We start from the raw sequence: 72,089 nt of genomic DNA, 5'->3' as shown, positions 1-72,089 counted from the left end.
GCCAGTCTCCTTTTAAGGAAGGAAGTACAATGTTTGAACATACCACCGTTTCTGAAACAAAATGCTGGGCAACAACAGATGCCAGCTGTCTGTCTGTGCTGCCAATCCCTTAAACTAACTCAATCTATTTCTAGTTTTTACCATTTGTGTTTTACACTGCATTTTTATATATACATGCTCATATTTTTCATACTCAATTTATGTTCTGTGGCAGCACTTTTCTCCACCAATGCCCAGGTTGCTCCTCAGGGAAATGAGTGACTTTAATCACCAGCTGTATACCTTTATACAGTTGTTGGTGGGAAACAGTTTACAGAGGTTGCAGATGTTGGTACACACCTAAGAACTGGGAGAGAGGCTCACTTGCTTCACTGTTCCTTTACGTTAATTTATGTCATAATAATCAGTGTGGTTCGTGTAAAAAGATCTTTAAAAACATGCGGTTAACGACTTTTTTTGAAAGGTATGTCATTTTGTACAGCTTCATCCACACCACATATAAAACAAGTAATACAAGAAAACACAGAAAACTCGCTGTACAAACAGGAACTGTCTGAACATAAAGCATCAAATCATTTTTAAACTGTGTGCCAGAATTCACCAACATATACATGCACCAAATCTTTTCTGTTTGTTTCTCCTTCTAGTTCAGACTGCTGATGTGGTGATAAAATAAGATATCAAAATTCCCCTCTGTGAAAACCATTTATTCTAATATCTTAGCTACATGGAGCAACAATTTGAAACTGGCTTATTCCAATGGTCTGAGCTGTTCTGGAAACAAATGCCATTTACCACATTCTTACCTGTAAAGTAATTTGCATATTTAAACATAAAACATCTCGCATAAAACATTTCAGAAAACTTGAAGTTTGATGGTAATATGTGGTTAAGATTTTGCTGCATTCAATTGTTGTGTTTTGCATTTACAATACTTGTATAAAAATTGTACTTGCACTGTTATTTAAGTTTAAAATAATACAAAGACCAGTGTTTAGTCCTTTTGTGATGGCATGAATTCAAATAAAGAAAATAGGATTATCAATGCAGCTGGCATGTAACTGTAAGCTCTTTATTGGAGGAGACGCAACGTAAGAAGATGAGAAATGTATTATTTGGAGTAAATCTTTGTGTTTTTGTTTGAACATGGGAAAACTTAAAAAATTTGAGTTTGTAAGTTCTTCAGACCAGCATAGACAGATACATCGGACTGTTAAAATATGCTTTGTAATCCAGCAGACGACGGGATGCAGCTTGGCCGAATGCATGCTCATGTAATGTCTTTGTAAAAGAAGCTAATGTTATGTTTGCTATGTTGGCAGACAAATAGAGAAACTAGTGAGCAAAGTTATACTGAGAAAAAAATCATTACACCAACTTAATCTGAGAAGCGGTCTTTGGAAGTGTTTTGGATGTGACACCATAAGTGGTATAGCAATGAACAAAGGCAGTTCTTTGAGTTTGTTCAAAAATTTGTCTTACTCTTCAACAACAAATGTATGAACTCACCTGCTAGCTTGCCACCCACCAAAGTGAGACAATGGAGACGCTCCATACAGATGAGTTAAGTCACAGAAGACACTTTGCCACAGCTCGTAAAAATGCCATCATGGACAATATAGCAAGATTGATATGCAAAGATCTGTGGCTCATCAGTGTTGTTTCAGGAGAGAGGTTTATGGAACTCATGATGGAACTGGAGCCCCTATATTCTTGACATTTATGTCCTGCATAGTGATGAGCTGAGAGCAACCCACACAGCCCATCATGTCACAGAAAGTGTCGGCAGACCACTGGATGAATTGCATGTTTATTTCAAAATGGTTAAATTTAGATTTTAGGAACCTTGACCTTAGATTAATTTACAGGAAAATGATTACAGTGAGGTGTGTCTCACTGGTTTATATAGTGTAGAAATGCAGACTATGGAAGATCTGGTCCTTATGCTAGAACACAGTCATTGTTGTGCAATCAGAAAATGCTACTTTATTTCGACTGGTAAACTTCTTTCCACCGCATGTTTCTCGAAAGCACATTTTAAAATACAGAAATAATCTGTAAAATGAAACATAAAACTGTTTCCACAGTTACAGCAATTCTTGTAGCAATTTTCATAATGATTGCACTATGTTTTTGTCAGTAATGTGCTGCAGCTGTGACGGTTACTCAGTACAGAAGATCATTTTAGCAAATTGATTCTATCCTTTGTTGCAGGTCCATTTCTCACTGTCCTTTCAAAGCTCGTTTCAACCTGTTGTGTTCTCATTTGCATTTAGAACTTCAAGACATGTCATAATTCAGTAATCTTTGATCTATAGAATGACAAAACACTCACCTCAATCTAAAAGATGCCTTGCTCTTTTTTCCCTTGAGACTATCTGGCACTCAGCACTCTGCATGGTTTCTTGCATTATAACTGAACCAAATTTTTCCAATAAAAAATGTCTTTGAAGTTTGTCTCAGATAAGATCAAACACTCCATAAAGCTGTTTCAGAATTATTAAATTGAGAAAGTATTCTTTTTTTTTTTTAAAGTTTATCCGCTAGCTCTTCAGTCTAAATGGCATCAAAGGCTTCTGCCTTCCCCAGGTACTGGTTTGAATAAGTCTGAGTAGTACATGAGGGCTTGTGCTTCTGCAATTAACCATCACTATCTGACTGAAGACATTTGTTTTTTACATATAAATTTTTTAAAGCAAGAGTTTTTAATTCATATCAAAGTTCTCCACTTTACCTCACCTTGCTCAGGGGGTTAAGTGGTTGTCTGCCAGTGGTTTAATCCCTGGCTTACCCAGTTCACATACAAAAATGTCCTTGGGAAAGACACTGAACCCAACACTGTCTCTGATGAGGCCATGTGTAATTGTATGATAAAGAAAAAACAATGCATAAGCTACGAAAAACTGATGTTACCAGCTTCTGAACCAACAAAATAGCTCTTAAACACACTATGACTGTGCCATCCAACTGCTGGTCAGGATGTAAAATCTGGGTGGTAGTATCTAAGAAATCTACAGGTGTTGTTGGTCAATTTTACACCATAAATTGCAGCATATCCACCTGGGATAACTTGTCACACGGTTTCATATATATATATATTTATATAAAGCATATATAAATATTTATAAACATGTTTGTTTTGCATGTTTTTGGCGTCTGATATACATATATTTACTTTTTTGTCCTTCATCACTGCTAATGTGAAATACACAATGTAACAACAACAGCATTTTTATCCCCGTCATGTTGTTCAACACAAATTGAAACGTGCATGATAACTTCATTGTAATCGTCCCTGCCTCATGGCCTCCTTACACATGATCTTCAAACCAGGTCTGATACATCTTCTTTTTGCATCAGAGTCTTTTGAAAATACAAAGGCAGCACGGGGATTTGAAGTTAATCTGCCACTGATAAGCCTCTGAGCTGGCAAAGAAGGTAGTACCAGAGGCACCATGGACTGTGCATAAGGGTAACCCGGAATCACCAAAAACACAGATCTAACTAATGTCAGCTTGAAGTGCTGAGTCACTTCTGTTTGGCAGGTTTGAATTAACAGCAGCAGGTGTTACTGATATGCTCAAGGGCCACCCTGATATGGTTTTGGACTAACAAGCAATTAATTTTCTTTTCAAGTAAAAAAAAAATGGTTAGTTTTTACAATCTCACTCCAAAGCCTTGGAACTTTGCAGCCTTTTCAAAGGTTTTATCTGTTTCATTGTAATACTGTATAGGAAGTGCAAATTGCATTGCACATGTATTAAAATTGCAAATCATAGCTTTCTCTTTTGACTTTATTTTGCTGCTGTAACGTAAACTGTAATGTAAATTGTCTTCTGTGGGACTAATAAAGGTTTATCTTATCTTGTTTTATCTTACCTTAGAAATGTCAGTTTGAAAAAAAAAAACTGCATTTTAAAGAAACTACATTTGATCTCTTTTTGTGAGTGTGTTTGTTCATCACAAATATCACAGTACATAAAAATATGCATTCTTGCTCTTGGTTGATTCTGTAATATATCCCCACCCCGTTACATGATAATTTTGGTGGCCTCTTGTGTTGTCTTTGCCGGCAAATACAGCATGTAAACAATTGAACAACCTGGTTCAAATCCCAGCTGGGTCCTCTTTGTGTGGAGTTTGCATGTTCTCCCCGTGTATGCATGGGTTCTCTCTGGATACTCCAGCTTCCTCCCACCATCTAAAAACATGTATGTCTGGTTACTTGGTGACTTTCACTCGACCCTAGGAGTGAGTGCGGGTTTGGTTGGTTGTTTGTCTCGTTTGTCTCTGTGTGCCCTGTGATGGGCTGGTGACCTGTCCAGGGTGAACCCTGCCTCTCGCCGAACAACAGCTGGGATATGCTCCATCCCCCACGACCCCGAGTTGGATGAAGCGGGTATAGAAAATGGATGGATGTTATATGCAACAACTGTAGGTGGAGCCAAAAAACATGTCAGACTCTCAAGTGGAACTTCAAGCAGTGTTTAGGCCTGTGATTTATACTAACTCTTCAAAGAGCAAGCAGTTACTATACTTTGAATGACTTTCTTTTTTATCTAACTTGCACGCTTTACTTGCACTGCAGCACATGAAGTTGACAGGGCATGGAGACAGTTTTCATCTGAAAGCTCTGTGTGCCAAGAAACTGCAGCTTAAATGAGGCTGTTTTTATTGGCTCCTTAGTGCTTGGCTCATGCTGAGTTTAGCTCAACCAAGCATAGTCTGTAGTGTTGAGTAGCTTGTGAGGTCCTGATTCCGCTTTCAACTTCGGCGGTGAATGAGGCACTTTGCAATTATTCTTCCCACAAAACAATCATTTATATATCAACTAACTGATAAAGCTTCACCTCCAGATGTGTTTGGGGTCTTTACAACCATTCGTGATGCATGAGGTTTCAGTATACCCACGGTCCCCAGTAATAGATGTACTTAATATAACTGTGGCAAAAGTAATGGGAGTTTTCATTTAAAAACATCTGAGCTCAGCTACCTCATTTAGAACTTACTACATCTGTGGTAGGAGTCTGATTTTAATGAGGAAATAACTTCAGGATAAGGTCATTCAGATCCTGCTTTAGCGTAAAATAGGTGATGCTGCACAGCAGTAGAGCAGATAAAAAAAATCACACTGTCAGTACTGGGTCTGATAATTAATGTTACCATCTGGCTTTTGGGTCATGACAGATGCTGGTGACATACAACTGCTCATCAATATAACCATGGGATTCATATGACAAACGTAACAGAAATTTAATCAAAACCAGTGATCATAAAGCCTGGCATGCAAATTTCACTGAGCTCAGTTATAGGTTTGCATGGAGGATATGAAGAAAGGTATTTCAATGTTGTAAAATGTGTTAGTTAAGCAAAGCTGAAATTGAGAGAGGGCTGCATGGTGGTGTGGTGGTTAGCACTGTTGCCTCACAGCAATAGGGTTCCAGGTTCAACTCCCAGCTGGGGCTTTTCTGTGTGGAGTTTGCATGTTCTCCCTGTGTATACATGGGTACTCTGGCTTCCTCCCACTGTCCAAAAACATGCATGTTAGGTTAATTGGTGTCTCTAAAAATTGTCTTTAGGAGTGTGTGATTGTTTGTCTCTGTGTGGCCCTGTGATGGACTGGCGGGCTGTCCAGGGTGTACTCTGCCTCTTGCCGAATAACAGCTGGGATAGGCTCCAGCCCCCCCCCGACAGATTCAGCAGGTATAGAAAATGGATGGATGAAATTAAGAGAAAGGAGAGCTCCCTCATCAGGAGAGCAGATGCCTGTGGGGAGAGAGATGAGCAACAAATCAAAGATTTATAATGTAGGAGCGTCTTGTCCAGTATTGATAAAAAGCATTAATTATGAAACTAACAGATACTAAACTAAAGTACAGACATTGCTTAAGAACAGCAGAGGTCATCACGTTAGTAAAGATAAAGGCTGATGAAGTCTCAGATGGTACAAAACAACTGCGATCAAAGACTTTTACAGTATGAAGGCTACAGATGGTTTACAGAACAATGTTGGTATAGAAGGCATTTATTGATTATCACAAGTTTTTAATCATGTCACCATGATTGTTCACTGAATTATGCCCCAGATAATAATGAGGGGACTGCACTATGAACCAAGACTTGTGATCATAACTCTTATAACTCTTGAGTTTAAATGTCACAAAGGCATTCATTTAACTTTAAAGGTTCATACAAGCTGCTTAGTAGGAGGTTATGACTGAGATCAAAACAGCACCACCTTCTGTCCAATCAGTTCCATAAAATAATAATTAATAACAACAAAAGTAATAATAATGATAATGATAATAACTTGATAAGTACATTTTGACAGGGCTTATTGTCTTTGCTAGACCGTCAAAGTCCTTTGGTTTGACCTTGTAAGTTAAGATCTGAAAGATATTTCAGAGGAAGGACCAGCTTTTCTAGAACAAACACTGATTAAATAACTGAAATGTGGACTTGCTGGCAATGAGGATGTGCTAATAACAAACAGATTGATTGTTATATTTATTTTTCCTTGTTTTGTTCTACCCAAACAATGGTTTCAAGCTGTCTTCCCCAATTGCATCCAAATATGTCCATCTACATTTGTTTTCAGTGGAGTAAAATGTTAAAAGCATGCAGTACATTTTGATGTTAGGTGAAGAAAACAAGAAACAGTTGTCAGTTGTAACAGAAAGAAAGAATATATGTCATGATGTGATAGATTCCCTTTTGTATATAAAAAATGTTCAAATCAAATTAAAACATTTTGCTGGGAGCTTTTGGTATTGTGATGTTGGGCTTTGAGAGCAATATTAAGCCTTATGTTCAGAACACTGTTTGTTTACTTTTGTGTATGTCCGTGCATGTGTTTTAAAATGTGGAAACCTACCATGTGGAAATCATTAAAACAAACAGAAAGTAAGGAAAAGCTACACTGACCTCTTTGATAGGACTTCGCTTGAAGGGGAAGTTCGTTTTTTTTGGGGGGGGGGGGTTTTCGCTCGAGATCCACGTATATCAATATAACGAGAGAGAAAAGAGCATTGACAATACAGCCTCTAAATAAGGCATTATCTGTCTTTATTTCACCAATACTTTAAGACCAATGAATGAATGAACGCATACTATTGCACTGTTAGCTCAGAGCTGCCGTGTTGTTGTTATTGGGCGCTGTCGGGGGCTTTCTATACACGCGTCTAGTGGGATGACGTCATTGACGCACGCCGCTGCAGCACAGCTCATTCACTTCATTGTACTCAAAGTTATCGTTCACGTCGTCAAAATCTGATAAATATCCTGTCATGTTGCACAAAACTAGCAGTAGCAAACTCCGTGTAAAGTCATCCCACCAGATAACAACAACACGGCAGCTCTGAACTAACAGTGCAATAGTATGCTTTCATTCATTCATTCATCTTAAAGTATTGGTGAAATAAAGACAGATAATGCCTTATTTAGAGGCTGTATTGTCAATACCCTGTTCTCTCCCGTTATATGGATATACACGATATACACTTTCACCAAACTGTTATCGGTGAGTAGATGAATATATTTTATGCCAGAAATAAGGTCCAGGTTTCAAAAAAACTAGCGTCCCCTTTAAGTTTCCAACAGAAGGAGAAAATGCGACACAAAATCAGTTCTCAAAGTGCTTAGATGCTCCATCATTGAGATTGTTGGGCCACAGTTTATCTTTTGTGAGGAAAAGATCAAAAAAATTCAAAAGTGATAGTATTCAATCATTCAAGGAAATTTAACACATTCATATTGTGGCAACTGAACATGTTGGTGTCATATGTGACATTTGTAACATTTTGGGACGTAAATATGACATCTGACTGATGTAAAATCTTTGCATCACTAAATATCATCCTGGAGAGAAACTGAGAATCTCAGTGATTTTCTGAATATTCACACACAATATACAAAACTTAAATGCTCATATTCTTTTGTTATAGGTCTGCATTACTGTAAAAATACTACTACATTAATATTGAGTATTTATCTGGCTGAGATTGAATTAAAAACCTTTAAATAAATCACACTAATTCTAAGGTGATGCCCACTGTTATCATTAGTGTGATAAGGGAGGCTTGGCATCTCTTATGTAGCAAACGTCATTATTGTTTAACCACAAAATTCAAAAGAAAACCCTGTATGTAGCAAAACAACATACACATGACAGAGTGATGACAGAGCAGAGTAATTATAAAAATGAACTCTGTAGGAGGAAGTGAACAAACGTTGGTGGTCTGTCACTGTTGGCACAGACTGAGTGTTTCCACTGGAGATGCCAAATGGTCACAGGTTCTGCCAAGACAGAGACAGATCAAGGCGATGGGCCGTGGTATTCCCACATCTCTGATCACAGAAGGTAAACTCTGCAGGGAAACCTGGGAAAATCCGGAGAAAGAAACAGTTTCTGATTTGCTCTTTGAGCAGCAGAGCTCTGACTTACCCATGCTGCAAACCTCTGTGGGACGGTTTTGCTTAGATCAAAGAGCCAAACCCCAATTCCAAGCATGCAAACACAGTGAAACATCTGCAGCAAAATCCATGATATTTCCCTTGAGAACTTTCCAAATGGACATATTAAAACAAACTCCTTCATGCTGTCAGCCACACCCCTGACCACTGGAGCTCTGACCACTTCATGTCCACATCTGTGCTCGGATGAAAGGAAAATAACCAAGAAGAGCTTCCTAATCGTGAGAAAATGGGAATACATATGTATATATGTTTAGATATCTGCATATGTGTTTGCGTGTGTATGTGTATTTTCCAGTGAGCATTAGAAGCAATTTTTGTGAATTGTTGTCATTTTTGTTATACTTGATACTGTTCACAGCATTCTGACACATTATATATATGATGAAGTCCTTTGTCTACATGCATTACTAAAGAATAAAGAATGTCTTTTGTAACTGATCAGACATTCTTTGAAAATGACTGAAAGGATTGGTGCAACAGACTGCTCGTTCGTTCAAAGCACCACTCTAGTTTTGTTGGAGATTGCGTTGCTATGGTAATAAGCATCCTACCAAGTACACAAGGGAGACAGCCTCTAAAAGCAGAGTGGTTGTATGCATAGATTCCCTTCGGGCAGCACATAAATGAGACTGAAAAGCTGCCTAAGGGTGTAGTGGTTGAAAAAGGATCATGGTGCCATCATGTATGGTGGGGTTTACTTCATGACATGCTGACAGAGGTGAGAAGAAATAATCTCTCACTCACACACACATTGAAATGCGAGGGTGTTACTAGTGTATCTCTTGTTTCTGAAGTTTTCTTCCTTAGCCACCTCTCAGAATCCTATCATGTGTGTAAGATAAGTGGACATAAACGTTTTGAAAGACCCCCTCCAACGAAGATTAAGATTTAAACCTGTTACATCATGTAAACGAGGTGTTTTTGTATGTTAAAAGAAACATCATAAGCAATGTACGCTGTCAACACTGTGGCGGAGCATTGCTATCTTGGAACGGCACGGCACCAGTCATAGTCTCAAAAATGTTGATTTTGACAGTCATGGATTCATACGTCACAAACCTAGAAAACTAATCCACTCATCTTGTGGTATGGTTCTTGTCAGAGCTGGTGATCATGTTTTTTAAGATTAGCATTAGCACATTATTAGCTGTTTGATCATTTTGTCAATCTTAAACTCGCTTATTACAGTTACATTTCCATTTTGAAACTTCTATTTATGGGTGATCTTGTGCAATATGCTCCTGTTTTTTCAGTTGTTTGTATGTTTTTTTATGTATTTGGAGCTTGAACATGAACCTTTGACTTAATCCAATATTTTAAAAAACTTGACATTTTGTAGGGATTATTTATCTGGTGTTAAAGCCATAGACTGTATATTAGAGATGGCTGTAGCCACTGCTTTACCACACATTACTTTGTTGGCTCACGTTCCAAAGTGGCAACTATAAAAAAAATTTCATGTCTCCAACTTTATCAGTCCGTGAAGTAGGTCAATGGTGCTAAAGACTGGTTAGTCTTCTGTTAACCAGAGGATATTTTTGAAGTGAAGTGGCAACACTGCTAGAACCCCACAGTTCTTGAAAATATTAACAGGTCTTATCATAATAATGAAAAACATAACCCCTTCCCTCCAGCTCTAATTGTGCTCTCCTAGAATTTTGGTTTGCATGATACTTCTGGGTTTTAAGCCAGGATATTTTGAGATTTGAAAATCATTGCATTTGATTTTTATTTAATTTTTACACAGCGTAACAACTGTTTTGGCCTTGGAGTTATATCTAAGAATCTCACATGTTTCATGCTTTCATAAAAGCTCTATAGAAGCAAGTGAAATGAAATATTCCACATCTACAGCGAGATTTGTGTGCCAGTTTGGCGGAGAGAAACTCCCAGTTTAGTAATCTAAAAAGAGTGGGTTTATATTTTTGAGCTCACAGCTCTGGTCTGAAACTATAAATGGTTACCAGGCAACTGCACTGAGAGCTGCTGGCACTGAAATCTCTTCAACTAAAACTTCCTGCACAGCAGGTTTCAACAGGAAGCTTTCCAAACACAAATTAGCATTTCATTTAAACAACTTAAAACTTGGTGTTAGGTCGGACTTTTAAAGGCAATATCAACAGACACAAAAATAAACACATTTAGCCAAGTTTTGTACAGCAGAATAGGAGTCCTGCTGATGGTTGTCTGCAGTTCTGTTAATGGTACTTTCTGACTGATTTGAAGAATTGTGTGGTCTTTAGAAGTCTTTCAAATATAATGCAGATATGACTGGTTTTGACTTCAGCTGAGAGTAAGACCAGCTCTGATAAGTTAACCATGTGAGTTTCGGGGCATTCAGCTCCAATAAATGCAGTGTCGGAAAGTAAATGAGTGAATATATCATTTTCTCCCTGACTGGTTCCATGAAACTTTGTGAAGCTGTGCAATGCCTATCTGTTGTGTCAGCCCGTGTCTCACAGAGTTGAGAGCCCTGTTCATTTTTGGAAAGGAATGATAACAGAGTCACCAGTTTGGAAAGCCCCAAAGGAACCAGTTAAATCCAAAGCAATGAGGTCCAGGACAGCTGGTTCACTTCGTCCAGACTTTGTTTACTGAGGTCCCCCAAGCGTGTTCTGTCTGAACAAAAATACGTATTTAAGAGTACCTTGAAAAGACAGTGAAAAGAAAAGAGACAAAGAAAAAAGAACAAAAACTTGGAAACAGCTAAATGGGCAGATTTACGAATAGCAGTCACGACTCAGTTGAAGCAAAAGAAGCAAGAAACTAAAAAACATTTCCAGTGTTATTCCTTCCAAGCTTGGAAGTGTCCAACTCAGCAAGGAAATAGGGAAGTAATAAAAAAAATTAAAATAGCGTGAGTTTTGGACAGGGTTCACTGGGCCTCGGGGCTACAGTATATAGAAGCACAAAAAAGGCAAAACACACTCATTACCTTTAAAATATTCCTGCCTTTTACGATGAGATACTTAACTAAGGTACATTAATGCCCTCGTTTCTGGTTATTAACCGAAAAACTAGAGGTTAACTTATTTCTAGCATCTTCTTGTCTTAAATTAATTCCACAAGAAATTGTTTAGTGGACACAATAGTAATAACGCAACAGTTCTTTTTCATAACTGTAGGTAACTACAGCTAATTAGCAGATATTGTGTACAACCTTCCTCAAACAGCTGGACTTTCTTTTCTCAAAGCAGCACTGTTTTTTTGCTTGTGCCACATCTCTGACGCACGTAAAAAAAAGGACCTAGAAACGAAAAGATGAATGTTCTCTCACACAGACAGTACAGGCTAAACCTTCCACTACAAATAACAGCAGTTTCACTCAGTTTGAAATATAAGCACATAAACAGGCATTCAAGATGATAGATAAGCTTTCCACTGGTGCAAATTTCAGTAATAGGATAGTTTCTACATCAGGGATAAAAAAAAAAATATATGAAAACAATAATTCAAATGACTGGTTGTAGCAAGAGGTCCCCATAAAATGTGATGCTATACTGCGTATATTTTTCAGCTGCAAATGACTTGTCAGGTCACAGAAAACAGCCTGTATTAAAGTTTGTATGACGGATGACCCCAAATTAATTAGGTTGTCATCTCCGACTTCCAATTTCCCTTCATTTTTCAATGTACTTTATCTTTTGATATGAGGTCATTGTTCAGATATAATGACACCATGCATCAGTTTTATTTCTCCTGCACTTAGCTCTGACATTATACACTGCTGTGCCCATGGGTGATTGTTGAGACCTGGATAATCTGACCATTAAAATCCCTGGATATGTTTCAGACCTTGTTAAAGACCCATTGTCTAGTCAGGAGATAACATCCACCCACAACTACTTTCTTTGTTCTTTTTATAACCAAGCTTTACAGAGGTTTCAGTGTAAAAAGTGGATTGATGCTTTAAAGGTGCTGCACCATTTCTCTATGTATCTCCTAGACTCCTCTATTTTGAGAGACTTAAGTTAAATTTATCTCCATCCCTTTAGTCTATTAGTTTAACTTTTTTCTACTTATCTCCCTATTTTAAGTCCATGTGGTGCCAAAATACAGTTCAAAACCTAAAAAGACCTGCATTTCTGTTTGACTTATTATATCAAACACTTGTTTTTTTTTTCACTGATGTGATGCATTTTTATGGTGGACCCATTTAAATCCCAGTTTTCCCAATAAGTACTATGGATAAGCCATAGTACCTTGTCTATTTCCCCCAGTGTCACTATGTGCCTAAATTCAAGCAAAATATAATAGAATGCTGTGACAAGAAAATAACTCTGGAATTATTGCTTTTTAACAAGTTAAGGGAGCACTTTGGAAGGACAGTTTTTCACCTTGCTGCCAAGTCAAAACTGTGTTGAAGTAAAAGAGAAAAGAAAAGTCAATAAAGAATGAACCACACTGCAACAGACACCTTATTCCTCTAATGTATCTTCTGGTTTCCTCTTTCCTTTTCCTCATATCTTTTGTGGGAAGCACTAATGTGCAAGGAAAAGACACAATTGAGAGAAGCATAGGTACAATTAAGGGAACAATGTGCTCCTCACTGCCATGCAACATGTTAATATTCATGACACACAAACAAACCAATTTGTTGGAAGGGTAATTTAAGATCATTACCCCTCGTGGAGCAAAATTAATTTATTGTGTTATTGGAATTGTGTTGTAAGAAAACAAACCCTGTTTATTCTGTCTACAAGGGGTCATATGGCACCCTTTAGACTAACAGTCAAGATTAGCAATACATTGTCAGATCTGGTAGCTTTTAGAGTGAATAATTTAATGTTAATCTGAAATACAGCATCTGTCTGCTTCCTAAGTAGCAGTTTTTATGAAACATCTAAGGAATTAACTTCTACCTGTTTTGATCTCATTAGGAAATCTGTCCAGCTGCAGTGAAACTAAAATGCTTAAACATATACAAGATGATCAAATATCATCTCTATAATTGAGATTAATATGAATTTCAATGCTTAAATGTTATCTCACATGGTTCATAATATCTTTTCTAAGAGTAAAGTATGTTTGTATGCAAAGTGAAAAATTTCCCTCTGTGTTTGTTTTGTTTAAAAGTTTGATGATTGGGTCATACTGTAAATGAAAACGTGGGAAATTTAGGGTCTTTGATGTAAAAGCACTGTATAATTTTCATTGAAGAAAATAATGGCAAAACATTTAGGCACAACATTGCCTAATTTAAAGTTTGATAAGATAAAAGGCTATTAGCTATTGGTGGAGGACATTGATGGAGTTCCTTCATCTGTGCAGGTGGCTGGAGCTGGGCCAGGAGAGCACCTGTGTAAGAAAGAGAACAGTACAGAGCTGTTATAAGGGTATATCCACAAAGAGCAGACCACAAGTGACCAATTAAGAAATTAGAGCATCCTTTTTTCCCCATATTGTCCCCTTGCCTTTTCTCTAACACAAGCTCGGGGCTGAAATCTTAAAGTTGAGCACGAAAAAGTCTAACCACTCTGCTGTAGGCCCAGCTGAGAACACAAGCAAAAACATGAGGGTAAAGGGTAGGGAAAGGAGTATGTCATTTGTCTTTGTCAGCACACCACAGGACTTGTTTACTCTCTGAACCCAAGTCATTACTACTGCAGACTCTGGAGAGTAATTATGTCTGGATGCATCTGGATTGCAGCGTGCATCTAAGACTGTCCATTTCTGAAGCTAAACTGTACTTTTCCCTAAATTTTAGGAGAACTCAATCTTTAACTTAAGTCGAAGTATGTTTCAGTATTTTTAGATACAAGGGAGGAAACAGTAGTACCAGTCTGGGGTTCAGAATTTGACTTTAACGCTGGGACAAGAAGTCCATGTGGGTGCTGTGACACTGTTGGGGGGGACCTGGTACAAAGAAATGACCCTCACACAAACACACAGAGAACACACCCAGTGGCAAATATTTGCTTCAACTGCATCTTTAAGTTAGACAATATCTATACTCTTGTTGTTGTTTCTTAAAGCAAACACTGGGAAATATGCACATTCATTTTCTGGCAGAGAAAATTTGTCTAGGCTGTTTCTTGGGATTGAACATCTGCAGCTGAGTTAAACACACATAATGTCACATAATGCACCGTGAAATGAAATGCTGTTTTGGAAGCGTTGGCTGTTTGTCAGAATAAACAAGAGTATGTATTAATTTAACAAGATTTAGAGGTGCTGGGAGGGGTCAATCTTGCCACTGCTATTGCTATGGGTGGTCGTGGCTCAGCAGTTAGAGTCAGTCATCCTATAACCAGAAGGCTGGCAGTTCGATTCCCACTCTCGCCTGGTGGAACTGACAGCTGGAGGGGTGTCGGTCCACCTCCTTGTTACGGCCAAGGTGCCCTTGAGCAAGGCACCATGCTCCCTGGGTGCTAAATAGCTGCCCACTGCTCCAGTCTCTGTCTCTGAGTGTGTGCCCCTGTGCATGTGTGTGTCAATAGGTGCCAACCTGGATGGGTTAAAAGCAGAGGACAAATTTCTTGTGTATGCATGACCAATAAATCAGAACTTAATCTTAATCTACTGTGGCACAGATCCCACCTGATTGTTTCATCCACTTTACATTTTTTTTTTATGTTGGCATGGTAAACAGCCAGTTGTAGGCTCCTTCAAAATAGACAAGTAAATCATGAGTAGTCTGTCATGTGGTCTGTCATTGTTTGTGACAGTTGATCAGTGTTAAAATACTTTGTTACATTTACTCAAGTCTTGCTCTGAACTACAAATTCAGGATACTTCGACTTTAACTCAGTCTTTTGTTTGTCTCATAGTTTTTGTTTTAGATGACCACATTTATCCGACAGCTTTAATTGCCAGTTACTTTACTAAATAAGATAACAGCGCAACAAATTCTGAAATGATTATGCTTTGTCATAATTACATGTGAAATTAAAAGGGATTCTAATTTTGCACAACTGCACAAGAACATAGAATGATATGTTATACAATGAAAGTCACAGCAGACATCTCTCTGCATGGAATACACACACTGGTATCTTTTTTGGTGATAATGCTTACATGTGACGACCCTGGTAATATTTCCAATGCAGTGTGTTTACATTGTTTTACCAGTATTTTTACTAAAGTTAAGATGATGATGATGTGAATCAATCTGAAGCAAAAGCCCAGAAGGTTAGATGTTTGTAGGATTTATCTCAGTAGACATCGTACATACAGAAACTTTTAATCATGATGCCCGATGAGTTACAGACTTGTAAATGTTGCTTAGAACTTATCCACACTTAAACCATATAAATAACAACAGTTTGTCATCTATCCAATTTGCTGCCTTTAAGTGAATCAAAGAAATGAATAGAAAAGGGATTATGTGTGTGCTTTGCCGAAACCAGAACAATATTGGTTCATGTTTTTTTAAGGAGACATAACTTGGTTGTAAACATCTTAAATGATATCATAAATAAAAGAAAATGTGCAGTACATTAGCTACACTTATAATAAAAGTGTACATCCTGTTGTGTTATTATGTAAAGAAAACCAATAGGGAGATAGATAAGCTGCAGGTGTCTTTAACAGGGTTAGACCTACCCCACTTTGCCTGGGACTGGCAAACTCTAAACTATCATTAGGCTGAAAATACCAGGGTATACTCAGGATGATCGGCACTACTTCACTACATATCAACCGTGCCAAAGCTTAACAAAAAAACATTAAGACTAAAACTCGATTCCAAATCAAAGTGCTGTGTCTTTACATCCAAAGTGTTGTTCAAACATTGGACAATCATAGATAGATTATACTCCCAAAACAATTATTCTTACTTAAACAGACCAACTGAAACACTTACTAACACTTAGCACACCAGATTCTCAGTCTTATGAGGAGGTGCATCAAAAAGAGATGAAGCTTGTTTTCCCCTGTCTTCTAATTCTTTCTAGGCCCTGCCATATTCAGTCATAAATAATAGAACTCAAACGCAGCCAGAGGCATCGAAGCTGCAGAGAATACAGCAGCTTCCCAAAAATCAAGGACTCAGATCAAAAGATTAGCCGTGGAAATCTATGCACGGGGCAAAATAATGACTGTGCACTATGGGCGTATGCATGCGTGGGTGTGTGATTACTTCAGATCTGTGTGAGAGCCGTAGAGTGAGTGAGACGCAGAGAGTATTCAAATGGTAGGTGTACTTGTCGCACTAATTGAGTTGCAACTGATTATGTTGTGTTGCTGCTGTCAGTCTGTAATCATATTTCACTTCAATGAGAAACTGAAAATCTTCAGGCATGACTGAAATGGAGGAGGATGGAGTCTAAGGGTGTGGGTGTGTGTACAGGTGTGTTTATGTTTTTGATTTTCTATCATAATGGGGATCAGTGGCTGATGACGATTTCCTGTCAACGTGGGGACCAACTTGCTGTCAGCACAGGTGCAAAGTGATCTTTGAGGATTAAGACTTGATGATAGGGTTATATTACTTCTCTTGCAGGTTAAGTCGAGCTTCAGTTAAGGCTCAACCAGGACTTCTAACTGGACATTTTTTCCTCGTCCAATTATACAAGCAACAGAGTGGAGTGGATTTATTAACTAAAGTATGTCCAATTCTGATGTGATAAATGATAATATGACCCTTTAAATCTGGCTTTTTCAGTTGACCTATGATGTAACAGACCAAAAAAAAAAATCAACAAACCATTCATCTAGCAACAAACAAACCTAATTTGGCTAGTGAATTGAACATCTTTACTGCTTTGGTGCATTCTGTAAGTTTTGTTCCTTTTACTGTCTTCCAGGTCGAAGTGAGAAGAAAACCGTGGAGCATGGATGTAGTGCCCATAGTCAATTAAGTCCAGTTGAAAGTGCACGTGCAGGAGTAATCCAGCTAACAAACGCATTATCTGGATGAATTCCTCCCACTTTGAGAAATTTGATTTAGCGGAAAAACATTAAAATAAAGAAAGAGGTCACTTCAGAGTCCACATAGAGGTACATTTTCCATGATGGCTACAGCTCCGGGAGTCACAGGGCCTGACAATTGACACCATGCTTGCTGTTTTTCTGCTAGACAGGTAATGCATTTATACAGCAAGTGCAGCGATGTAGCTGCATTGTGTGTTAGTCACTGACTGTATTTACCATGGTTTCTGGTGTTATCCCAAGGCTAACTCGCTGCTCCTCCACCTGACTGGGGTGGTGTGTCTGCATATGTTGTCTTGGTGTCTGTCTCGAGGGAGCTCTGAGAGGAAGGGTTGAGAGTTTTTTCTGGCTGTGTGGTTTCAAAACCTTTGGGTATACATTGCTTACTGAAGCTTTGAATGGAAGTTTATGTGTTTCCAAAAGATTTCATTTGTGGTATGATTTGAATGTGCAGAAAGCTTTTAACCCAATCAGAGATCTTACTGAGACATGTGAGGTAGGATTTATGAATAAATTAAAAAGCTTTAATTTATCATTGATTTCAAGGTGTCACATGCATCTTCAAAAAGGTTACCTACAAACGAGACTAACAGAAGAGAATCGAGGAGTAAAACATGCTCAGAAGCACTGACTCAGGTGGGATAATATTAAATGAGGAATGCTGGTCTACAGAAGCCTAAATCTTTGAAAGGACTAACTGAGAGCTTTACTGTATTTTATTCCTTTTGATTTTTATCTGTGACTTCTGCCTCAAGTGGGATTTTTTTATTTTACCAACACTAAAGGTTGGTGAGGTGGGCTTGCCAAAGAACAGGCCACATCACCCCTGTGCTAACAGAGAAATGAGATGAGATGAAAAATATATAAGCATATCATCATATGGAGGTTTTCAGCTGTATGCAGTTTTCTCTGAGCCTCTTTGGTGGCCAACTACAGCCTCAGGTAAATTTGAAAGCAACTCCAGCTGATGGTCATTTAGCATGAAACTGGAGCAGACTGTGAACTAAACAACATCATTTTTGGATTGAAAAAAGCCCTTGTGGTTTGTACATGAATTTTTCTCTTTTTTGTAATTAATCAGAACTTATCCAGCGCTAAAGCACCTTTGTCACCAACACTGTTGATAGCAGGGTTTCAGCCTGGATAATGAAGTAGAGTAAAATGCAAATTCAGAATAAAAGTTGGCCAAACTTGAAGTGGAAATGAAGTTGAGACAAAGTGACAGAAAATTTGTATTTGTGCAGTCTGTTTCAAAAGAAATATTTCAAAGAGCAGTGAGTTTGAAAGGACGATTCAGGGCAGGATGTGTCACTGCTAACCATGAAATACATCAAATATGCGTGTATGATCAAGCCGATATCAGGTGCACCATCAGTCCCTCTTTTAAGAACTAGTTCAACTGAAGACAAGTAGAAAAGTTTCAAAACTTTCCTTGTTATCTTCAGTGTTCCAACAATTGCTCAAAAATCACGGATTCAAGATTCTGTGAGTAAAGTTTTGTTTATTTGAATAATCCCAATTAACTGACACCCTGCCTTATATATATTTAGGATTTCTAAATTCACTGATCAATGGCACAGGCGTAAGCCAGAAGATAAGGCTACACGTTGGCGCTGCCATTAAAAGGCATGTGCAGTAATGTTTATTGAAGTGCCCATAATCATCTGTACAGCCTCACAGGAAACATATTTTTAATCAGTTAGTGTCAATCGACAGAGGCTGGTTTGTTTTCAATTAATAAACAAGCCTCTCAAAAAAAAAAGATCTGTGGAACAAGATGCAATTACAAATGACATTTTTCCTCAAATCAAGAGAGAGGCATGTTAAGAATGTTTGCTTGTGCAGGAAATATCACTGTCTCCCCTTTCTCTTTCTTACAGCTTGGTTTCTTTATGGATATACATATATATATATATATATATATATATATATATATATATATATATATATATACATATATATATATATACATATATATATATACACTCACCTGCCACTTTATTAGGTACACCTTGCTAGTGAAATGTTGGATCCCCTTTTGCCTTCAGAACTGCCTTAATACTTCATGGCATACTTCCAACAAGGTGTTGGAAACATTCCTCAGAGATTTTGGTGCATATTGACATGATAGCATCACGCAGTTGCTGCAGATTTGTTGGCTTCCACCACATCCCAAAGGTGCTCTATTGGATTGAGATCTGGTGACGTCGGAGGCCATTGGAGTGCAGTGAACTCATTGTCCTGTTCAAGAAACCAGTTTGAGATGTTATGAGCTTTGTGACATGGTGCATTATCCTCCTGGAAGTAGCCATCAGAAGATGGGCACACTGTGGTCATAAAGGGATTGATTTCTCTCTATATATATCTATCTATATCTATATCTATCTATCTATATAGATAGATAGATATATATATCTATATATATATAGATATAGATATACAGACACAAGGGCTTTTTTGTTGAAATTCTTTTAAAGTGGTGTAGATTCAAATTCAAAAACAGTTATAGTTAAGATCTATTCTCCTCTTTTTTTTCCCCAAGAGATCAAAACCCAACTGTTTAGATCCACTTTTCTAAACTGGGTGTGATTATTTTGTTTCTCAGTAGCATCTGTAGACTCTGTATGCTACCTATCTTTTTTTCCTTTTGTAAAATAGAAAGTCTAGACTGTGCTATATAAATGACTTGTCTTGTATAACTAACAGATCCAATGTTTTTTTTAAAGCTGATCTTAAGAAAAAGGTTGGACAGGGTTGGTTTAGCCTTGTTAGAATTCTCTTTTTTTGCGGCTTCCATGCAGTTCAGAGGTCAGCTCCAGGCCCCTTGGTCGGGGAGCTCTTTAGCTTTGAACTCTGATCAAAGGCTGATCTCATATGCACCACTGCACTACACACTGCAAGCACCATCATTTACATCTAATTGAATGTGCCATTATTAAATTAGTCTAAAAGTAGGCTATGCAGGACATAAGGGTAATAGAGAAAACAGTAATGATGTCAACTAACAATTTCTTGTGACAACAGTGTTTGGATGAGCTCGAAGAGATGGACATTTTGATTTAAACTAATGCAGTTATGTTCCACCAGCTCCCCTGTGACAAATACTGTCTGATGCCAGCAGAGGAGATGAGAAGTGTGGTTTTGTCCGACTCCTCCCAGAGGAGAGCATAAATGATTAAGAAGGAAATATTGCCACCTAGAGGAGAAATAAATTAACAACAAGCTCCAGGTACATTTAATTTATTTTTCCCTGCAGCCATTTTGTTGTGAATCAAAACATCACTAACATGCCAACAGGCAGCCCCAATCTGGCTTTTTTTGTGAGCTATTGATAGCACCTTAGGATGTTTGAGTATCTGCCATTTTGTCACCTTTTTTGTTTTGTGACACTCAGACACATGCGGATAAGTCTCTCTGTGTTGAGTCATAAAAGTCTTTTATTAAAAGAAACAGGGTTAGTTGTTTGCTGTTTTTCCACTCAGTCTATGGCTGACTCAGTACATAACTTCACATGCTGCTGCAGTCCCAGTGAGTTTGCTCTTAAAAGGTGTCATGTGAGTTGGATGTGGTTTGATGTGACCTGGGCTCTGGCATTCTGAGGAAACAGTGCACTGCAGAAAGCGTTCATCTTATCAAGTCATTTATCATTTTTTCCTCAATTTTAAATCCTAAAGATGACACAGAAATGTTACCGTATGCACCTTAGACGGATAAACAATGAATAGATTGCTTGCAGCACTCCTAATTCATGGATTCTTAGTTGCATTAGAAACCACCTCAAGCGTGACAAACAAACAAGTTAAAGATGAATGACAAAAGCAAACATTTCACACAGTGAGCAGTTTGGAGTCTTTTCTGAATGTAAGACATTCAGGATGTTTTCAGCCAGAGCTGTAAACAAAAAGGGACTTTCTTCCAGACGTACCAAGGTGCAGGTTCAGTGTGGACCGCTGGAGTATAGAATCTGTTTTTTCTTGACTTAGTGTAAGGTACTATTCACCCATGGCCAGTGTAAATAATGATGGAACAATGATAATGATCCTCTGGGCAAGGTGACACAGCAGACCCGTAATATATGAAGTGCAAATATAGACGATTAGGAAGCAAGAGCTGAAGTGGAGAGGCTTTTTGAGGATGGAACTATTTTTAAAGATAAGAGAATCAGCAAGTATATTGTTGCTCAGAAACAGAATATAATTGATCTTTTTGTCTTCGTCACACTCTTTATTTTCATTTTGTTTGGTGTTTTCAGCATTATTAGCAGCTACTAAAAGAATCTACATTTGATTAATGAGGTTTTCTCAATATATATTCACATATCATTGGAAGCAGATTACATTTTACGTTCAGTAAAGTGTCCCCAAAGTATGTCCTCATAATAATGTATGATTATAGGTACCAGATGTGCGGGAGATGGGGACGGGGTGTTAGAAGTGTCATCCCGAATAACAAATTGAAACAGTTAAAAACACTATTGCTTTATGAAGACTTCGAATTTTCACATTCGAAGGGTTGCAAATGAGATGCTTTAAAAATAACATTATTAGCAGTCGCTGAATCCTGCCAAGCTGGTGGAGACAGACAGTGAATTGTGACCCTGGTGCTGAAATCCCAGTTGCATAGCAACACATCTCCATCTGCAGTTAAGCTTCTCTCCACCACTGAAACAACTGTCATTTTTGCTTCACACGCAATTTTATGCAGTTGAACTTTTCCTGTGAAAAAACATAAACACCACTCAGCTTGAAGGGTATAAACATTTTCTTCTGCACTCTTCTACCATCTTCATACTTCTTCATGGTAACTTTGCAGCCACAGTGTTTTTTGTTTTTTTTTAGATCAGTGACCATTAAAAGCTAATCTGGGACAGCCCCATATTTGTGAAATAATAAGTACTTGCTATGAATAAAGACTAAGTAAAACTAAAAACCCACATGATAAAGTATTACATCTATCAAAAGTACCTGGTTTACATGCAGAGAAAAATGAGAATTCTTGTTCTATAGCGTTAAACTTATTATACACGCAAATGGATAGTCTGGTGATTGCCTTATGTTTAATTTCACAGTAGGTGAATTGACTCTTGATGCTCACTTCATTAACAAAATGTCATTTTACTTTAAAGCTTATCCTGTATTAATTACAATGCCACTTAGAAATGCAGACTTTCACTTTAACAGCTATCTTTTAAATTGTCAATGCCTCCTCCTGTCACACACTAGCGTCCATGAAAAAGTACAGACACACATTCATAAAGCCAAATACAGGCACAGCAGCTGAGATTCTCATGTTATTTAACAATTAGGAGACTCATTAGAACAATTAGGAGGAGACTATTAGCAGGATGAGAAGATTTTTACAAGTCTCAAGACAGTTTGGCTCATTCCCAAAGAGTCTTGGGATTGTTTCATTAAATATGTGGATTGGAGATGCTGTGTAAGCATGTCATCCTTGCATTTAGTATGTCTCACACCTCAACAATCCTCAATGACAAACAGAAAACACAAAGTAAAAGCCAAATTTGTGTCCTGTGATGTCTGTCTCAGAACAGAAGCACCGAGTCATGATCTAATTATCTACAGCCTCATCAACGATTATTAAGTCAGTCAATTCAGCTTGCGACAACGCAATAAAGTGTAGCTGTTCGTTACAAGATAATCATCACTTTGGGGGTTTTGAAATAATCAGGGAGGACACTTTCTTTGGATATGGCAAATGTATATTTTCTTGACAACAAAACATATTTTTAATCTACATTCGAATTATACTTCACTGCAACATGAAATGTTATATAACATAAAAAATACAAACATTTTATCAACATTTATCATCGTAGGGTATCATATACAAAGCATTTGAGTCATGAATGAATAGTCCTTTGTTTTTGTTTTTTTTGTTTTTTTGGGGAGGCGAGAGGAAGGACACACCCACCATACAACTTACAATGTTACATATTTAGAGAGATGCAGAATGTTTATGGTGGATTGCTCTGTAGTTGCAATTGGCATTAGAGTGGAATACAGCAAAGCCATAATCATTACAGTGCATCAGTATATCTGTAGCTCTAATTATGGACTGCTTGGAATGAACTGAGTTAAGTGAATTAAGAAGACTGGAGGTGCATGCTGCTTTTAGTTTTTTTTAGGTGGGAGAAAGGGCACAAAATGGTTGGATTGATTGACATTTATTCCACCTTCAAGTACACCCCTTACCATAGCCAAAGTAAGAATATAGTTTAAAATCTGAATACAAATTATTGCTGAGTGCTGTCTTTTTTTATTTTGGAGGAGGAGTGGCATTGCTGAACACCAGCCGGAGTGTATTCATTTTTATTTGGACCGACAGAAAACTTTCTGGAGGGTAAAACCGCAGAGCAAAGAAGTTGTTGCAATTATGCCAATAAGCCATGCAGAAAATCTCTTGACAGGGTTGCAAAGGGGATGGAGTATTCTGCAGCCAGATGGGAAAACTTACCTGAAAAAAGTAAAGTGGAAGGTGTCCTACTTCACTTTGAATAGGCAGCTAACTTCATTCTGGGATAATGGCACAAGGATAAGGAGAACAGTCTATCTATCTATCTATCTATCTATCTATCTATCTATCTATCTATCTATCTATCTATCTATCTATCTATCTATCTATGGCTGGCTGCCCTATCTATTTTATGAATTGTCACTTGGTTCGAACAATAGTACAATAGCGCCCTCAAGTGAAAATTGGAGGGAATTACCCATATCTTTCCACATACTTGAGCACATCAAATAGTATGAAGTAGATTCACAGGTATAGGTATAATTTTACTCTCCACAGTTTCTAAAACACACGAAAAAACACAATTATGTTATTAAATATCAGTTAGACATCCATCTATTTACTATACCTGCTCAATCTAATTCACGGTCAGACAAACAGAACATGTATATTCTGTTCCATTCAGTGACATAGAGGGTTTGAAGTGAATTTGATCAAAGACAAACATCCCATGTGTAGTGTGACAGGTACCTCTGTTCTTTTTTATCTATTTTTTCCCCCTGTCAGATTTGTTTATCATTTTTATTGTTGCCTTTATTTATTTGTTTTTGCATGAATGCCATGTTGTGGCATTTTCCTTTTCTTACTGAGTATGATTTTATATGAAAACTCAAGGATGAATTTTGGGTTTACGGTACTTTGTTGACATTCATGAAATCACAGAATTCACAAATAAATGTTTAAATATTATTGCAGCTCTAAGTGTCCATGAGACTTACCACTTAAATGTGCACTTAACGAATGAGCATTTCTCAGTAGACTCTAACTTTAAAAAAAAGAAGCCCACAGTGTCTTTCAGAAATGAAAAAAATGGCATACTTGAATAGCAATAAAATGTAGATCAAGAGGGGTTTGTGTAGCCTGCTTGAAGCAAATTTGACTGTCAAGGTGAAAAGAGATATTTTCCGCTGACGGCTCACACAATGAAAAAACGACTTTTATTTTGGTGCCAATGGCCAAATTATTGACACGGTGACTGAAGCATGAAGTTTCCATTATGCATTTGCATAGACAATTGCACTGACAGAGGAGGATGCTGACTGCATGAAAAAGCAAGGGCATAGAGGGAAAAAAACTGTTATGGAAAAGAGCCCAGTTCTAAAATATATGCGCAGACTGACATAGCAAATGCGTAAATAAAGTTATAGCTACTCCACATAGTTTTTTTAAGGCACGGATCACTTGGGAAAATTAGATTACTGTGCCTTTAATACAGCAAATTATTGCAGAACTAATTTCCGGGTTCAAACTCTACCACGCATGCGCGTCGTTGAATCGAGTGGCGGGCAATGAAACCATCAACAAACGTTGTGGAGGGTACAGTCAGATCTATTGAACATTGTGCCGCGACCGGTGTGCATAATTGTGGACTAGAAGATGGTTGAGGGTCCGGGCTGCACGTTAAACGGAGAGAAAATCCGCTCTAAAGTAAAAACTGGACAGAAAGTGAAGGAGGTCCGAGGCAGTTTGACAGCATTAACTGTAAGTAAAAGTTAGGTCAGGAGTGAAGTTACGTTACGTGCAAGTTGAGATGTTGAATTGTATGTTGGCAAACCAAAAACACATTGTTAGCTTTATTTTGCTTCTCCTCACTGTCTCTAAACGAGCTGCCGTTTCATTTTTAGAAAAACAGCTCGGGGTCAAATGGCTTCCAACGTTTTTACGGCTGTCTTTACACTGGTGTGGAAACCCTCGGCAAGGAGCTCTTCATGTACTTTGGTCAAAAAGCTTTGAGGTAATGTAACCCGCACACATAAACTGGAGCAAACACTACCTTTAATTAATGTTAGCTGGGGTTGGGATAGTAAAATCAGTGTCTGCTATCTGTTAGATCATGATGTGAATAATAATGATAGTAAGTAGATTGCTTTGGATATTTATCCAAGCAGCAGGTCATGCTGACTATTAGATGTAATAATTAACATTTAATCATTTAATAGCAATAGCCTAAAAACTTTCTTTCTCTCTTTTATGACAGTTCATTGGTCATATATTAATTAATGCTGCAAATGGCAAAATTTATTTTCCTGTATTAATTTTCAATGAATGGCTCTGGAAGAATTAGGTGACTTATGAAATGATCATAAGCTCACAGTTTATAGTGGCAAAAAAATGATAGAGAAGTTCAATTAAATTGTTAATTGCAAAGATAAAAAAAATATCTGTTGAGTTTGTATAATGATCCCGTTTTCTTTAGTTTTTTTTTTTTTTTTTAAACTTATTTTAGGATTTCATATTGCTCTCTTGGTATGATCGTGGCATTATTGATTCAGGATACCAACTTTCAAATAGAGTAGTATTAGCCTTGAATTTTCTTTCTTGTGGATTGATGACCACCTATGACTGTAGAAATGCTCCTGTAGCCTTTTCCATCCTCATGCATCTGTATAATATTTCTTCCTGTGAAAGTTTTTCTGACTGAGGCATGGTTTCACAGCAACCGATCTTTCTCGTAGCGAGCAGTTTTTTTTGCACTTTTATTTATGGGGAAGGGCACCCCTGCAATCCATCCTTCCAGTCTCATTTCCTTATCTGGAGCACTTGACTCAAAGTTGCACCTGGAGAAGTCATTTGCTTTTAACTTTTCCTACTTTTTCCAGCCTTCACTGCCAGATACTTTCTCTGTTTGTAAAAGAACAGTTTGTGTGTTATAAGTTTATTCCCGCTGTGTTTACGTATAATTGTAACTCATATTAGGTAACATTAGGTGACATTTATGAATAATCTGCGTAGGAATTCAAAACATTTCACAAACTTCTTCTAGCAATTCAAGTAAAAAAAAAACAGATGTTATGGAGGACGATGTTTTCAGTAATAGCTTTTAAATAAAATCTGATAAAAAAAACACATTAATGTGAAAAAAATAGGTTTCTATTTGCAATTCTAATGTACACAGTCATTACAGTCTGTGCTCATTATGGATGTCTCAGTAAACTGAAACATGGTTTGTGAATAAAATACTGTACTCACAATAAATCCACATACTTAATTACAGTGAGGCAAAACTCACAGCACGGCCTAATGCAACAAGTAATATGAGTAAGTGCAGCAGTTACAAAAAACATTAAATGTTCTCTATATATTATTCATAAAACCTAATTGTGCCTATTCACATATATGGGCTTATTTTAATGATGCTATGCAGTTCTAAGGGATTTTTGAATATTTAGTGGAATCCATTTGGACAAACAGATGGAGGTGCTAATGTGTCACATTTCAAGGATGACTCCCTGGAGTCTCTATCCACCAGGCTGCCTTTCCATCCTTTTTCTTGTCAAGTCTTCAATTAGTTTTGACATGCTTTCTTTAATTGAAATTTGTCCTTTCTGTCCGTCACATCTTGTAGATTCCACTTTGGTATGAATGGATCAATGCGTATAAACCCTGCTGAGAGGAAGGTAAAAACGGGCTCCGCTCCGGTGCTGGAAATTCACCTCACTAACGACGTTGTGAGCTTCTTTGACAGCACTGTAGAAATAAGGTAACCGGGACACCATCTTAGTCTAGAAAGATTCACCTTGGGGTACGAGTCTGATTCAGGGGGTATGTCCTACATTTTGCGGGTGTCCGAAGACGGTGGCTACGGTTGCGTGAAAAATGCCGTCCTTTTTGTGCTCGACATTTGTCCTGTTAGTGTTTGATTGCCAGAAAATGTCACACACTCTGCTTACACATTCATCCAATGGATGGATGCGTATGTGTGGGAGACTTTCTTGAGTTTTTTTAATGATTTGTTCCCAGTGATCAGCACCTCATTACAGTGTTTGGTGTGCTAAACTTCCTGCTATATAATGTTCAGTAACAAGACAGGCATTTATTTCTGCTATCTGAAAATTTCACAGAAGCTGTCCCACCTTTATTTATATGTGTGTATAAATATGTGTATATATATATATATATATATACATACATACATGCATCTAAAAAAAAAAAAAGAAATTGAAATGTATAATCCCCTGAGAGCCCTAGTTGACCTGCTGTAAAAACTGGCCATACATTTGTTTTCTTTTCCAATTCCTCCAGCCCTGAAAAACTGTGTTCTTTCAGGTTGACGGAGGACTGCGAGCAGAGGGTCAGGGCCATGGAGAGTCTCGATGTGTGCTCCTCCAAGTTCAGCTTCGCCCGCTCCGAGGAGGCAGTACAGAGCCAAAGCAGCAGGATGCTCTGTGACGTTCTCTTAGACCAAGCCGTCATGCCGGGAGTCGGCAACATCATTAAAAACGAAGCCCTGTTTGACTCGGGCCTCCATCCAGCCGTGAAGGTATGGAAAAGATGATGGATTGTGTTCAGCAGAGGAATAAAAAATGAGGGTTAAAAAAAAAAAAAAGCAAGACAACTCTCACAGAAAAAAAGTGTAAATTCTTGTATTACTGAGTTATGCATTGCAAAAGGAAGGTGAAATAGGGATAAGACAAGTAATGTTTTGCGTATTGCAGCACATATATCCCTTGACTTCAGTGGAGTTTTAACAAGGAAATGTTGCTTATGGCCTTTATTGAAACTCGAAGGGGTCTCCCCTTTCATTTATAAGCATGTATTTATGAAATATAAATTAATAAGATGTTTTCTTCTCCTGATATGAAAATGATCACATAGAATATGAAAGATGGAATGCCTTACATTGCTTAGGGAATATTTTTATTAAGCAAACTATTAGAAGAATAATGCTGGAGTGAGTTATCTGTTGCGGGGAAGACATGCTTTGCACCACGAATATTTCTATTACACAACTATTACCAGAGGCTTTGTTCTGCAAGGCCATCTGCCCTCTTTGAACGTATTAGCACACTGGACCAAAACATTAATCCCAGACTTTAGTTCCTTAAATCTTCCAGGACCACTGCATCTTTGTGAGCTCGCCCTCCATTACCAGGCCCCTATGTGTCCTGAACAAGTATAAAAATGCTGTTTTTTTTCTACACTGTCTGAGCCACAGTCGAGTCTTTGCTGCCTTGGCTGAAATACTTGGGAAAATACATTTCTCGTTTGAATCCAGTTTCTTCATTCATTAACTGTTTTGTCCGTTTTAAAACGAGAATCTATACAAACGGGGTATATTCACTGTCTGACTGTGAACTGTAACTAAAGGCAGCTTCGTTTCAAGGTTCAGCAGCTGACAGAGGAGCAGGTCCACCATCTGGTGAAGATGACTCGTGATTTTACTCTTCTGTTTTACAAGGTCAGTCGCTCTTGTTGTATATCAAATGTAAAGACTGGTTGTGTACAGTTGTGGTCCTTGAAGATATGTATGGGTTTATGTCAATGGCTGACACCTTATTAAGAGTTGCTTCGATGAGTAAATCATTTAAGGCACAAAGGTCAAAGTTATTATCCAAAGAATGGAAGAAGGTTGACTATACACAGTAAGGTAAAAGAGAGTAATTACATTTTTTCTTTAGTCTGTTTTCTTGATCAACTTTTTCTTTCCATTCATTCACCTCCGCCCTCCTTATCTCTATCAGTGTCGCAAATCTGGCTCTCCTCTCTACAAACATTACAAAGTCTACAAGCGTCCCCAGTGTGGCCAGTGCTCCCAAGCCATCACGGCCTGTCGTCTTGGAGACAACGGGAGGATGACTTACTTCTGTGATGGCTGTCAGAAAGGAGATCCCAGTCGGGTTGACATCAGGTAGAAGTCTCTTTCTTTCTAGACCTTTGGCACTTTGATGAAGAAAGGATTGTTTTGCATTCTGGTAAAAGCAGCTCATTTGAACTGCCAACATCTTTGAATTAAAGACAGAGGTTGAGCCTTACACGTTTCTTTTTCTTCAGCAGTGAAAATGCATATTTTATGCTAAAATTAAAAAAATTTCTTTCGTCCGATATGACATTTCAGGTATTTATCAACTACGACATCATGCGCTCAATTTATTTTCTTTTTCTGTGTGAAAATGTTCCTGTGATTTAAAATAAATAAAAATAAATAAACTCCGAAATCTTCTTGAAATGTTATAATTTGTAGAAAATCAGAAATGTAATATCAGAGCTGGGTGTCATGGTTTAAAATCAGTCTTCGCAGAAAGTTCCACAGCTCTTTAGATGACATGTTCACATTCATAGAGGCCATCTTTGCAGGCAGATGGGCTTGGCAGGGAGTGGGAAGTGTTATGGGGTGAAAATTAATGCGCATAGAAGGCTGTGTTTGCCAGTCAGGGCACAGGCTCAACACCTCCTGGGCTGTGTTTGAGCAAAGCTTTGCGAAGGGTTAGAGTCTAAAGCCCTTACACACATTACACAGCTGATAAAGCAATTGGCGAGAAGTTTCCTGAAAGCCGCCGCTACTTTCCTCCTCCATGACTGTTGGCATTGCTGATTTGCCTTTTTGTCAAACATACTCCAGCTTCATGTCAAAGCACTAATGGATTCAGTCAAGGCAATGATATGAAACACATTGCATTTCTCGTATCTTTTGAGCCTCTGCTTGAGTTGCAAATGTTTGTCGGATTAATTTTTTTTTCTTGATTTGTTTCAGAAAGTTGTTTGAATAGTTTATTGATTCAGGTACATTTATGTTTACATATGCCCATGAGGCATTAAACCACAAGTAGTTCTTTAATATTTCTGAGCTAAACACTTAAACTTGTATAATGCAAGTGTCACATGATTTCCTAACATCGTACCTCATGAGGCTACAAGATAGCTTTGCATCGGACAATACACGTTTAACTGGAACAAAAAACCCATTTGTTTGTCATATATTAATGCAAATAATCCTCCCGTTAAAAAAAAAAACATGGAAATATATGCATGAATAAATCATTATCCTCATCATGATCATAGCCAATCCTTCATTACTGCTATCAAGATCTCTTCCTGTTTTGTCATAATTTCTTAAAGAGGATGCTGATCTAAATCTCTTTTAAACCATTTTAGTAGTTGTGAATCTATATCATTCATCTCAGAGATATCCTTTATATCATTAAACAAAAGAACACAAAGTGTTCTGAAGGGGAAATGCGCTCATTTTAATTTCACAAGATGCACAAAGATCCTTTCCTCTTTTTATTCTGGTAGCTTTAAGAAATCTTTTCAAAACCCATTTAGAATTTGGTAGCGTGTAATGTGCAATATTCATTTTCTAAAAGTTCAAATGTATTCGGGTATAGACTGAAAAATGGATGAACTGGGCCAAGATATTTTGAGGGGTCAGGCATTGGTCAATGCTGATTAATTGTTCTTTTTAAAAAATAATTTTTCTTTTTTTGTTCGAAAATACTATTTTATCGGATATTACTGATAAACTATTGAAAAGCCGGCATTGGTCAACCACTACTCAGTTACCAGGCTATTGTGCACACTTAGGTTTCACTAATACAGTATAATACAACATGTCTGCAGCAAATCCAACCACCATTAAGGTTAAATAGCTCAGCCTCTAAAGAAACGGTTTAGAGAGATGGTGATGGTGATCGTGGTATTGTGTTATAATATGTTATAATAAACATTTACTGGCAAATACAGAACAAGGCACAATAATGTGTTATAACTGTAGTAAACACAAAGGGATCTGCTGTTACACAATGAATTTCTGCCAAAGTTTTCATTCAATATCGAGCTGTTTTTGCAATGGAAGCTTATTGGGATCACTAATTTTGCTTTGTTTTACTTACCCAGTAAGCTCCCGCTTAGAAACAGTCTGATCGGTTGGGCCTACAGTGAGAGAAGCAGTGATGCTGTGGCTAAGAAAGAGGAAGAGGACTGGGCTTGTCAACTCTGCACGCTCGTCAACCAGCCAGCAGCAAACGCCTGCGATGCCTGCCTCACTCCAAGACCTGAAGGTGAGCGAAATGCTCCGTCTTTTATAGTCTCTGGCTTTGATGGGGGTCACAGAACAACTTTGTTAACAAGAGATAAAACAAAAGTATCTGTATTTTCTTTGCTCTATAGTTGAATGGTAACATGTACAATTTAACATCAATGCTTCAGTGGTTTTTAGTGGAACAGAAAACATCAAATGGCACTGGAGTCAAGTGGGCTGACTTTTCTTTGGTTGAGGGTGTTCGTATGTTGCACCAAGGATAATGACCATGTCTGTCAGCTGGTCATTTGTCTCTGACTGCCTTGAGACACATTACAGCATCACTGAACTTTTGTTTTTGAAAGACACGTCCTCGCTGCGTCTGAGCTGCAGCAACTAAACCGCAGTTGAACGGCTTCCTTCACATTTATATATTTCTTTCAGATCACACTGCCCTATTTCAAACAAACCAAGTTTTTCAAATCATAACTTGCTGAAGAACTGAACTTCTGTAGGGAAAGCACTACACAGCTTTTCCATGCGTATGGCCACAGTAACAGTACTCAATTTTTTTTTATTTATAACTTTAATGTTCCAGTCTTATAAGACATTAAAAGAACCGCCTTGTTTTGTGTGGACTGCTAATCATCGTGGTTGTTTTAATGTTGTCTTAGCTCCTAACATGAGAAAGTGGTCTTATTTTTAGATTGCTTTGTAGTCTTTTAAAATAACACGGCTACATACATACACTAGAATGAGCACACTCATTACATATGATTAACATATGTACTTCTCTATATTTCATATTCTCCTACTGTGCATCTGCACTGAAACAGCTGGGAGTTAAGGACCCTTCTCAAGGGCACATTTATGATAATTATTGAGGAACTGGAGAGTCCCATATTCTAAGATCCCTGTTAATGAGTCTGTCTGGCCTCCTCGTCTGTTTAGTCTATTTGCACTTCATTTTCACCTTTATTTTCTTTAGGTGTTGGTTTATTTTACAGAATTGTGCATCTTCAGCACCATGTGTGATGCTTTTTTTTTTTTTACTAAAGAGCCCTGCAGTATATTGCTTAGTAGTAAATTTTATGGCAAGCTAACCACTTAAAAGTAACAACCTGGATTTTTTTGAGAGAGCAGCCAGTGCATCAGAACGAGCTGCAGCTGCTGAACATAAACTGAGTTTCTCACTCTGGCTCCGTCTCCACAGTCCACAAAGACGACATCAGCACTGAAGCATCGCCCTTCACTGCCGACTTAATTAAATACCCCTGCACTGCCTTCAAGAAACCACAAGAGGAGCTCAAAGTCAACTGGAGGTCTGCATTTGGTACTTCCACCCTTGTTTTTTCTGACATGAACAAGAAGCCAAAGTCTGTAAACTCCCCACTGTCCCCAGCCGGCAGTCATTTGAATTCCTTGGCGGCACAACGAGGTTTATATAAAAACAGCGTTAGCCAAGGGACAACAAGCCCCAATTATGCCTCTGGTGGCTGGCAGAAGCAAAATGTTGGGCTCTCCAATGGGGAATCACTGGCCTCCTACAGTCACCCATCCAAGAAAATGAGAATTGATCACAGTCTGTTTCCCAGTAACAATGCTCAAAATGGAACCCCCAACTCAGGGTGAGTGAATCTCTTACTTGGCTATTCATGAATAAGTTTATAATAAGAGAAGTTTTTTGCAACTTCAGGGAATGAGCTGGGTAAAAAAGCATCTGACTGTGGAATTTTAATGCAACATTGTTACAAAAAAAAAAGTTCACTGATAAATTGCCACAGTAGGACAACAGCTATATACAATTATTACCAACAAACATCAATACACAGAGCTGAAAAGAGGTGGCTTGTTGCTAATAAGTGTTGATGTAACAGGTATCCCTGTGTTTTATTTCCAACATATTTCAAACTAATAAGACTGTTTCTGCACTTCTGTCAGCATGTGCAAGATAGAGGCAAAAAGTCCTGCAACTTACACGTCCCCCAGTTCCACTGCCCCTTGTTGTGCAACCCATCGTCGTCCAGCTGTCCTCAGAGTGGTCCACAAAGAGGGGGAGAATAAGGGACGGCAGTTCTATACCTGCTCACTACCCAGGGAAACCAAGTGCAACTTCTTTGAGGTGACAGCAGAGAGTAAACTTCTTCCTATGGCGTTGCTTTCAAATCTTTTAGTTTAGCTGATGCACCAAACTTTAAATAACTGAGACAGGAGCTTAAAACTGCACTAATAAACCATTTTTCATTGCAGTGGGCAGATTTGCACTTCCCCATTTGTCACCATGGGAAACGCTGTTTAATGAGGACCGTTCTGAAGCTAGGACCCAACAACGGTCGGAACTTCTACACCTGCAGCTTTCAAAAGGGTAAACAATGTGACTTTTTTCAGTGGGCGCAGAATGGACCAGGGGTTTCCATCCTCCCTGGTTGCTAATACATCGCAGCCATAGTTTTCTTCTAAATGAAACACTGAATTAGTTGTTTTTATTTAAAAAATGATGGTTTTCAGATTATGACACGCCGCACTGTGTGTATCTAATAAAGACTGCAGTTCCTATGTCCTATATAGATGTCCATTTTAAATTTTGAAAAGTTATCCCTAAAAACTTGATAAACCTGATAAAGATTTGCATAACTTAAAGCAGCACAGTCCCAACTTCTATTGACCGGTGATGTTTTTAAATTCCAGTTTATTTAATGAACTGATTAGAATAAAAATGCATCATGAACATTGTTAATTCACGCACTGTATAAAAGAGACGCTTACAGTCCACCTCCATTTAAAAGCAATCTACGGATTTCAGGATCGGTGTGTCTGACTCAGAGTTTGACACCATGTAGTGGAACTGTGTAAGGCTGGGGGCTTTGTTGCATGCTGCACCTGAGAAGACGAAAGAGATAAAAACAATTAGAAGAAAACAATTCTGTATACCCTTTTCTCATTATGGCCCCACCATAATGTGAGTTCTATCTGGATGTTCGGTTGTTATGATGATAATTCCTAGAATTGTCCATCAGACGTTAATATAACGGATATAATCCTGCTCACTCATTTACACTGATGTTATTTCATGTGCTACCAAATCGGCTACACTGTGGTTATACAGTAAATGTAGATACCTTGTGAAACAGATTGTTTAAAAGCTACGAGCTCTATGAAGGAGGAGGTAGGGTGTGCCTCTTTAGCCGTCACAAGAATTTTAAAATTTGTCACAGTTGCCATGAGAACAAAATTTCTAGGGCAGAACAGATTTTCTTGGAGCTCTTCAGGGAAGAGTGGATGACAAACTCCCTTTAAACAGCAGATGGAGACTTTATTTAGAAGCGCTTTTAGTTGGAGAGAGCTCTTTGTTTTATGCCTGTTTTATTGTTCTGTTTTATTTCTCTGTATTTTATTGTAAAGCAATTTATAATTTTTTTTCCTATTAAATGAGCTATTAAAAAAAACAAAAACTACCAAACAGAAGGAAATTTCATTTTTTTGTTCATTTATTAGTTTTAACTTTTTTTTTTGATACAGTGGAAGTCTCAATGGATCTTTGGTCAAAACATAAAGTCAATGCAACTATGACTCGTTCATGACTTGACTTTTCCTTTTTTATTACCTTACTGCTCAGTTTCATAGAACAGTTTTGTAAGATAACATTGATATATTGAAAAAAAAAGTGAAATGACTTCTCCTTTTTGCTCTAATGCTCATGGTCATGGTTAACGCTCCAACTCTATTAGATGAATATCAGTTCAGTATGTTTTTCTACATCCCTGTGGATGGGTCTATACCTTTGGAAAAGACCAGAACGGATTTGTATTTGTGAACCCAAACACTCACCATAATGGCCGGTTGCGTTAGCGCAGATTATGGCTCCAAAGAACTCTGGGTAATATCTCTTGATTCTGGAAATGGCCGACTTGCAGGCTGCTGAGGGATCAGCCCCGGCCCTCATCAGCTCCACGGCCAAGTAACTGTTGGCAGGGTAACGAGGAGAAGACATGAGGCAAACTAATAAGTACTGTCAAGGCCAGCAAACAGGATAGTGATGACCCTGGAATTACCACATTTTCTTGATTTTCTTGATAAACATATGATGGAAAAAAAATATGAACCAGTAAATCAATTCTAAAAATAAAAACAGCTTGACTTCACAACGTGCAACATTACAATTACATTACATCACCACTTTGTAGGTATTCATAAGTGAAGAAAAATCCACAAATGGAGTGAATATATGTCACCATTGTATTAAACAATGGTGACATATATTTTTATTGTATTTTACTTATTAGTACTCTGCATCTCAAAACACTTAAACCAAAAAATTTTAATGACTTTTTAGTGGGAACTTGAAATTCTTCTGCTTTTGCTTCGTGCTTAGCTATTAGCATCAAGTCTAATCATTCTTACATAGTTCACTTAACATAAGAAGTAAATGAGCTAATAGAGCTTTACCAGTACTTTGGTTAATGTTCTATATTCCAACGAGGAAATCTGACTGCTAATTGGTATTCCTTAATATTTTACCAGTCAGAAGATATAGTTTCAAATTCTTCATATGTCACTGAATGCATCATCCCTTATGGAAAAAAAAAAAAAAAAAAAAAGTGAAATATTGGCCATATACGCAACAGTTCTCAATGAACAACAGTACAGTCCAGAGGTTGTGGAGCCAATATATGAGTGAGGATTTATGAAGTGAGTTCTCTTTGGTTTAATGACCAGTTAGCCAGCCACTATTACATCTGCTGTGTGTGTTTTATCAACTTTGGCTGTTAAACACGACTCCAGACACGACTAAGCCTAAATGAAGAATCGGTAGCCTACCAGCTGTCCATCAACCACAGATGAGAGCCATTTAAACATTTGAGGATAAAATCCTCTCATATTGGTGTGTGGTCTGAGCTCTCAGACAATTTACTGTATGCTCTCTAATACCATAATAACGTGCTCCAAGGGTTATTAAGTTCTACAGATCTCAAAAGAGGAGGACCCCGAGGAAGAGAGGGGTGGAGTAGAGTCAAGTGGGTCACTCTACGCCCTAAAATGAGCCACTCGAATAGAGATGTAAATTAATGGATGAAAGGGGCTGCTGTAGAGTCTCTGTGTTGTTTGACCAAAGCATGTCAAAGACATTACATTAAGACCTCAGCGAAATGTGTCAGCTTGGGAGAAAAGGGGAAAAATACAGTATGTCTCCATTAAAACGGCAGATGCAGTTCAGGGTGTGTTATCGTCCATTTTGACAATCTATTGTAAAGCCTCTAAATCCCAAAATTGAAAAAGTACTGACCGATAGGACAAATACGGGCGTAAGTGCAATTTGATCCACTAATAACAAGGTTCTCTTGAAAAACAACCTGCAGCAGTTCCTGGAAGAGAGTCAGCAAACCTGAATTGAAATAGATAGCCCTCAGGTGTGGTGTGTGCAATCTGAAAGAATACTATGTGTGCTCACCAAACTAGCCTGGATAAATAAAGCCTTCAGAAAAAAATTAAATGGCATTTTCACACAGCCTGGAAAGAAACAGGTGCTTAAGTGAAATCCCGCCTCTTTGGAGGCATGTACAGATGACAGTTTTGGGGCAACACAGTCATCCCTTCTCTTTTTATAATACTATTTATGCACTTAGAGCTCGAGGCTCACACGAGAAGTTGGCTGTTTCAAATCCATGCACGTCACAAATGTCGATTATTCTCTGAAGAATTTTTGCTGTTCAGAGGAAGGTTTAAAAAAAAAAAACCACAAAGCAGTCCTATTTTTCACAAAGTGGCTGGGAAATAAAATCAGGTCTGGGGAATAGAGGAGTTCAGATCCTGTCCACTTGTTCGAGTTGGTTCAGCTTGGTTTATATTTGAGTGGCAGGAAAGAAAAACTTTAGTGGATGCAGCAGTCAAGCTGATTTGACCTAAAGTGAAATTTTGGTCTCACCTTTTATATGTCATTGCTATGTAGGCCTAAAAAGTCTCGACTGTCGCCATGTTCCATTGGCTTTGACATTATCATGAGACACAAGGTAACAACACAGCAAAGACCTTTGAAATTCTTTAAGGAACGTGGATAAAAGCACCTTGGCAGAAAGCGCATCATGATGTCTCCATCGCCAGTAGCTGCAGCAGCACCAGCTAAGCTGTCTGCATAGGCACCGGCTCCAACAACAGGGGAGTCTCCAACACGCCTGCAGGATGTAAAAGCACAGACCACTGTCATGAATATAAACACAAGCATGGAAAACAAATCACCTGCAGGATATTCAGGGCTTACCACCTAGAACTTACATCGCACAGACTATTCTCGTGTGGGATTGTCTTTCAGAAACTAACTCATTAACTTAAAGTTTCAGTGTGTAACTTTTGGGGTGATCTATTGATAGGAATGCAATATAATATTCAGAACTGTGTGTTCTTTCGTGTAGAATCGAATGAGGATTACTTTTGACTGCGGGATATTTATCCAAAGATGCCATGGGGCGCTGCCCGCACTCCACCACTTTACAGTAGTAGTATATTGACCTTGGAACTTTCATAAATCATTCAGAATCATGTCATCATGGGACGTATTTGTTTCAACTTTACTGAATATATCTGTACATCTCGGCCTGTTGCCCATGAGGTTGAGCAGCCGTCCTTCAATCAAAAGCTTCAGTTGCTGGTTTGCACAATCGCACCTATACGTTGTTTTGGATAAAAGCCACTCCCAAATGAATGTAACGTAACGGATGTCTCAGGACTCCTTAGAACCTAACATATCATGATGACTTATTCAGTCATTTGGGAGATAACATTTGTAAATGACAGATCCAAAGTACATCCATTTATATTTTTATCAGTGTTGCCCCTTTTCTGATAGATTACCTTTTCAATGCCCCGAGTGATGACTGATGACATGCCAAGTTTTAAGTCATTCATAGGCACCGCTGTGAGGTAATCTCGGCACTCTTTCCCTTTAAAGCTCTTTGGTTCAAAGTTTTCTCCATTTTGATTATTATGTTTTAGTAAAATAGAAGAAAACAAAGACATTTGATTCTATAAATGTACATGCATAATATAACACGATTTCCCCCAGTATGAGGATGAGTAAAATAGTTACCTTTGATCACAGTATCACACTGAGCACACCCCCTGCACTTACAGCCCCCATTTGGAACTGCTTTAAACAAGGCTAGACTGATTTTATATTAATGTGTACATGCTAATATGAAATCAAAGATTTTCTTTCTCTCTGATGTTTTCACTCATAAATATGTAATTTCGTTAAATAATGTAAAGAATTGTGAACTATGTTTTGTGGTTTATTTATTCATTTATATTATTTTTCTTATAAGTTAAGAGTCAAAGACAGACAAAGCTATTGTTGTTAATTGTGGCATGAAAACACAGCATCGGTCCGTCCTCCCCAGTTTTAAAAGCACGAGTGATTTCAAAACCGATCAGTGTTCGAAGAATTCAAGACGTGTCACAGAACAAAGCTGCGAAAAATGAAGGACAAAAATCTTATTTACCAATTGATTCACAACGGCTACAAACTATGCACAAATGAATGTGCCCCCACAAAACCTGATAAAAGGTGTTGCATCGCCAGTGTTCTGTCAAGTTCTCATTGTACCTCATTGTGTGTGTGAGACGAGCATAAAGAGTGAGAACAGAAGGTCAGAGGAGACAGCATTTAAAACCGATCTCTGCCTTTTCAACGTCCTCACCCCTGTGAACTGTCAGTCAGTACGTTAACAACCACAGAGAAGTCAAACTTTAGTTAAAGTTCAATTTGGCCATTTTATTCAACTACTGATCTTGTCCCAATATACAAGCACAGGGAAAGAATCAGTTAACCGACCGAAGCATGCATGAATAATATTGTTGGTGCTGGGTCTTTTTGCTTTTTAAATGGCGGCACATTTATACCATGTCGTGCTGTGAATTGGACAGCTTACAGCTCTGTGCATTTTGTAAAATCGGTATGCTTTTTAAAAACGTTGTGTTTTAAGAAATTAAATTAATTGTACCGGTTTTCTATTTCTACAACTGGATCAAAGGTGTGGATGGGAACTGAGGAGCATGTGCTGAGTACCGAGGCCAGTTTAAGTCTCAATAAATTTATACATGCAGGAGCAATTCAACCAGCAAACTTATTATCTGGATGTGTAAGGGGTGTAAGTACCTTGACAAATTCAATTTAGTACAATTTTACTTTGACCTGGATGTTTACATGTACTTTAAGAGGACCTGCACGATAATTTGACTATTTGATTTTATTATTAATTTATTTATTAATAAGTGAGTTCGCAATTACTAGTGCGCCTGCGCGAAACTGACCTAGCAACGCAAAACGGTAGATAAACAAATGCGTGGATACCCGATCCTGCCTTCCCAAAGCGGTAGGACACTGAGCTGCACACCAGTAAACGAGGTAAATAAATGTCATAATTTGTGGATTTCGTAGTGGGGTAAAAGTGGTGCTTTCTGTAGATTTTAGAATGATTGCATGGCGGTGGGGTGGGGGTGTTTTGAAGCTCATTTTATTGCATGTGCAGTTTTAGTTTAGCTTCAAATTCATGTAAATGGCCTGCATTTAGCGCCTTTCCACTCGGAGCACTCTGCTAAGCGCTCTCTCTCTCTCTCTCTCTCTCTCTCTCTTTTTTTTAAACAATGTTATTTACACCAGGTCACCATGAGGCTCTGTGCAGTAGTTGGCTGCAGTAATGGAACATTTCAAATAGAAAAGTGGAAATCAGAGGACTGCCAAAAACATGGTACCAAAAATGCACTTGGATCTTGTGACTGTCCCCAACCCTTCCAACTCTACCCATTCCCCACTGACAAGATAAACTCTGATGGCAGAAGAAGATGGAACAAACTCATGAACAAAACTGATCCCAAGACCAAGAAAAACTGGGTGAACAAGAAACATGACCGAGTCTGCTCCCGCCACTTTCCAGACGGCAAACCAACACCTGCCCATCCTGACCCCATACTACATCTCGGCTACACAGGACCCACATCTGAACAGAAGGTCACACCAAAGCGACCACCTCCATCACAACGTGTTGCCATTCCTGAACCTCCGGAAAAGAAGCCTCGAATTGAATCTATGGATGAAGTAGATGTTGTAATGACTCCTACAGAGAAGGCAGAGCTCGACCACGGGTACACAAAGAATTACAAGTGTGACTGCAGAGAAGTCTGTGATTGTCAAGGCTGTTTCAGTAAGCAATTAAGAATAAATTCACTGGAAAACAGGGTGGAACAACTGGAGCAGGAGGTTATCTCACTTAAAACACAACAGGAAAAGTCTGAAAAGATACCTCGTGGGAAGAAGCAGGTATTTAGTGCACACACTTTGAAAACTGACAGTAATTTCAATCTTTGTACAGGACTTAAGTCTAAAGAGGCTTTTAATGATATGTATGAATACCTAGAGCCCTATGCTAACAAGATGACCTACTGGAGAAGCTCAAACACAGAGAAGTCATCTACAAAAAATAAAGGAACCCCCCAAAAATGTGGCCCTAACAGAAAGCTTCTTAAAAACGTTTTCAATTCTGGCACACGCCAGAACTGGATTTCATCCAAGGAAGGACCATCACAGTCGTCATCCATTACGGTACGAAATCTTCACTTAATCTTCACTTAACTTATATTTTCACGCAACAAAACAGAGTGAGCAAAGGAATAGCATGCGCGTTTAAATGTATCCCGGGGCAACGCTGTTTTGTTTATCTCTCAAAATGGCGAATATTACCCATAATGCATTTCGCGCCGGTAATTGCGAACTCACTTATAGACTTTACATTATGCCAACATATGGATTTGTTCATGGCAAAGCATTACTTTAGTAATAATCTACTATTGTTATCTCATCTGTCCCACACTTGCATGTATGGAGTAAATGGAGCATGTATTTTAGATGCAAGTTGTAAAAGTTCTTTTTTTAAAGCACTCTGGAGGAAGGCTGTGAGCATCTGAAATGTCGATACCATCAATTTTCTCCACTGTGCACGTTTTCCTTTTTCTAATCTGAGGAGACAAGCCTCTAATGCACAAGGCAGTGCACATAGCCTTTGTTTTAACTGATTTTTTACAGTAAAGTAAATATATTGTGAAAAAAAAAACTGTGTTTGTGCCGAGCTCTAAAAAAATGTCAAATAAAACACGACAGAAGCAACTTTTCGCCACGAAATTTGATATGGATTACCAGTGCACACCAGTAACCACTCTGGTGAGTTGATGATTTTGAAAACGGACGTTTATGGTGCTTTTACGGACCTTTTTGGACATGCACATGACTTGCCATTCTGAAGCAGGTTGAGATGAATCAAAATTAGGCAAATACCGGAGACAGCAGTAAACATCAAAAAAGCGGTGAGGGGGGTTCTAAAACATTGCAGACGACTCAGAAAAGAGGCTTAATGTTGAAAATACCGCAGTTATCCTTTAACAATTTAGGCCAGTCCAACACGTGACTCATAACAAGAATGTGCCTATAGTCGGCAGTTCCAGCAGTCAGTGGTCAAACTGCAGCAAGGTAAATGTAAGTATTCGAGAACAATACTGTCAGACAAGTGGGAAGTTTGAGCTTGGTTTGCTGTTTGTATTAGTAGTAGCTCTTAGTCAGATACTGTATGCTCTCTCGAACACTAATAATGTACTTCAAGAGTTGTTGAATGTAATTGGGCAAGAAGGAGGGTACGCCCTGGATAGGTCACCAATCTACCTGTACTGTAGGTCAACACAAATGCAAACCAGTCAAATGCATGCTCACACTGAAGCACATTTATAATCACCGATCAACTTAAGAAGCACTTGTTTTATTTGTGGGAGGAAGCAGTAGAAAACCGATGTATGCGAACACGGAACATGGAGAACATGCACACTCCACACAAAAAAGGCCCGCGCCGAGATGTGAACTGGCAACCTTATTCTGCACATGCCACAGACATTTCTATTGTATTGTACGCACCCTGGAACCTTGTGAGTTAGTCCATTGGTCGATGTGCCAGCAGCCACATGCCCATGTTGATCAAGAGCAATCATCCCTGTTGCAAAAACAAAATGCATGGCAATAAAACACAAAGTCTTGGTAGCTTGTTTATGAACCGGTGCTAAACAGATTCAGTTCTCTGAGCATGCAACTAAATTTCTAGCGGTTTCAGGTGCACCAAATACACGAGTCAAAGTACTATAAAATGTACTTTAAAACTGAAAAAAAAGAAAAATGTTCAAGCAATAATTAACCTTGTTTTGATTGGTTCTTGATGAAATCAAAGTTAAGTCCTTAAAAACGATATATCTTTACATCTACTTCAAAGCGAACATTGGTGCCATCTGCTGAAACGTACCTATGGTGTCATGGGAGTGTGTATCAACGTGCCGTAGCCTCTTGCTCTGTGTGTGTATTGCCTCGGGTCTGTAGGGTCCACATGACTTTGAAGGATCTGGACGAACATTCTGTTAACAGGAGAGCAGGGGACATCACTTTTACCTTTCTGCGCTACCCTGGGGCTTAATTATTTTAATAACAACGAGGCAAGACATGCTGACTCGTAAGCAGTTTTGCTTTTTGTGGTTTAATTAAATAAGACCATCAGCACTATTATCACAAAGCGGTTTGGGACCTAATATGTAATATATGCAGTGGGAAGTCTTCTTTAGACACCAGAAACCATGTAGTGAAACACAGTCAACCTTGAGAAGCTCCACATTCATGCTAAGAGACCTTGGTAGCACTTCAGACGGAGCACACAGTGTGATTATCTGTGTGTTTTGACCTGCAGGGGAGTGTGAAAAGTTTATTCTGCCTCTTTGATGTTAAAGGTAAGTGAAATTTAGCTGAAATGGTTCTCATTTTGAGTTCAACGGATAGGTGTGTAAGTTTTTCTATATTCCCTTTCATGAAGTTCACCTTCATCACCATTGCAACACTCTTTAGTTATAATTAAATCCAGGTGGAGATCCATCGATCGACGTCAGAAGGAATCTAAAGTTTTCAGAAGTAACTCATTTGCAGTGTAAAAGGGGAATACTGCTACCGTTACAAATGATCAGGGGCGGAAGTAAAGAATTACGAAAACTCACGTTACTGTAATTAAGTAGATTTTTAGGTACTTGTACTTTTATGAGTATTTTTTTTCAAGTGTGTAATTTTACTCATACTTGAGTACAATTTACACCATGTAATCTACTGCGCTACTTTTAAAATCAAAAGTCGCTACTGAGTACGCCCACAATTTGAATTAATATTCAAACCGTCATAATAGTCATATCATTGCAGTAATTTCACTGTATAAGTTTTTTTCAGTACTCTTTTCACCTCTGCTTCCTATCGTCTGGAACCAGTCTGCCCATTCTCCTCTGACCTGTCACATCAACAAGGCATTTTCACTGTCTTTGACATTTATAGAGTATTTAGAATATTTATAGAAAATTGACACGTTCGCGGAAAACGAAAATCTTTACACTACTACACCTAATTATTTATTGAACTATTGCTGTTCATACATTATTTTTCTTTAATATTATAAAAAGACAAGGATTACGCACTTTATGACTATACTGTGTAATCTCTACCATACCACTGAAGATCTTATAATGTTGAATAGCATAAGACGTTCATTATTTTCGGTATTTGTGCTAATGTGTTGAGAAGTTTAGGGTGGGATCCAGGTGACATAAATGCTGTCATCAGCTTGTTTGTGCATGGCTCTCTTTAGACTGTAGCAAGACTTAATTTGTGTTGTGCGTGTTTGAAGCATGTATTTCAGTAGATGCTAATGTACAAAAAAAAAAAATACTACTCCTTGTGTAGTCCTGCAGTCGATTATGAACACAGTGGTTTGGTGCACTGTTTGTCATCGTTAACAGCCCAAACCCACAGCTCTTACTAGTACTTGTCAAAATTAAAGACGCTTCTAATTGCAACCAGACTGCATCTTATTCACATGATTACATCGCAGTGCCATCGATAGCTCCCTGGCATGTATGTCTATGTAGGGTAAATGCCAGATGTATATTTCTGTGATCTGTTTAGCCTCTTTCTAAAAAGTACAAGTTGATTGAATGTGGCCAATAGAGGAGTGGAATCACTCTGGATAGAGAACACCACACTTATTCTGGAGGATGTTGGGACAATAGTGGGGAAGTGAACAGGAGACTGTTGAGGAATAGCAACAGCCTGTTGCTGTAGGGCAGCTCCTTTACTACAGAAGCTGACTTTTTATGATGTACTTATGTGTGCCTGTCAATTTTTCCCTTTTGAAATCAATCTTTTAGAAGCAGCACGCCTGTAGCCAGCAAAGTGAGAAAAAAGTGAGAAAAAAACACACACACACGGAAGTACCTTTCGATAATTAGGTTGGCAGTTGCCCTTCAGCCACTGTGAGAAAATATTCAAAGACTTGTTGGTAGTCAGGTCTTCTCCAACAAAGCCCATGTTTTCAGCAAACACAGAAGCTATAAAGAGAGAAGCGATACTTTCAGGTCAAGTTATTCATCCAAGACCACTCTGACCCCTGGTTGAGACAAAAATAAAAGGTCACAAATGAAGAATGGACAGCAGGCTATCTCATCTAATTTATGCTTGTAGACCTGTCTTGTAGAACAGGGCACGCTGCTGTGAATCATCTTCTCATTTCCTGACAAATGTTCCCTGGATATCTTGACATTTGAGCAAATTAATTAGACTTACAAGACAGTTCTCACACTGGAATTAAATGTTTTCATTTTGGTCTTCAGTTTCTGTTTTTTCCTTTCTGTTCATTTTGTGATCCGTGAAAATATGTATGAAATGAAATAATGCTTTATGTATATGTACGGTATATATTTATTTATTTCTCTTGTTTTTCTTAGAAAATAGACGCTTGAGCACTTAATAATTATTTTTATGCTCAGAGGATCATACTGGAGCTCTGACCCGTGCATTCATCACCGACCACTAATGTTAGTCATTTAGGGGATTAAAGCTTATTCTGTGTCTAAAAGGCTTAGGCCCTGATGTGATAAGTGCCCGACTAAGATCATTAATGCAAATTCAAGTGTCCTTCAGACATATTTTTATCCTTTTCTTTCGCACTCTACACAAAGTGCTTAAAAGGGAAGTTGTGTTAGATCTGTAAATTGAATTTACTTACTGTGTGCTGTTCAAATAAAGGATTATTCCTTCATATATCAACCATGTTTTTTTTTTTTTTCCTTTTAAACTTAATCTTATGTCGAAAACAATCCACACATACCTGACTCTCCTACTAGCAGTGTGTGGTCAGTGTGCTCCATCACAGCTCTCGCTACTCCAATGGCATTTTTGATTCTCCTCAGGTCTGCCACTGCACCGACCTCCATTGTGTTACTACACAAAGAAAGTACACAAAAGAGACATTTCTGCTTTCTTGCCGAATGCTAGTAATATGTGCAAGTAATCTTTCTTCATCATAAGTCAAGTTTAAATTGTATTCGAGTCAAGTGAACACAAATTTGTTATTTAGATTTTGAGTATTTATCATAACAAGCTTAAGCCCCAAGAGTTTGCACAGAGTTGAGTAAACTCCTCCCTGATACAATATCAGAAATGTAACATTTTTATAGAGCTCATATTTCTTGCTGGACTTCTCTATTGGATTACAGTTCAGGTATTTGTTTAGATTCTTGTACTCAGTATGGAAAATGGCTGCTGGTGGTATCTACTGGATTTCTTCTGCAACTTTATTGGATTGTGTGCGGGAGACTATCCTCTCCCCTCAATGTATTCATGACTATGTAACCAAAAAAAAAAGTCAATTTTCCTGCAAATAAAAGAAGGAACATTCAATAGAGAAACAGCAAACAGCTTGCTGCTTGTCTTTTGTTGTGGGCTGACATTTACTTCCCATTATAACTTCTGAGAGTGTAAATGTTAGTATTTAAAGACCTAATAATTGGCAAGCTTTCAGACCTTAATGAGACTCTTAATTAGTGCTTCACTGAAGAAAGGCTTGAAGGAAAGGTCAGCCAGTAAAGTGTGTAAATGTTAAAGATACATGGACGGCAGCAGCACAAATTGTTAAAAAAAGACGTGTAACAATATGTTGACAGCTGCAGGTGCCTAATTAGCATTTCAAGATCTGAGTCATCTTCAGTCAAATGTAGGTTCTAAATTTAAAAATCTCCATAACCTTTCCTTTGTTCATTTGTAGATATTTCATGCTTACATCAAATAGTATTAAAGCATAGCATCTGAAAAAATAAAAGCTGGGCTTGTGCTGCTTACACGGCTGCGCAAATGGCAGGAAGATAGAAATATTAAAGCTGTCTAATTCCAGTGACATTAAAATAAATATCCTTGATACCGATCTTTACTGCTCAACTGGGCTGCATTACAAGTGTTTTTTACATATAAATTCATATTTTGTCTTTGTCAGACAGCGCATGTTTATCCAAGATTTACCCATTCATGATCATGGCATCCAGTGTGGTCTCTCCAGACTCGTCAGGGCTTCCGCCAAAGCCGACGCTGCCATCACACTGCTCCATTTCACAACGGGCACAGCCTTTCTCCACCGCATCCAACACTGAGCCACCGGACTGCAGGGCACTCCATGCTACACATACAATGAGTTATTTAGCAAGCAGGGTCACTCTGTCCAACAAATCTTTAATACAGTTTAACTCCCATTGCCTTTAGATATTACTTGAGTGAAGTCAATGGGCGATTAATCAGTGTGTTATTTGGGTTTGAGAAAGTTATTGATTATACATCTTTCATATACACTCACCGGCCACTTTATCAGGTATACCTGTTCAATTGCTTGTTAACACAAATGGCTAATCAGCCAATCGCATGGCCGCAACTCGATGCATTTAGGCACATAGAGGTGGTAAAGACAACTTGCTTTCAAACCGAGCATCAGAATGGGGAAGAAAGGGGATTTAAGCGACTTTGAACGTGGCAGATGGGCTGGTCTGAGTATTTCAGAAACTGCTGATCTGCTGGGATTTTCACACACAACCCGCTCTAGGGCTTACAGAGAATGGTCCGAAAAAAGAGAAAAATATCCAGTGAGCAGCAGTTGTGTGGACGGAAATGCCTTGTTGATGTGAGAGGTCAGAGCAGAATGGGCAGACTGGTTCCAGATGATAGGAAGGCAACAGTAACTCAAATAAGCACTGGTTACAACCAAGGAATGCAGAATACCATCTCTGAACGCACAACACGTGGAACATTGAAGAAGATGGGCTGCAGCAGCAGAAGACCACTCAGGGTGCCACTCCTGTAAGAACAGGAAACTGAGACCACAATTCGCACAGGCTCACCAAAACTGGACAACAGAAGATTGGAAAAACGTTGCCTGGTCCGACCAGTCTCTATTTCAGTCGTAGAATTAGTTGCGCAAATGCTGTCATGTCGATATGGACCAAAATCTCTGAGGAACGTTTCCAACATCTTGTTGAAAGTACGCCACGAATAATTAAGGCAGTTCTGAAGGCAAAAGGGGGTCCAACCTTTTACTAGCAAGGTGAGTGTACCAAACATTAATATTCAAACTCATCCATGCTTTCTTGGAGATATTTACTTAGAATTGTGTAAAATATGTGTAGTACTAAACAGAAATTTATGAAATCCATTTGTCAAATTTACCAATCTGGGCTCATGGGTAAAAGTGTTATGGCCTCCTATTAAACAGGGAGCCGAAAAGCATTTGTTTACTGATCCCCCAAGTTCCCATGAGGGATCAAAATACCAACTGATGGCGCTGCCACCAGCTTCCCACTAAATCTCTGCCCATTCCACAGTGTTCGGTGTTATTTTCCTTTCTATTAAACTCAGCATTACATTTTTTTTGCCTTTTAGAAAATTCAGCAGAATGGAAGCAGAGATTAGCCTGCTGTTGTCAGCTGCTTCAGTAAGCCCCCAGTGGAAAAGAGATCTGCATGGGTGGATCAATAGTTGAGTCTCACAGACTGCACCTTAAAATATTGCCCCACAAAATGGTGTTCATGGCGTATTTTTTCTTCATCATTTTTATATCCACCGCAGGGGGAAACAAAAAAAAAAAGTCGACATATCTGATAAATTGAAGGGCATCCATCTATCACAGTGAGATTCTTCAGTGAACTCTAATCACCTCAGGTCTGAGCCGTTGCTTGAGATGTTTTGAATACCATTTCCATCATTTTTCGTGTTGAGCTGTGCTCCTGCTGGAAATCGACTTGACGGATAAGTCACGAGCAAAGCTGAAATATTTTCAGTTTCAATTTGAACATGTCCAATGTATCATCCTGAAGGAAATCAAATGGAGTGAGAGCAGGCCTGCAAATGGAGGTTATGAAGCCTAGTGAGTCCAGACAATTTTGGATCCCCATCTAAGACTCTGATGGTCTTTCACACGGATAAGCTCCTGTTGAGGCTCAAGTATACTGGGTGGGGGTGTGGGGAGGGGAAATAATGGTGTGAGAACACTGGTGATGAAACTGCCTAGGGTTTAACTCCACCAAACATATAATACACACCTATGCACATGCTGCTTCTTCTCCTGTAATGACTGGAAATTGGTAATAGGGATAAATTTCAGTTCAAAATAAATACAAATTATTCCCTGGACTGCAACTTTCACGTTTAAATATATTTTAATCGCCTCGTGAAAGAAAATATAATAATAAAATAATAATATCCATTGGTATGTATGATAATATGCATTATTATGTACGATGTAAGAGCGAACACTGACAATTTCCCACAGCTCATGTTGACAGCCTAAGCCATTATCATAACGAATGGGCCGCAAATCTGTACATTTAAGAATGTATGGAGTAAAGTAGCTTTCAAAATGTTCGTGTGCATAAACTAGAAATGCATGCATATGTTTTGATGTTCGTGTGCATAAACTAGAAATGTGTGCATAAACTAGAAATGCATGCATATGTTTTGATGTTCGTGTGCATCAACTAGAAATGCATGCATAAATGAGTCCAAAAGTTTTGACATCAAGAATTACGAGTTACGAGTTACGCATGCAAGTTTTTCTTTGTTTTTTTTTAAACTTTATTAGTAATTCAACAAAATAACAGTTTACAAATGTGAGCATAACGCCAAAAAGAAGATAGCCAGATTGCTTTTTTATTAAAAACAACTATATGGGCCTGTTCCCAACTTGGGATTTTGGACGAACTGTTGTCATAATTCCTAATTTTTTTTATTTTTTATTTTTTTGTTACAAGAGATTCCTTGGCACACATGTCTTTGTGTTCATTAGCTTTCTTGTTGTAAGTGCATCATGAAGGTCATCTTCTTCTTTTTATTATTATTCCTATGCTCCCCCTGGCTATCTTCTTTTTGGCGTTATGCTCACATTTGTAAACTGTTATTTTGTTGAATTACTAATAAAGTTTAAAAAAAAAAAAAAAAAAAAAACTTGCATGCGTAATTCGTAACTCGTAATTCTTGATGTCAAAACTTTTGGACTCATTTATGCATGCATTTCTAGTTTATGCACACGAACATCAAAACATATGCATGCATTTCTAGTTTATGCACACGAACATTTTGAAAGCTACTTTACTCCATAAGAATGCTGATTTCAGCGAATGACTCACAATAAATCAATTATCACAATGGCTGCAGATTTTGTCGTGCAACTTTAAATACCAGATAAAACTAGTGTCTGGACCGCCACGAATGGAACTGATAAAAATAGTGAAAAGTCGTGCACATTCCAGCTCTGTTTTCTGATTGTGACGGATCACCATGTGACGCTTTCTCAGCAGTCCTCTCGTTTTAGTTGGTGGCTTTTACTTTCAAATAACATGCAAGCGCGACGCATCTATTATCTGTACGGAACTGTGTCTCAAGCCTTTGTCCAACACCTGGTGGGCGAGCTGAGGTTTTAGGTTTAAAACCGAAAGGGAGAGCACGTGACTCCAGAACCGGTTTCCTCTGTCACGTGACCGGCCTCTGCCTTGAAGGAACCTTTAAAAGATGTATTTGTAAATATATAAACACACGAAGGGTGGCCTACCTGCAGCCGTTGCACTTTTGAATGGCCACGTATTGATAACAAGAGGTAACGACGCGTGTCCAAGTGGAAACAGTAAAGTTGAAATGAAAAGCGAGAGCGATAGAAACATGTTGTCCTGTTGATGCACGAACGTCCCGACGTGACTTTCTGTTAAGTCATTGCTTCCGCTTAAAGTTTCACTGTGCTGAAAAATAAAGAGAGGAAGCTGTGAAGTAGAAATAAACAAAACTGCCCCCTGAATTTAGTTTGAAGAGACATTACATTTAAACTTCCTCGTTGTGTCACATGCCGCGGGGGCTGGTTCTAAGTTAAAGGGGCAGTGCAAATATTTCAGGAAAAGATAAAAGTGTTTTATGCGTGTCAATCACAGGCCAACAAATGGCCAGCATGAACTAAAAATAAAAAATAAAAATCCAGGTGTTTCTTACTGTCAACACTTATGTCTTTCTGACTGTTTGTGAAATTTTGTTTTTGGTGTTGAGTTAAAGTAATACTATGTAACATTTCTACCTTAAAATAACAGTTTGAAAAAAATTGTGCAGCTAGAATGAGTTTTAATATTACGATTGGCCTGTTTCCTATGCCCTTCGGGGGTCTGAGTTGGAATAACTGCGCTATGTAACTTTGCTGGACCGGCCAGGGAGCTGAGCGGAAGTACTTCGACTTGCTTTCTGGCACACCTACCGCAAAAACAAATAGACCCCTCTCACGCTCCCAGGTATAAGGCTAAGCAAGCGCAACATTGTCAGTACGATCATCATGGCAGAGGCACCGAAGAAACAGAAGAAGACGTTGACTGATGAAGCAAGGAAGAGAAAGAGAGAGGCCGACAAAGCAAAAGACCGGACTAGTGTCGTAACCGTACATTACCTCCAAGCCTGTAGGGGGAGCTCCATAATGGGCTTTTTGAGAAGTTACATAGTATTACTTTAAAGGTGGGGTAGGGGTTCTTTTTCTGGAGCATTTTTTTACATATTGCTTGAAATACTCTTCACAACCCCATTCCAACCAATTAATTAAAAGTTTTGACACAAAAATGAAAAGTTTTAGTGGCCTCTAGAACGTACAATCTAGGAAAAACACTATCCAATCATACTGAACGGACCGTTAACGATGATTGGATTCTGATGCGTCTATCAAACTGCAATCTGCTCCTCCCTCCCCCTCCTTCCCCCTGTGCGTATACCCTTCTTCGTGAACGAATTACGCGTGTCTAGAAGCTTGGCAGGAAGCTAAACTAGAGCCAGCTTGGCTAGCACCTAGCATTATTAAACGTATAGTTAGCATACTAAATACGGCAACGATCGATGCTTGCTGTCAGAACAGCGCTCGTGTACCTTCGTGCTCGTGAACAAGCATTGCGTGTTCATGTACTCTAGAGGCGTGGCTTCGGGGGTAAAGTGAAGAAAAGGGTTGGGACTTTTGACCTGTGTATTTTCAAAATGCAGCTTCGCTGGACTCAAAATCCAGGATCTCCTACCCTACCTTTAAGTGTATAAATACCCGGTAATTCGTTTGTAGGAAGGAATTAAATCCATGAGAAGTGTTTTGAGGTAGCCTACCCATAACATCACACAGAAGATCCATTGGTGCCGTCAAGGTTTAGCTTTCTAACAACACAGGCAATTTGTAATTGCATGACAAACTCCATGCTTTAGGGCTCAGTTCGCTTGTTTGTTTACACAATACAAATCAGTCCAGAGGCTTGAACATCCAGGGCCATTTTTCTAACAAGCCAACACGCTTCATGCTGTCGTTTGTAACGTTTAACTGTCTGTTGTCATGCTAACTGGGCTAATATCCACACAGGTATGTGGGGTGGCTTTGTGAGCTGTTTCAGTGGTTGCACTCATTATTTACAGCAGGGTGCTCGGAGTTGACCACTTAAAAGGTGGAAGCAGAGACCTGTCTGTGTGGCTGCTGGCAGCTTGGGACTTAGAGACTTCTCTCATGGGTTTAATTTACATTGGAGACGCCAGGAAACCAAGGTAAGTATTTGCTGCCTGTGCTTTTGTAGATGCTGGATATCTGTTTGTGCTTGGCAAATGTCAGCGAGCTGACTAAGCTGCCCTTGTTGCTGGCTGTTGCTCGGGTCATTTACCGCTTTTTCTGCTGTGTTTGTTGCTTGAATCCCATTCAGTTAGAGGTATAAACGTGTAGTAGTCTTCAGTCTCTCAGGTGTGCCTGCCACCCTCTGTCCCCACTCTCACGCTGCTACATTGAGATATTTTCAAACACACTAATATTACAGATATTTTGCAACTTATTTTCTTTAAGGCACTTGTATTATGCCTCCTTGATGTGTATAAGAATAGATAATGTAAAACATAACTTATAGCTCTTGCTTTCTCTTAATTCCATATACCCAGAAAGTTATTTTTATGTAATTTACAGACGAATCTGGAATCTAAATAGATCCTATGTGACATGATATCACATGCAAATTTGTTGTTGTGGAAGAGTAATACTGGTACCATTTCCAAGATCAACACAGAGCGCTATTGTTGTTGAATATGTTTCTTTTAGACACCTCTTAACGGATGCTTTTGTGTTGTAATTGTAATTGTATTCTCGGGACAGTTTTGTTCATCATTGTACTCCATTCTAATGCCAAGAAATAAACGACTCTATGGATAGGTCAGTGGTAAATGTACCCCAAGGCAAATTGCTGCTCCTTGGTTAACGTCAACGGGATTGCCCACCGGGAATCATCACATTAAATGAATGAAAGCGTTCTGAGCATACAGGCAAAAGTACAATGGCAGCAAAATTGCAAAATGACCTTCTCCGCCAGTATTTCGTTTGTGCCATCTGGATGACTGTGTAAACATGGCAGGGACAAGGGGGATTTAAATAGTTTATTGTCAATAAAATCATATTTTCTGCAGTGTTCCACTAATTAAAACATAGTCATGGATATTATTCAGTATTTCTGCCAATATATCACACTAATTACACTGAAACAGAGGAGAGAGTATGAAAAAAAAAAAAAACTGAGTCCAAATACAATGGATTTGACCGGGGTTCAGACTATTGGACATTTTGCCTACTTCCTAATATCTCAGATTCACTTTTAGATAATTTTTTTTTTTTTTTTTTAAATATGGCAGGACCTAGGACCTCCTGGAGTCAGATCTTAATGGTTAAGTGACTTCATGGAAGGTTCTCAGTTGGCATATGACAACGTTTAGATAAGCAAACTAGCTATAAAGGGCTCTGAAAGATTCAAGATCACACTCAACTTTATCAGAAGAGTGTTGCATGAACTATTCAAGCATATAAATCTATCCAAAAGTTCCATCAGCCCTTCAGTCATCCCCTTCAGATTACCTCCTGGTTGGAAGCAGATGTCTGTGATGGAGTTAAGGAAACAGGCTGAGGTGAAAAGTTTGGCATACTCCCGGAGTCATACCATATGGTACTGCCTTGACATTACATACCTCATGCTGGGTTTTTCTTTCAAGTTCCTGGAATGACATCTTCTGGCAAAGGAGGCAAAGTATCTCTCAGAACAAAAACTTGATAGAACTTGGTCCTCTTATTTTGTACCAAACAAGAACAAAGCTTAGGCCAAGGCGGGGAAACTAGCAATATATTCTAACCTTGAGATGTGGACACCAACAGCGTGCCCTCTTTTATATTATTCAGACAAAAAATACAATTTTCACTAATATTTTATTCATTGGTTTTCCTTTAACAATGGGAAGTCCCAGTGTGATTTGACAGGTATCTGATGGAGAAAAAATGGATGAGAGAAAAGGAGAGTATTATTACTTTCACCTGTGTTATTGATCCAAATTAAAGAACAGCACCTAAAAGAACCTCTTGTTAATAATAACTTCATCAATCACCGATGTCCTTTCAAGCTGTTTCTCAATATCATTCATAGCAGTCTCAGAGGGCAGAAACGATGTCAGCATGGGTGATTGCATTGGCTTCTAAAAAAGAGGGATGTGGATAACCAGATCGCAACACTGCAGTATATAATACCTTAGGGGCTGTATTTTCAATGTGACTGACAGCTGTGAACATGTGATATGATAATATACTTTAGGCTTTGAGTTATAACTCAGGTTATAGCACATTTTAAACTAATACCAATGCAGATATTTCAGAATTAAAAAAAAAAAAAAAAGAATTAATACAGGGAGCTTTTTCTACATTAACATGGAACATAAACATTGTGTTTTGAAAAAATTGTCACAATGTATTGAATGAAAAATTAAAAAACAAAACAATTTGATTTTGTAACTTGATCTTTACAAATACTCAGTAATGAATGTCTCTTTTTACTTTAAGATTGCCGTGTCAGTGAATCTATTTTGCTTCCAAAAGAAATACAAGTAAACACTATCCAATTCATATTCTTACATAGACAATCAATATAGAACAAAACCAATCCATTGATGTTGCTGACTTTTCCTCGGTATTATCTCAAATACCAACTTGGTCTGTTAGCTCTTTTTAAAAATGTTCTCTCGCTTCCAAAGCAGATGGTTCGAAGGTGTGTCCACAGATCTGCCTTTTGTGGCACGGTTGCCAATGCAGAAGTTCTGATAGTTTTGACAGGTCTGTTAAAAGACAAGTTGACTTTCAAAGGCAATTAACGGGGTAAAATGCCAGATAGTTAAGCTGCGAGACCAGCTGTCAGACCCAAGACCAAGACAAAAAGTCAGGGTTGGCAAAGGACAAACTATTGCTTGGAACAGATCTGTCTTCAGAGAAAACACGACCTAAGTCTATCAACCAACATCAGTTGACAAAGAACTCCCACCTGAAAAGATTTCTTTTTTTCTTTTTCCTCTTTCATGAAGTTACAAGAAAATGGCAACCGATTGGTTCAGTGTTTCCCTTTTCAAGCATAGCCAAGAAATGTCAATTACCTAGCTACCTGCTAATATATTTTTACATTATTTATTATATTATATGATTTATATAATTTTATACCCTCGCTGTCAAGTTTATCGACCAACTGGGTAATTTACTATTCTTGCTGTGAATGGTTGTTTGGAGCACTCTTACTAATCTGCTCGAAAATATTTTAAAACAAAGAAAGCTTATCCAAATTCACAAATGGCTAACAGATTAAAGGGGAAGAACCTGAGACTCTGACCCCTAAGGCGTCTCTGTTTTGCTGTAAAGGGTGTTGCACCCTTCCCCACAAAGAGAAGGGTCGCTGCCAATCAATACGTACTTGTTTTGACTGTTTAGCTGTGTTGAAACATTGCTACCCGAGTGGTAGTGGTTTCCTCTAGGCTGATAAATTCTGAATTAGGCTATGCTCTCGGCACAGTCAGAGGATCTAATTTCAACCGAACACCTACAATTATTTGAGAAAGAAATGACTAAGTACACCCCGTGATTTAACAGCTTGTAGAAGCAGCTGTAAACTGCAATGAGAGTAAAACTAAATGTTTCTGTTTTATGTTATCAGACTCTCACATTGTTGGTTTGGAGTTTTGACCGATTTTTCTGCACAGATTCGCTGGACTAACACACTCAGATAATACAGGTGTATTGACTGATTTAACCCTGCATGTACACACTCAAATGGGCCAAGGCGCTCTGCTCAAGCTCCAAGGTTCCATCTTTTTGCACCTTTTTTTAAAAAGCAGTAAAGCAAAAGTGTATATTCATTCCATTGGATTCCCAATAAAGCTGCTTCTTTTGAGTGTGACATGTTTTTTTCCCCATGTAAGTCTGAGCAGCTCTCTAAATAATATATTTTCAGACTTAGGTGGCCCCAGTTTTTGAGTTGGTGATGACTTCAGACATCCAAGCAAATGTTCCAGCACTGAATTTTTTTCTTCTTCTTTTCATTATTAATTGTATTATTTCTTATCTTTTTTCAGAATATGTTTTGTTTAACATTTACCATGCAAGCTAAGGCCTGTACAGTCTGAGATGTAACTGTTTTTGGGTTGTTTTCTTGAGCCTTGAATGATTTGACTTATGGGGAACCTGACTCTCTAACCTCTTGGAATGATTGGCAGCACTAATGAATGTTTTCCACCAGTGAATAATCTTTTTTTACTCTAAAATGATGGACATTTTTGATGTCATCATTTGATGCCAATGATGGAAATTTTCTTATAATTGTTCCCAGACTGATGGGCAGCGGCAGTTGCTCCTCTAATATAATTGCTGATGGCTTTCCTCCATAACGATATGTTGACAGACCCTTACTTAATTCCTATGGAAGAGTGTCTTTAGTTTTCCACACAATGTGTCTGCATTTAGACTTTGTTCTTATTATATAAATAGTGACAATAATATGACAGTGTAATATGTGATATGTTTCTACCTTTCTGAGCTTTTACTTACCTAATTTTGAGATTTTTTTTATGTTCTTAAAACATTCGAATGAAAAGAAAGGTATATATTAATATATTTCGGACCAGCTACTGATACAATGCAGTATGCTGCTATCATCAATACACTAAATTCAGGAATATCTTTTGGAAAAATGATGTTCCATCTGTCCAGCAGGGATCCAGAAACTTGTTGAACCCATACCAAGATGGTTTAAACTGGTTTAAACTGGTTTTGAATGTTGACAAGAAGGGGGGCACCCTCTTGCTCCTGTAAAGCGTTGCCTGGGCTGGCTTTTTCATTATATACTTGTTGTCAGGGAGCTTTAAGATAAATCATACAAATGCCTGTATGGCATTTTATTGGATTTTAAATCTCTACCATCAATACAGTATCCTATAGAGAGATTTACATACTATGCACATATGTAAAGGGGAGTCAATGTCATTCAATAACAAGACCTCATTTTTTCTTGTGCATTGCATAAACCTTTTTTTTTTAACTTCATGTCAGCTCTTGAGATCATTTGTCAAATTTGCATAGTCAGTCAGCCGTCGAGAGAGGCGTCAGGACCTTAGATAGCGCTATATCATTTGTGATTGAATGTTTGAGTCCCCTGCAAACAACGATTTGAGGTCATTCAGTGTTTGCTTTTGCATTTACAGTCGTTGAATCTTGCTGAACAGATAGTCAGACATGGCGGATTTAGGATAAATCCATGTATGCACTACTGTCTGCTATTCAGACTTTTAAGTAGCAGCAGGATGGTGGTCAGCTTGATGTCATACACTGTGCTGCTGCCCCAGGGGGGATATAGGCAAGTTTAACAGACGGGTACACTGTACAGTGGAAGCTACATTTTGGTTTTTGCAATCTGTTTTTCTATCATATCGTATCATGTTTTTGAGGCTTCACTTCACAAGTGGCATATTTAGCTCTGACATTTATTAATGAACAAACTCCTAACTGATTATTGCACTTTTATAACATAAGCACAATTTTTTTTATCTAGACAACATGAATATTATGCAAGTGTATATGACCATCTTACAGTGTACTCTCTAGGAGGCAATATTTAATAAAGTATAATGTACTCTCCTTTGTATGCTGTAGTTTTATGATTAATGATACAATAAGTCGTTGCATGTTTGTTGCACAACAACAGGAAATTGAGCATAACTTTCATTTATTTTCTATTTCCCTTAAATGAGATTCATCCCTCAGGAGTCCATTTGAATGAAGTTCGACAAAGAAGCACATCAATGAAAAAAATTGAACTTGGGCATTATGTGGGGGGGGGGGATACATTTGAAGTACCTTGCAAAGTTACATCTGGGACCAGGCTTCTTAATTCTATTCCATAGATTCCTGTGCTGTTCTTTCCATTTATTGAAATCACTCTTCACTTCTCCTTTTTCCCGTCACAAGTGATAAATTGAAACATGCGGGGAAAGGTTTTAGATGCACTTCACATACTGCGGGTCTATTAAGGTCACTCTGCTGTGAGGGGAAAATGCTGTTTAGACAAAGGGAAGCGACAGAGCAGTGTACATAAGTAGCTTCAGTGAGCCTGCAAAGTCAATCACAATGTAATTGTGCCTTTGATCCAGAGGATGGGGCTGAAGCATTAACCACACTGTGCTATTGTGCAATTCATGTTTATGACACATTCTGTCTACTAATAAAACTGCAGCCTTTCATTCGCATGACAAGGCTGGGGATCACTTCAAATCAGATTTCCAAGTGGCTGATATCTAGTCAGTGCCCCACTGAGGTGTCTGAGTTGTTTCAGTGATAGTCACACAACGATGAAAACATAATACAAAAAGAAAATGGGGTGATGTTGGGCTATTTCCTGTGAAAATGCTGTGTTGTTGCACACAAAAAGGGGGAAAAAAACTCAGGTGATTCCACTGCACATGGATTCAACTACTGCATATACCTGATCCCTTAACATCTTCAAAAGATATTTTAAGGGGGCTGAGATGTCTCTAGTTGAAAAATGTCTTGGTAGATGTATCACAAAACCACAGGTATTACTCTCGAGATTGAAATTCGTCTTCACGCATAAAAGAGCAAGAAGAGGCACTTTTTCCTGCGCTGACAGGGGCACGTCTGTCTTTCTTTCTCTCTATTCCCAGCTGCCTGAAATGTCCAGATAAGACACACAAGTGTCTGTGAAGGGGTAACCTTACCCTGCTGCTGATGTGGGATTCAAATTGTGCGATGGAGTGACTGATTAACAGTTGTTTTTTTTTCTTTCTTTTTTTGAATTCCCTGGTGTGATGTTGCTATGGGACAAGTAGGCCTTGAAGAGGGATAGTGGAGCTGTTACACATTTTTTATTAAGCCGCAGTAAAAGGGATTGAAGTTCAGTAGTCTATTAGTAGCTCCCCTTAGCTTTGCTGGTAGCTTATATATAACCATTTTAACAGTCGGAGGTCTGAAACCCTCCAAGATTTGATTATATCTACTGATTTATTTATTTATTTATTTTCTGAATACTTCAGAAAAAAGGTCTTTCGATTTTTAGATGTAAAATTCCTAATATTTATAGTCTCCTAGAAAATTTGGCCCCTTGTTAAATAAATTTAAGAGCTAAAATATTATCAGCCAGAGTTCTTCTTTAAATATTCTGTGCTGTTTGAACTCTTGAATCTTTTAAACACCCGTTTTTATTTTCTTACATAGAGCAGGACAAAACAAAAGTGAACAAAAATGTGCTTTGTAACTTCAAGGTGACATCAACTACAACAATTTGGATCTTCTCATAGAATTGAAAAGTAAGTAGGAAACATTTTCACTGGAGATGGAAACGAGAATTCCCAGTGTGGAGTCTCTGAAGTTACAGTGTGCATGCACATCCATGAGCCAGATAATGGTATTTCCCATTGTGATGCCCTGAAATCACACTATTACCTATTTGTAGTCTTCGTATTCATTTTGAGGGCGAAACTCAGTCTGAGCCATTATTTGCTTTTTGTTTGACAACTTTGGGGGTCAAGGGCCTTTGTAATTTACTTTGTATGAATGTTGTTTCACACCAAAGAGGAAACACTCAGAGTTCCTCAGTCACTGCTCTCACAGGGAATACTGCCTCCCGTCAGGGATTGATTCAACCACCCTATTAATTAGCCTTTCCTGCTTAAGGCCAACCTGCTAACCCATTTAATGAGTAAATAATTGCTTCTTAGGTCTTATGTCATAACGCCTTTTATTAATATAGGCAGTTTTCTCCAAATTAATCTTGAACCCTCGGAGTGCCGAAACAAATTTAGAGCAGGGAAGAGCTTGGCCTAAAGATCCTTCTTTGGGCTTTAATTCTTTTAGGATTTGTTCCAAAATAAGATAAATTCCACTTGATTCTTCAAGGATTTAAGAATTGTCTAAAGACTTTTTGACAAGGGATTGTTATCAAATAATTGGAAAAGTACATCTCATTTGAATGTCTTTGTAGAACTTGTTTTAAAAAATTAAACTTGTGTGTTGTGTCCTAACAGTTGCTCTCCATTACTGCTTTGACCTTTTATTGCTTTCACTTGAGCAATGACCAAATGTATTAGATTTACTGAAAACTAATTTGTCTTTATCTATACAAATGGTAATGATGAAGTATAGAAAATCACATGCAGACAAATAGTTCCTTTATTAGAACCGAGAAGAACGGATAATACTTTGCATGTCATCTTAACTTGGAACAATTCCCAAAGACCTCTGTGGGGTTTTAAGATACAGCATTTCTCTTAGTTACAAATCAATAAATTGTTTTGGCTTCTTGGTCAATTGCTAAGTTGTGACTGATATGCTGTCATTATTTATTGTGTCTATTTTGGGCTGTGCTCCTCTGCACTTAATTATGTCATGAAATGGGTCCACAATATTTATCTTTAAAGCGGGCACACTTTGTTTAATTGCTTTTATGTGGGACCTTTGGGATGCCTGTCTTTGTGCCTTTGAGGTACACTGCTGCTTTTTTGGATTTTTTATTTGATTTCATTTTTTTCAGGGTTTAGAGAATTTAAATGAGCAGCTAATTCATTCTTCATATTTCATGCAATAGGCCATTATCGGGTCAATAGGATTTTAGGGGGAACTTTGTGAAATGATGGATATCGGCAGCCTATCAAGTTGTTTTCAATTAGCAACCACACAAACCTGCATCTAATCAGCAGATAGAAGTTTACCTAATTTACTGATTCACCAAGCTTTCTGCTTTTCTGCTCAGTTTACATTACCTTCCTTTTCCTAAGCAGCGAACTGATGAAAGGCCATGATATCAATCAGTTTTAGTCACCTTTACCCTGTATAAACACAGCACTTATTTTAGCTGCTAAAGTAATGACAGTCAGTGGGTTTGTAAACAACATACTTAGAGAAAATTATTTTAGAAAATGGGCTCATTAGGAAAAACAATGCTTGCACTGGCAGTGTAAAACCATCTAATCCTTGTCCTCTGCGGCTTAATGCTCGTCTCTAATACTTCAAGGTCCATTTTATGTGAGGTTTAGAGAATCATTCCTTTGCAGTTTGTGCCTGACTACTGAAGCTAGAAACCTGTATCCTTATGCACAAACTACATTGGCCCTTTTCAGTTTATGGAATAAAATCAGAATCATGATTGCAGTCTATCTGCACATCTCTAGAAAACGAACAACAGCATCTGAACCTGTTTAATTTCTATAGAGATGTAACATTTTTGGAAACTGAGGTAAAAAATATCTGTTGGACTATAAAGAGAGTGAGCTCTTAATGAACCTAGTCGTTCATGACTTTGAGTGATTTGTTATTTTTGTTTTACATGATTTACTGTTTTAAAAATGGTCATTTTAAGCTACAGACTGTTAGAACCAGTAGTTTTACTGGTCCTATGTTTAGTAAGGCAAAGCTCAATGTTGGTACAATCATTCTAATAATTAAGGTGACAGTGAATAAACATTTTTGAAATGTACAAAAATATCATTTTAGCTCTTCTGCATCCCATGAACCCATGACAGCTAATAATGATATAACAAGTAGCTGTTTGCTAGCCACAGCGTGTCTGTGGACAGGCCTGAGCTATAGAAAATGTTCCCCACTGTTTTTTATGTTGGTGCTTAACAGATATGACAACAGCTGCTTTTGAGCTGGCCGGTTATGAAGCAATTTGTCAAAACTCTTGACAACTTGGACCAGAAATTCTGCAACAGAGGAATATAAGTGTCACTCCGGCATTTGTAATGTAGACTGGCAACAATAAGTCACAATACGGTGCCAAAAGCTGAAACTCTTTCTTTTCTTTTTTTGGTGTGTGTGTGTGTGTGTGTGTGTTTGTGTGTGTGACATTCATGAAACAACTCTTCTACCAGTTGTTTGATTTGAAAAAAAACAATTGAATCTATTATCTGAAACTATTTTGAGACTTGATCCCAAATGTTGTCCCTTTTTGTCCTTTTTCACCGCATTAATGTTTGACTTAACAAAGAATGACATCATTGCTTATTTACTTTTTGATTTGAAGTAAAAGGAGAGCTTTTTGCTGCAGTGCAGTCAGCTAATTTGGCTAAGCATACAGCTGGAAACAGCTTCTGCCCTGGGGCAAGAAAATCCACACTTGAGCACCTCTAAAGGTCACATCTCAACACTGACAAATAAACCCATAAAATCACTGTTTAGGGGTAGTGGCCAAATGATGTCTTTGGCTACAACTTTTTAGATGCAACAAAGTCTTTCCAAAGCCCCCCCTCCACCAATACACTCGAGCTTTTAACCACATCAAAAAGCACATATGGTGTTTTTCTCATGTGCTGAAAGGCGTATTGCACGTAAAGTAGGGGTGTGTATCTTCAATAAGAGTCTTGTTACATGGGCTAAAACGAGATTTTTCTTTTTTTAAACAGAACGATTCACTTCGATTTGATCCGATTTCATTGGTTTCAGTGCAGTCTTGTGTCATTAACATTTGTTGAAGTAAAGAAGTAAGGCATAGTCTGATCAATAGAAGAGTCGCTAAGGATTTAATCACTGTAAGAAAATGGAGTTTAAAGATTGTTTTTAACATATACCAAACACTTGATTTTGATAGATCAGTAATCACCATTTACAATCATTGCAGCCCCTGTATCCATAATTTAATATTTCATTTGTTATTGACAATAACAAATTGTGGAGTTGGCAAATAAAAAACATATTGCTGTGCTGAGCACAAACCTCTCGTACGCAGCCTTGTTAGGAAGTTTTTGTCAGTCTATTTAGCAGATAACACAGCGACTCACAGTGTTTCAAAGTCAAAGCCCATTTTTCACTTTATGGGGCACTTAAATACACGAGGGATGTAAAAAGAATTCAAGCTAAAGAAATCAAATTAAGCTTTGTATCTTTTGAGCAATGACCACTGTTACCACTGCTTCCTAGGACACAACCAGTTCAATAGTTTTTAATTGGAATTAATGTAGGAGGAATTATTTTGAAGATTGAGACAAATAACCAATCTGGGCACCACGATTGAATTGTTTTCTTGGCACTAGAGCTTCCAATCAGGGTTGGACATCTCCTCTCTCCCCACAGACTTTAGATACCAAAAAGACAGTGTATGCTCATTTGTTTAGTAAAGATTTGTTTTAGCCATGCTGATTTCCAAATTCAATTTCTTGCCAAGCTAAAGAAAAAGGTTCTCTGGAGTGCTGAGAGTATTGTTCTCCCTGTTTTGATCACAGTTTTCTTTCAGGTTGGAGAGAGACTTATTGATTTGGATTCAAATGAAGCTGTTGTGAAGGCGAGAGGCCCATTTGTCGAAACTTGCTGGCGTGCATCTCTCCAGATAACGAGGAAGCATAATGAAGCATGTTAACTCTGCGTTCTCTCATTATCAAAGTCATCAGCGGTCGCACTTTGATTGGCACCTATCACCTAATCACTGGCATTGACTTATATTTATGCCTTGCCATCTGTTTGATTGTCGCGCAATATGAATGAGTGGGAAGAAGCCATGTTAGTGATGAAACCGTGACAGTTTCACAGCATGGTTTGCAGTGGAGGCTGTGTCATTTCCAGTTCTCGCACAGAGGAAATAATGCATGATGCCTTGTTGTGGTGAGAGCAGAAAGTCACGTGGATGTTTATGTCTCCCGGAGTGCTTAATTGTCTCACAATGCAGGAATACTCTTCCATCAGCCTGATAAATACATACCATCTGTGGCCAAATCACAATGAACCTATGGTACCGCATTTTATTGCCGTAGGTAAAACACAAGGTGTGCTCTTGTACAAATGAGGATGATCTGGTACACTGACGAAACAGCTGAGATAGCCCCAATGGGGGATATCCCTTAGATCTTTAATTAGGGCAAGAGAAGACAGGATAATATAATCAATCCTCTCACCTCTTGGGTTTTTGTTGTGGGAATATGGCATTATGTATATTCTCGTGGGGTCGTATCTTTTTAAATCAATATTCTATTTAACAAAGCCCTTTTTTGAAGAATTCTACAGACCACAAGAGACTGAAATTGATTTGCAACTTAAATCTTTAACTGACAGCAACATGCTGTCATTATTAAACCAAAACTTGTGGTGATGTTTTATATGATTGCTTCAATGGCTGACACATTATTATAAGATTTACTGTTATCCTCCTCACTTTATAATCATTCAGCTGAAGTTCCAACATATTTTGGTAGAGGACACTGAAGTTGTTACAAAACCTTGCGCGGTTTATGACAATGCAGCAGAGGTGTTATAACCTTAATTAATGAGTGCATTGGTATGAAGCTCCAATATATGCCACAAGACATTTGGGATAACTTTAATTTATGGAGCACAGAGAAAGCTGGTGCTCTGACACACGCGGCAGGGGGTCTTTGAAAGCGGGCGGCATTTTGCAGTGAAAGAGCTTTGAACATCTCCCCCCTAAAGCAGGACAGGAATCTAAAGCATAAGCTAATGTGCACAACAGTGTTCCATAACCCAAATAATCTCCAACTGTTCATTATTCATAACACATGCCTGTTGGCTATAGATGTAGGTTTCTCATGGCAACAGGCACCTAGGTTATAATCTTCTGAAGTGTAAGATACATGCTCACTTTTCAGTCATTACTAGCACAAGTAACTAGAGTTAAAGTCCCCTCGTTTTGCCTGAATTGAACAGGGAAACTAAATTTAGCTGTAAAATTAGAGTGAGTTGCTGTTGTGCTGTTTCTGGCTAAGTGCTGTTTGACCCTCTGCTACCCCCCACAGAGCAACAAAGATGTTGTTGTTCTCGTCAGATGCTCACAGCAGCTAATTAGAGTGGGACTAAGATTGAAGAGAACCAACACTGTGCCATAGGTAGTTTTAATGGGGGAAAAAAAAATATGTCCGCTTTTAGTCAACATCTAAGCAAAATGTGCACTTCGGAGAATTTTACACATATATAAGCCAAAGACGTGTGAATCAAAGTATGTATGACAGAACATCCCGACGAAGGTAAAGTAAACCGAAAAAGATCAAACATGTGATGCAGAGCTTCAGCAACTGATGTCAATGCTAATGAGAACTCCCATGGTAGGAACAACTTATCAGAGGATGAGCATTTGGTTTCCACATGTTAAGACTTGCCTAGCTCAAGGATCACAGACTACATCTACGGTAATTGTATGGAAACAAGATGTCACAAAGTAGTGTATCCTTGCTGCTGGAGAGCAAAATGGTCAATTCTGACACCACAGGGATTCAGTGGCCGTTTTTAATGTTGGCGAGCACTGATCATATGCCTTAAAAACATTTATTCAAATGGTAATTACATAAACTTGACACTAAACTTGTATTATGTTAACTCATGATCTTTTGTAACAATGGACAACATAACTTCTGATGGCATCAGCTACAATTATCTTTCTGGTTTGAAATGGAGAGAAACAAATTGAATAGCTGTGTAAATGAAACGGCAGGCAGACCCTATGATCTGTGAAATTCCAAATGTACCCTCGTGGGCTGCAGCTGGTGACTGTTTTTATCTCCACGAGCCCGAGGAGTTAAATGAACTTCATTAAGTCTTTTTCACTTCTACAAGAGCTGAATACGACCGAAAGTTACTCGCACTACATTTCCGCTTACCATAAAACCAGTGCCTTTAAAAAAAAACTAAAAAAAACAACAAAAAAAACACAGATTCCATATTAAAATATGTTTTCCTCTTGGCCCATTTCAATTGTTTTTGGATTGTTGGGGAATTTGTTTGGATAAAATGAGAACAGAATAATCCCCCTCCTATTTCTTGGAGTTGTCATTGTTCTTGGTTGCCCCAGTATATTTAGCAGTTTTTTCCTTTTTGTTTAGAGCTGTTTGCTGAAAACAAAAACACATATATGACTTTGTGTCTGGTGAGTGTAAACAAAGCTTTTCATCTAGATATATGATTAGAATTACTAACTCTGAATGATGAAACTTAAACTGAACCATGTGTTTGGATAGATTCTTGAGCGAACGTTATTGATCATGTGATGTTATCACTCTGGTGATATTTATTAATAACTGCACATTTGAATGCTGTCTTTTATTTGTCCACTTTATTTCAATGACAGTCCAGTGTCAAGAAGCTTTCAAATGGTACAATTCAAACAAGAGAAATCGGGCTCAGAAATGACAAGCCACAAAACACAGACACACCGTATACCTTTAAATAAATCATGTATCCACAGAGCAAACGGTGACCAGTCTTTATCTTGTTTCCAAATATGTCAAAACACAGAAAGGGTCCACATTGATGTAAATAGGAAATCCCTTGTGAATGAATTAAATGAAGAATTATAACAACACTATTTTTATTTTTATTATATATGTTTATAGCAAATTTTTTCAAAAAGTAAATTTTTCATTTTTGTACAACATTTATATTATTTATGTATTATTTATTATATATTAAGTAAAACACCTTCAACATGTCATAATGTGCTGGCATTTACTGTTGGGCGAAATTTGATGTTGACGGGAATAAATTAAGCTTTTGTTTGTGCAAAAGAATGGGTTGAATTCTTAAATGAAGTTTCGCACTGAAACATATCGTGTATATAAACCCTAACCCCTTTGGCATCTATTTGGGGTTTGAGTATTTTCATCTGAATGCTGTTCTCGAGGGTGAAGAGACTACTGAACACCCACACAGCCTCTCTGACAGCCTTCAAAGTAAGCAACGGCACAAAAGCCAAGATGCACTCCCCCCGTTTGTGTCATTGCAACGTTATCTCTACTTTGACGGTCTTGTAGCGAATTGATACGCTTCACAAAAACACGCTGGCACACACACCATCCTTAACATCAAGTGCTGATAGTGCGCATGCAACCAAAAACTGCTGAAAAGTGACCCTTGCTGTGCCCTTGTCGCCAGCTCAGGGTAACAAGTGAATGGAAATTGGTTTTACCTGAGTCAGGTAATCATTACTAAATGAATTTACTCTTGGGCCAAGGGTATAAGTGGGATAAATATATATCTCTGAGATGAATACAAATCTCACTTATGTAATGAAAGGCACGCTGGTTATTGATTTTGGAAGATGCACTCTGCATCCCTTTCAACGCTGGTCTGTTCTACATTAGAATGATGAGTTTTCCATTTGGCAGGTGTTTACATGAAAATGTCAACAATTATATCTGCAGTGGGTTTACTGTTTTGTTATTTTTCTTCGAGCCCGCAGGTTCCTCCGTCCAGTGCTACTATGCAAATGGTTTCTCCTTCATGCATGCACAATGAGCACGAATGTGAATATTGTCACCGTGTTGATTTTTCCTTTTTTTTTTTCCCTCCAAACCCGTGTATTTGTGCAATGTCATCATCATCATAGCAGTCACACATCACCCTTGTCATCACCATAATTTCCACTTCCATCATCTGCATTCTAATCATCATTCTAATCACAAATATCATAATTATTACCATTTTGACTCCACGGATGGCATAACCATTATCATTGTGATATACTAATCAAGTGGCAGTGATTCATTTCTCCATGGCTATGTCTGTGTTCATTACGCCTCAATAACAGATGGACCCTGTTAACTGCACACGTCTGACGACTGCTGAAGTGTCGGCTTCAGCACATGGAGCAGCTGGGAGGACATGGCCCGTGTTTCAGAGCTGGTCCATGCTCTTCAATAATTCAACCCTTCCAGCTGTCTCATATCAGGCCCAAAGCTCCACGGCCTCCAAGCTCACATCAGAGTTGTACCAAGACACCATGGAGCAAAGCTTTAAGGAGGCCCATGCATCAGTTTGTTTACCTAAAAAGACTATACCATAATAAACCCCCATGCAGAGAAGAACCTTGATTATATATTTAAAAGAAAATGTAATCCTCAAGACCTGAAGATATTCGTCTTTTCCTTCGTTTTTTTTTTCAACTCAAGACAGGTTTTTTTTTTGTAAGAAACGGTATCTTTAATTATTGACTGGTGCCCCGAAGGAGAGAAGTTAAAACCCTTGGATTTTTTTTTTTTTCCTATAGGCTTCCTGGAAGAAAAGAATAGATCTGTGGATGTGGCATCCTGGTGAGATGAAAGTCTAATTATCTCTCAAGAAAACGAGTGGAAGGGCTTTTTAATTAGGACCCAACCGAATCTGGGCACTGAGAATTTGTACATTGTGATAGATGGTGTGTGCATCTCCTTAGTGACTGCAGACAGAATAATAATCTGACGAAGTGGAGGGGATTGCATAAAGCAGGGTGGCCACTGAATCAGAAACCATGGGGGAAAAAAGTGTTCAGCGGTGGCTGTGGGGTTGAAGCACGCATTGTAGGGGTGTGCTCCAGAGTATAGGGACTAAAAGAGGCATGTGAGGCCCAAACGCATGATTCATGCAGCAGATAAGATTGAAAAAGAAGATATAAGAGCTAGAAAGAAAGAGCTTTTATGAAGAGATAAGTAAATAAGACGTAGATGGAAGAAAAGACGGCGAATTAGACAGAAAAAGGGAGCAACCGAGCCCAGAGCAGCATGATTGGTCCCTTTCCCAGCACACAGCTGATTGGTTATCCTTCTCCACACTCCCCTCTCCTTGGCTCTTACCTTCCCTCTCATCTCAGCAGGGGGTCCCACAGTCGCCAAGCCCCTTAATGCGCCCCTCCACTCTTCTGCTGCGTGGCTGGCATGCAGAATGCATAATCACTACATAATCATAATCAATGTCTGTGCGTGTGTAGGAGGACTACAATAGCAGCTGGATTGAAACAGTTCTCAGGTCTTTCTTTTCAACACAGTTGAATATAAAACGAGAGTGGCATACTGTATATGAAATATACCACAGGAACAACAGCCTTGCATGTAAATTTAACAGGAAAAAGAGCACACACACAATAACATGATTATGACTGCGTTAACTTGATTATTGCCTTGAAAGCGTGGATGTGAGCTGTGGGTACATTAGGTTTACCTTATGAATGCTTTTGGAGCAAAATCTGTCTTATATGTATTTATGTTGCATCTATTCAAATATATACGCGCAGGTTCACCGTTAAAAACCAGCATCCTATTGAGTCTTCCTCCTTTCACTTATTAAAACTGTTAAATAACTTTAGTACAACATGTCATCTGTACAGAGAAGGAACCATTGTGCTTTATTAGTAGTTGAGAACATTTCATTTGGTTTCGGGTTGTGACTCTCAAAAAGAGGGCGATTGTTCTTCTGGGAGCAGAGATGATTAATATAACAGTAAAATCTCACAGTACTCAAGTAAAATATGGTTTATCATGTTTAATTTGAATGCTTTTTTTATTATTCTGAACCAATAAATATTATTTAGTCTTTAGGCTTCCTTTGATAAATAATTTAAGTTCAAAAGTATGAAAATGATACAAAAATCTCATGTTTCATTGCAAGGATATAAGAGATTTATGTATCATTATGTATCATATCTAAAAAAAAAAAAAAAAAAAAAGGGACGGTGGAAAAGGACCTGGAGAAAAGCTTCAGCAGTTATGGAAGCATCGTCTGTGGGCTCCTTTACATCCCAATCACAACATATTAATTCTGCTCTTTAATTCCCGGGTGAGGACACAGTGACCCACACAGGGCTGTGAAATTCCTCTGAACTCTTGTGAAGATGGATTAGTGGGATTCATTCTGTCATGACTTCTTTTGATGAGCAGCAACCAGACGGCCCTGGGTCTCGAGTTCCATTGGCTATAAAGAGACTCTCTTATTCTATGTCAAGTCGTTGTCAGTATAACGTAACAATGATATAGGTTACTCTGTAGGCATCCCATCACAAGGCAAAGATAATGTTATCCTTTTCAAGCCTTTATTGACTCAGATATCCTTAGTGTGCATCCCTGAACAAGGCATTCGACCTCTAAGCGTCTCACTTTGAATGTGTTGTAATTGGAAAGTGGCATGACGTGTTAGTGCACTTTGATGGTTTTCAGTTTGTGAACCCTCAGATAAGTCCCAAACATGTCAAGGGATATACTTTTCTTTTTTTTTTTATTGCCATTATAACACCACAACATTAGACTATACCCATTTTGTTCATAATGTTTAGAAATGTTCTAAAATGCAGTAAAAACTGAAATCTGCAAGTTCTGCATTCATTTGAATCTTTAATAGAAATTATTTTTACTATCTTCACTGGCCGATTCAAGGATGTTTTGATGATATAAACATGTATTAAATTTAATGCCGCAACACTCAAAAGTAGGATGGTCAGAGGCACGTTTACCACTGTTACGTCACCCTTCCTTTTAATTACATTTTTTAATCATTTGGCTATCGAGGAAACGGATTTAGTTAGTTTAGCTAGGACTTAGGACTCTGGATCCATTCTTGCTGAATTTTTCAGTTGCTCAACAGTCCGTAGTTGTAGTTGACTGATTATTTTTCCTATAATGCATCATACATTTCAAAGAAAAAAAAGGCAGATCTGGACTGCAGGCAGGCCAGTCAAGCACGAGCATACTGTGTCTAAGTCGTGCACACCAAGGTCTGTTATTTTTTTGTAACACATGTGTCTCCAAAAAACTCCAAAATACACCTCTGCAGCAATGATACCTTTTCACATATGAAGTTATTTATACTATAGACACTGTCACACACTAATTCCATTACAGATGCTGGCTTTTGCATCTCTCGCTTATGACAGCCTGGAAGGGCTTTCTGGTCATTGGCAGACATATTTATTTTCCTGAAAGCACCTGAAACGTGGACTCATCTGAACACAGAACAGTGTCCACTGGCTCTCTGTCCATCTTTTGCCCAGTGTACTTGGCCAGGTTTCTGTACAGAGTTGATACAGTAGTGGAATGTGTTGAGTGAAAATGGCTTTTCTAGGAACTCCAGAGCCCAAGTGGCAACATTGACCATAGTTGCATGACAAATTTTCATGCAGTGCTGTCTGAAGGCTTGAAGATCACACGCATCCAACTGTCTTTTCCATCGTTAGCCTTTCCCTAGAGTTCCTGAATCTTATCACAACATTATGTGGTGTAGATTTTGAGATTACAGTTCTTAGCCATCTTATATTGAGAAATATTTTTTTTAAACCTATTGATGATTTTCTGACTGAATTTGGCACCAGTTGGTGAGCCATGATACATCTTGCTTGGAAAAGACTGAACCTTAGGTGGATGCTACTTTTATAAGTGATCCTGACACCCTCAGCTGCTAGTTAATTAGTTAATCTGCTGATTTCAGAATGCTGTTACTTGTATTTTCTGTAGATTTTATTTTATTTGTCTCTTATACAACTTCTTTTGAGTGCAATGCTAGCATCACATTTTAAATTCTAGATTTTCTTAATACTATGATGTTGGTCTGTGAATACACTGAAAATGATTTATTTGGACTTGAGACTGGTAAATAAAAGCTCAAATAAAATTAAGAAATTACAGATTTTCATTTTATTGCATTTTAGAACACTTCCCACCTTTTCTGGAAAGGAGGTTAATACTATACATAGCTCACCAAATACTGCTTCAGTGTTGCTTTGTGTATAATTATTGAGGACTTTTATCTATACCTAAAGTTGCCATCCGCAACTAAATATCTGTTATGTTTGTATTAATCTTGAAATGAATAGGGCTGAACATGAATATTTCTATTTGAAAACTTTCCAGGGGTTGTGTTGGACTTTTTCCCTCACATACATAAGTTGCAAAGTTGCAGAGTGTGCAAACCACAGTTTGTTATAACCTCAGTCTGCATAATTGGAAGTTTTTTTTCTGCAATTGATTCTGATTGTGATCATT

At 38.2% G+C, this 72,089-nt stretch overlaps 2 protein-coding genes across 2 annotated transcripts; one reads left to right on the top strand and one right to left on the bottom strand.

Moving 5' to 3' along the window:
- Window positions 1-25,208: 25,208 nt before the first annotated feature.
- Window positions 25,209-35,044, top strand: neil3 (nei-like DNA glycosylase 3). The gene is made up of 10 exons (XM_075481873.1): window positions 25,209-25,359; window positions 25,503-25,612; window positions 27,224-27,358; window positions 27,925-28,138; window positions 28,982-29,056; window positions 29,340-29,506; window positions 31,492-31,655; window positions 32,829-33,243; window positions 33,557-33,737; window positions 33,866-35,044. Exons 1-10 carry the CDS (start codon window positions 25,255-25,257, stop codon window positions 34,046-34,048), a joined length of 1,749 nt encoding a protein of 582 aa, XP_075337988.1. The 5' UTR covers window positions 25,209-25,254; the 3' UTR covers window positions 34,049-35,044.
- aga (aspartylglucosaminidase) lies at window positions 30,354-50,884 on the bottom strand. The gene is made up of 9 exons (XM_075481872.1): window positions 50,587-50,884; window positions 47,019-47,172; window positions 45,832-45,944; window positions 44,940-45,052; window positions 42,943-43,051; window positions 42,564-42,639; window positions 37,678-37,785; window positions 35,444-35,577; window positions 30,354-34,495 (listed from the first exon to the last, which is right to left on the bottom strand). The coding sequence occupies exons 1-9, from the start codon at window positions 50,693-50,695 to the stop codon at window positions 34,395-34,397; spliced, it is 1,017 nt and encodes a 338-aa protein (XP_075337987.1). The 5' UTR covers window positions 50,696-50,884; the 3' UTR covers window positions 30,354-34,394.
- Between the last annotated feature and the right edge of the window lie 21,205 nt (window positions 50,885-72,089).

Source organism: Odontesthes bonariensis, chromosome 13 (genome assembly GCF_027942865.1).
Source record: "Odontesthes bonariensis isolate fOdoBon6 chromosome 13, fOdoBon6.hap1, whole genome shotgun sequence".
NCBI lineage: Eukaryota > Metazoa > Chordata > Actinopteri > Atheriniformes > Atherinopsidae > Odontesthes > Odontesthes bonariensis.
This window is presented reverse-complemented; position numbering and strand designations above follow the sequence as displayed.

What these genes read in the sequence shown, in the direction of transcription:
- neil3 (XM_075481873.1), top strand. Translation starts at nt 25,255, where the DNA reads ATGGTTGAGGGTCCGGGCTGCACGTTAAACGGAGAGAAAATCCGCTCT. An exon ending in GCCTCCATCCAGCCGTGAAG is followed by an intron (nt 28,139 to 28,981) that starts GTATGGAAAAGA and finishes CTTCGTTTCAAG; the next exon opens with GTTCAGCAGCTGACAGAGGA. An exon ending in CCTCACTCCAAGACCTGAAG is followed by an intron (nt 31,656 to 32,828) that starts GTGAGCGAAATG and finishes CCGTCTCCACAG; the next exon opens with TCCACAAAGACGACATCAGC.
- aga (XM_075481872.1), bottom strand. Translation starts at nt 50,695, where the DNA reads ATGTTTCTATCGCTCTCGCTTTTCATTTCAACTTTACTGTTTCCACTT. An exon ending in ACTGCTAGTAGGAGAGTCAG is followed by an intron (nt 45,053 to 45,831) that starts GTATGTGTGGAT and finishes CTCTCTTTATAG; the next exon opens with CTTCTGTGTTTGCTGAAAAC. An exon ending in CTAACTCACAAGGTTCCAGG is followed by an intron (nt 37,786 to 42,563) that starts GTGCGTACAATA and finishes TACATCCTGCAG; the next exon opens with GCGTGTTGGAGACTCCCCTG.